This window comes from Ambystoma mexicanum, chromosome 3p, assembly GCF_040938575.1.
Source record: "Ambystoma mexicanum isolate Mex_15411 chromosome 3p, UKY_AmexF1_1, whole genome shotgun sequence".
Lineage (NCBI taxonomy): Eukaryota > Metazoa > Chordata > Amphibia > Caudata > Ambystomatidae > Ambystoma > Ambystoma mexicanum.
In genome coordinates, this window is record NC_090925.1 from 485,912,950 (window position 1) to 485,985,038 (window position 72,089).

The window sequence follows — 72,089 nt, forward strand, 5'->3', positions numbered from 1 at the left end:
AAAGTCATAGTCTGTGAAGAAGATGATCCAATGGAGCTGATAAGTGGACAGGCCTCTTGCCGATTTGAGAAATTGAAGATTCTGGTGATCAATATAAAAGGTGATTATATGCTGGGCTCCAAGCAGACTCCCCTGTTTGTGGTATGGGGAACCCGGTTCCCGCAATAACTCTTCTGGTTTTAATGTTTTGCTTATGGATGTTTAAATGCACAGACTAAACTGATGCTTTTAGATGCCTGCCTGCCCTCTACCTTTATCTATGCTTGCCCTGACGAAGCCTTGGCCCTCGAAGTAACCCATGCCCACTGAAACTCGAGTTAGCATCCTATTGCTGATGTACATCCTTTTCATGTAACTTTGAGTTACAAAGGGGTAAGAAGTCTGTCTGGCTTCTTTTTACCACATGTATCAGTTCTCCTTGATTGAAGCGAATCACTGTTGTGCGCTGAGCCAACACACAAGTGTGGCTTAAGGTGGTGAAGCCTGATAGGATTGCATATGTGTTTTGTTGTATATATTTGGTTTTTAGTATCTCTGTTGCACACTGTCTCTTTGTGTGGTTGTGTGCACTTATTTGCAGCTTTTGTTTCATCATAAATTGAGCATGGTTTATTTTGCAGGGTCCTTCTTTGCACTTCTGTTCTGGTACAGTTTTTTTTTCTCCATGACAGACACCTGATTCTGCTTGGTTGCTCTTTTTTATTTTTGATTATGCATTGCTGTCATTTACTGTGCAATATTTGAATATTTATTATTACAAATTGTTGATATTTTTCTGAATGTCTTTTCTAAAATTATGTTTTACTTTAGTGTGTTAAGTGTACATATTTCATTAGACCTGCATCTTTTGTTGTTACTGGGATCAGGTTGACCTGGTAATGTGTAATTTGAATGAGAGGTCACAGTTGATGATAAAGCTGAGAGATGTTTCATTGGGTGAGTTGAGGTATGAATCCATCAAGATTTATGTCAGTCAGCCAATTCTGAACTTGGCCTGATTGGTTGGATTTAGTAGGAGATAGAATTCAGTCTTTGTTAGGATGAGCATTAGTTAGGCGCTTAACATTCCGGTTTGGATGAGGGGAAAACAGCACTTGACAGACAGCAGAGTTGATGGATGTCATTGATGCAATGTTTCTTTAGGTAAAGCTGTGTATTATCTGCATGTTGGTGTATATTGATGTTAGTGTTGGCGAGGAGTTCCTATCAGGTTCAGTGTACAGACTGAAGATGACAAGGAACCAGATGCAGCCTTTTGAAACTCAGCAGGTCACTGGGTCATGTTGAGATCTGGTGGCAACCCCTCTGGATGAGTTGGTCTCTGTTGGAGCGCTAGAAGGTGAACCACTGTAGAACATTCCCCATTAACGACCATACCTGTGGTGGGGATGTTGAGGAGGGCTTCATGGGCAAAGTTATCAAAGGTGGCAGAGAGGTTGAGTAAGACGAGTGTCCAGGAGTCTCCTTTGCCAGGATGTGTTGAGCTTCATCGATAGCAGTCACTGTGCTGCATCATGGTTACACATTGGATTAGAAGCCCGGTAGGTGATTGTGCTGGGCGGCCCTTTTGTGCAACTGGATGGCGACAGTCTTCTCCACCACTTTATCCAGGTCAAGTGTGGGTTTCTTCAGCAGGGGAGGATCTACATATTTTCAATATTTCTCGGAAGGTGCCTTGTGAGAGGGATGAATTGATGACATTGAGAAGTTGTGTGGGTGCCTCAACTACAATGTCCTTCACAATGGGGGAGGGGGAGATGTTGCCTTTGTAGACAGTGGGTTTAAGGGCTATGAGAGTGATGGTCAGGTCGTCCAAAATAATTATCCTGAATTCAATCCATCTTCATATGAGGCAAGCTGGTATGGCTGGGACATCAGTGGAGTGTTTAGATATTTCAACGTTTGCCTTATCTTGCCTTTCTTGTCTATGAAGGAGTTGCTGATGGCTTTGCATTCCTCAGTAGATTGTGTTATTGTAGGCGCTGCCCGCAGATCGATGTAGTGTTTCATGTATGAATGTTGGTGGTCTCAGTTAGGTTGTGGTTGCTTCTGCTGGTCTGTGCGTTGACATTTTCTGAAGGATGAGACAATGAGGCCAAGGTGATGATGTTTCCTGCCTCTGGATCCATGGAGAAGTTTTTGAAAGAGCTTGGGTGTCTGGATGATTTGGGTTGGCCCAGTGGTGGACTGGTGTGTGATAGAGCTATATGGATATGTCTACATAGTGTGTCCAACCAAACAGAGGGAGGAGAACATATAATGGCTGGAGAGTATGGAGTATACCAGGTCAAGTGTGTTGCCTTTGTTGTGGTTTGGTCCTGTAGTGGATCCCCATGGTGGCAAACAGTATATTACCTTCATGTGCTGACATACATACTTTGCTGTGGAGTTTTCACACTTTCAGTTTCAGTGGTGACTATGAGGGGAAGTGCTAGCAAGCTACAGAGTGTTCTCACAGGGATCTGGTGGCTTGAGGGTATGCTGGGCACATTCTTGTACATGGTGTCACTTCATATTTTCTAGCATCATTAAGGTACCCAGATTGGTCCCTGGCTTCCTACAGGACGGTGTGCAGGGGGCAAGATGCAGTTCTTGACTCTCCACAAAGAAATTACACACCAGAGATATGTGCTGTGGATTCATATGCAATAGGTGCCACTGGCCGATGGCCAGGAACAGAATTAGAAAGAACACAAGCTCCACAAGCTGCAGAGGTGCCAAGGGTGCTCCTGCTTGCTTTTGGTTGGTTCTGACGTTCCTTGACAACATACCACACTGACACTCCACTTTCTTTAAGTTGTCACACAGAGAGTGTGGACTGAAATTGTTAAGAGTAGTATTTTCTGACTCAGATATTGTAAGGGGTTTATGGTGTTAAATGCCCCTTCAGAGTGTGTGTGTTCCTTCACCTGTCCCTTGGGGTCACTGCTTGGGCAGGGATTGAATCAGTATCAGTGTCTGAAAGATTTCACTTGGTATTCTTTAGTGGCAGTGGTGGGTAAAGTCAAGCTCTTGATCATCATCATCACCCGCTTCATCATCATCACCATTTCAATCATCTAAATCAGAGGCCAGATGATTGGAAAGAGTGTGAGATGTAGGCTGCGGGTCAGGATGAGAAACATTCTGCTTCTCTAAAATGGGTGATTAACCATGGTCCTGCTGTCCTTAAGCAGCTGGTGAGTGATGCACATCCAAACCCTCCCAAAGCACATCCCTTATGCTGCAGATTATGCAGGCTGCTTTTTGCTGGTAAATCAACTGACCCTCGCAGTACTGGAATCTGTACGTTTGTCTTTTACAGCATTCAAGCATGAAATACATTCCCACCTATGCCAGGCTATGCTCTTCAAAAAGGTTGGCTTGGTCCGGCTGCAGTGAAGTGTCAGACACAGCCAGGCCATTGATTATATTTAAAGTACTACCCTCAAGGAACCAGTGTTTGATTGCGTGTAGTACCTATAGCCATGGCTGATGTGCTACTTGTGTTTACTGGCTGGTTCGTCACTATGCTGCCATCTGTCATCCACACATCCCCAGCAACTGCAGCAGCAGCTGTTTCTGCAGATAACCTTGCAGCATTTCCACTCATTCCTCTCCCCTTGCCTCGGTTGACTGCTGATCCTAAGTAATTGATGCTGCCTTTTAACTCACACATACCAAACAAAGAAAGTCTTGCTAAAGCTCTTTAAAAAAACTGTGTCATGATGTATGCTCTTGAACCCGGCCTCACATACGAAAGCACACTGTAATGCAAGCATGTGTTAATTCAAGCCATCCCAGAACACATTCCGCCTCCATCCTACTACACAAGCAGCCAGTGCTATCCATTAAATAACCAATAAACCTACCAACAATAATGCCACTGCTTGATCACCTCCACCATCACATGGCAAATCATGTTTCCGAAGATTCCCCAAAATGGATTGTCTTTCAAAAAGTAGTGGCAATGAAATGCTACTGCTTCTGTCTGAGCTACTACACTATGGTATATTCACTTGTGTGTGAGCACATGTCTCCTCAGCAAGAAAGTGGTGTGTCACACACCCAATCAACTGATACTCACACCACAGCGTGAGCTCTAAAACCACCCATGTTTTCAAACACTCCAAAATAGTAACAATTATATGCATGTATATGTGTGGTAGCCAGTGCAGTATTGAATATTCATTTATGTGGGAGCATGTAGCCAATAAAGATACACCAGCATACATTCAGCCACGGCCCTCTTCAAGCAAGTGGTATCTTTTGTCTCACTTCCGTCAACATGTCTCTAAAGCAAATTCCCCCGCCAAAAAATATAGTTCCCTTCCCCCAAAGTGGGAGCAGCTGTGATTCAAATACGTCTGCATGAGCTAGGGTCCTATGGTACGTTCAGTTGTGTTTGACCATCTGTTCAATCAGTCTGCGTTAAATCTACCATCTCCCTCCTTAAAAAGCAGGCTGTGTCACACACCCAACCAAACTGCCACAAACGCCACTGCCTGATCAACAACCTACAAAATCCATTGTATTCCCCGGAATGGTCAAAATTAAATGTGGGTGCTTGTGTATCAGCTGGTGTGCTCTGGTAAATCGTGTGCCCCCTTTCCTTCTGAGTGCATACAAAGAGAGAGAGAGAGAGAGAGAGAGAGAGAGAGAGAGAGAGAGAGAGAGAGAGAGTGCTGTGACCATTCACAGGATGTTGTCACTTCTGCCAAGGAGGGAGCCTTTCCTTGTGAGGCTAGGAGGTAATCCCGCTACGCGGTACCCTCCCTCGGGATAGAGGTAAGCAGGACCTCACCAGGAGAGACATACCCCATGGGGACAAGGACTCCTGTTCTGAAGAGGAACTCCATGTCCAACTCACGCAACAACCCAACTTAATAAATCCTATTGGGAGAAGACAGAAAGAAATACTATATGTTTGCTACTGTGATGTGCCATATGAGGAAAATGTTTGTGTCTGGTACTGTGACAAAGAAAACGAATCAAATAATAATGAGCAACAGTCCAACACAGAAGAAGGACTGTACCATTGTGAAGGGGAAGCCCCAGCGCAACCTCCTAAGCATTGAAGGTGGAGACTCCAGGAAGAGAGAATCCTGGGAAGTTCAAAGCTGCAGTGACATCGGAATGAGCGAAGCTGAGAAGGCGACATGGATTCCTACGAGCAAGGAAAGCTTACACTAAATGGTACCCCAAAGAGGACAAGGGCCCTGGGAAGCCAATTAAGTTAGTCCGGGCCAAGAAGAAGAGACGTCCAGACCAGAAAAGCCAAGAAAGAGAATTAGGGAAAGAGCCTCAAGCAGAGAAGTCAAACACGAAGTGACGCAGTGGAATGTGTCAAGGAGAGAGGAAGAGAATAGCGAAATTGCTGTCCTGACACTGGGAGAAGAGTCTATGGGCCTCATTACACGGTACGCGGTAACAAATGGCATTTACCGGCATGGCGCTATTAACGTGTCCGCCTTGGCAAGAGGCCGCTAATTGCGTACCATTACGAGTACGCGGACACAAGCATAGCGCCATGCCGATAATGACCCTACCGCCATGCCGTTAAAGACCCCAAAAAAACCCTTATTGGCACCGACGAAAGCGCTGATAGCACTTCCGACCTCCTGCACCACGCACATAGCGGTCACCGCTATTAGCGGTCACCGTTAAATAGCAGAACCGGAAATAGCGTCATCGCACAGGAACGGGAAAGAGCACGGCGGCCATCTTTAAAAACACAATCCATTGCCATCCTCTGCCCCCTGAACCTGTTTCGACAACTGTGCCATCCCAAAGCCACAAGGATCCCCTCACCATGCCAAAGACCATAAAAAAAAACACTGACCGCCAGCGTAAAGAGAAGTTTACGAACGAGGAACTCATAATGCTGACAGAGACCCTTGCAGCAAACTCTGATGTGGTATTTGCCAACGACATGCGGCGGGAGACCCTGATCCAGAAAAAGACCATCTGGGCAGAGGTCGCCCTGAAAGTGAGTGCGGTGGGCACCACCACCCGCACCGTCAGGGAGTGCAGGAAGTGGTGGGACGATCTCCGCCTCCGGGTCCGCAGCATACTGTCTGCGAACCGCCAGCTGGCCATGGCCACAGGAGGTGGCCCTGATTCACCAATTAAATTGAAGGAGTGGGAGAAGACCTGCGCCAGCACGATTGGTGTCGAATCAATCGAAGGAGTCGGGAGCATGGAGCATGGTGTGGCCACTACATTCGATGGAGGTGAGTGTACACATGAAACAATGCACTGTGAATGTTGAGGCACCCCCCAAATGTAAGCCCAGATTCACCTCGTGGATGCGCCCACAATCACACATGCACACAACCCTGCCCATGTGAGTGTCACACCCCAACACACACACATGCACGCATCACCACAGACAAGTGCCACACAAACCCATGCATGGATGACCCACTCGACAGCCCCATCACCTGAATCCCCACCAATGAAGTCCCAATGCATAGAACAGCATGATGAACTTAATCTGCATGAAGCACGTTGAACCATCACCAATGCCATCCCTCTCTTTTTCCCCCACAGGCTCACATACAGACAGCGAAGAACCTGCCACTGCGACTCAGGCTCCCCCTGCCAAGAAAAAACCCAGGGCACAGGAGACAGGGGACACCCCCACCACATCAAGGGGCACAGGGAGGAGTGAGCCCCTGCAGAGGGTCAAACATCGCAAGAGTGCCACTGCACCAATACCACAGTCTATGCCAGCAACAATTGCCACACCAACTGATGTGAACCCCCCACCACAGGTTATACCCACGGAGGGCCCATCCTCCGCTGCCACAGGTTCCACTGGTGAGGCAGCAGCCACAGCGCCCCTGTCAGATGTGGAGGACCCTATAGAGTTCACCATGAAAATGCACGCCCCCACCCCCCAGGAAGCCCAGAAGCAACTCCACGGCCAACACCAGGATCCAGTTTCCATGGCCAGTCTGGCGAGGAGAACACGGGAGGGTGCTGGAGCCCACCGGTGGCCTCACCTGATGTCCGGGACGTAGAGGAAGTCGCAGCAGCCACACCACGAGCTGGCCACAGTGGCCATGAACTGGCCACCATCAGGCAGCGCCGGGAGGACATTACAGTGCTGGTTGGGCAGCATGTGGAAGAGGCTGCCCGTCTCAGGGGAGAGATCACGGAGACTGCTAGGCACTCGAGGGAGGCGATGGAAGCCTGTACCAACAGGCTGTGCGTGGAGATTGGCCAACTGAGGCAGGTCCTCACGCGCATAGCGGACACGATTGACCGCCAGTTCCCACCACCACCACAGGAACAGACAGCCACCTCATCATCTGTGAGTTCAAGGCAGACAAGCCCCCTCCGCTGCTCCATGCGCACCACGAGGCGCACATCATCCCAACCTCCTAATGGTGGTGGTGGCAATGGGAAATAGGAACAGCAGGGTCTAGCTGGCACGTGTGCAGCAGGACACCAACATTGTGCAAGCCACACATGGGGTTGTTGTGGGGGGAGGGGAGAAAGGGTGTTTCGGGAGTGTTGTGGGGGGTGGGGTGGGTGAAAGGGTGGTGGGATAGTTGGGGACATGCACTTTTTCATCTCATTATACCTTAATACACTGGTGACTAGTTGAAACACAGGCTTGGACTTCGTCATTGTGTATGTGTACTTTATTGGTGACAGGGTCCATTGTGCGCTTCACCACAGACACCAGTGCACTAATACCCATATCCATCCTACACAGTTAAACCATGTGTCTCAGAATATTTGGTTGATCAGATGCTGTCGCACATCGCGTCCCTCCTGGGCATCGCCTCTTGCATGACCAGCATCCCCGTCACCTCCGTCCTCATCACCATCATCATCCTAATCAGGTGTTTGCATTTCCACGTCAGGGGTCAGTGGCACATTCCATCTGATACACATACTGTGCAGCATGACACATGCCACGGTGATCCTGGCCACCTTCTCATGGTCAAACAGGAGAGCCCCACCCGACCTGCTTATGCACCTGAACCGTGTCTTCAAAAGGCCAAATGTCTGCTCAATCACGACGCGGGTACAGGTATGTGCACGATTGTAGTCCTCTTCGTGCCTGTTCTGTGGCTTCCGTACAGGGGTAAGGAGCCACCTCTTCAGGGGATAGCCGGCATCACCTCTATGGGGGGAAGAATGGGGACCTGTTACTGTTCACCTCAAGAGCGGCCTGTACATATCACACAAATCGACTTTGCATTGTGATTGAAATCCACGATTACCAGCATGCATGCAGACGATCTGTGTGACTGCAATGTGCAAAGGTGAGCTCGACCATGCAAGTGGGCATGCCTGATTCATGCCTCCGACAGTAATTGACATGTCCTGGGTGACGCCATGTTGCTGATTTGTGTATTATGTGGTGTGGCATGATGTGCAATGTGGATGTGGATGGATGTGTAATATTTGGAAACCTGGATTGTTCTCAATGTTGTGCAGCTTCAAATTGCATGTGGGTTCTTCTCAAGTACATTGTGGCCTTCCCTGATGGACATTGGCGTACATCTGTATGTCCATTTGTCCTACGGACGACAATCAACACCCAGTTGGAGTATGTATCTCTCCCCCCCTAATCACACCCAGTTGGAGTATGTATCTCTCTCCCCCAATCACACCCAGTTGGAGTATGTATCTCTCCCCCCCAATCACACCCAGTTGGAGTATGTATCTCTCCCTCCCCAATCACACTGCCATGTGCTTCCCCTGCTACTCACCAAGTAGCCACCAACGTTGTCTGGCTTGTCGCTCCATGTAGCGTGGTATGGTTGAGTTCCGCAGGACCATAGAATCATGGGTTGATCCGGGAAATCGGGCACAACAATGTGTGATTATTTTGTTTGCGTCACATACCATTTGGACATTGATGGAGTGGAACTGCTTTCTGTTTCGGTAGACTACTTCATTGTGATGTGGGACCACCAATTCCACATGGGTACAGTCGATGGCCCCGATGAAACTTGGGATACCTGCCAGTGAATAGAAGCCAACTTTGGTGTTTGCGATCTCCTGGGCAGTACGTGGCAGGAATATGTGTTCACGTGCATGCTTCAGGAGGGCATTGAGTACCTGGTTCAGCGTGCGTGAGAATACTGGTTGTGAGATGCCATGCATCTGCCCCACTGTATGCTGGTAGGTGCCTGTGGCTAGGAAGTGGAGCACAGTCACCACCTTCAGTAGAGGGGGGATGGCAGTTCTGATGTCTATGAGGCTCACAATGTCGTCATGTATCATGTCCACGATGCTGGTGGTGGTATCCCGGTCCAGGGTGTGTATCTGCTCAGGGGTTAGGTTAAATGGACTGGCTGGGATCCTGGGGATTGGTCGCTGCCTCTGTGGTATTACCAGGTGCCCTGGTGGTGCTTGCTGCACATGTCTTGCCCTCCTCCTCCTCCTCCTCCTCCTGTGTCTCCTCTGTGCTGCCTGTTGTTGTTGCTGCTGCACTGCAATCATGTCCTCCAGCCCATGTAATGCTGATAGTATTGGAACCATCTTGGTGTGGGAAGGGGTGTGTGAAGGGGTGTGCTGTGCTCCTTTTGTGCTGCCACAGTCTCCATTGCCTCCACCTGTGTTGATTGTGTCCACCTGTGGCAGGTGGGAACACTGCCCAGTTCTCTTAAAGGGTGGTTCGCAATGCCGGTATCAGCGTCATGCCGGTAAGGGGTTTTTGGGGCTTTACCATGCCGCTATTAGCATGTCCGCATGGCTTGTGATGGTGTGCTATTAGCGCCATGCCGCTATTTACGGGATGAAGGGTCGCGCGCCCGCGAACTAGCCGCTATTAGTGGCACCGTACTTAGCGGTGCCGCTAATAGAGGTAATACGGGTCGTAATTGGCATGGGTGTTTAACGATACCGGTATTCCCTTACCGGTAACGTTAATCCCTTACCGCACAACGTGTAATGAGGCCCTATGACTACCAACCCAGTGACACAGTCCCAGGACCATGAAGGTAACAGGAAGAGCGGCGGACCCAGGTAGGGTAGCGAGTATACTGAGTATGATACCCATACTCGTCTCAGTAAGATACAAAGTAATCAGGAGTGTGAGATTCACTACTGGGCCAATCATACTCATTCCAGTAAGAGACAAACTAACCAGAAGAGTGAGAAGCATCAGTAGGTCAATCATACTAATCCCAGTAAGAGACAAAGTAGCCAAGTGAATGAGAATCATTACTGAGTCAATCATACTCGTCCCAGTGAGAGACAAAGTAACCAGAAGAGTGAGAGTCATTATTGGGTCGATCATAATCGTCTCAGGAAGAGAGAAAGTGACCAAGAGAGCAAGAATCATTTCTGGGCCCATCATAGCCATCCCATTGAGAGACAAACTAACCAGAATAGTGAGAAGCATTATTGGGTCAATCATACTCATCCCGGTAAGAGAAAAAGTAACCAAGATAGAGAGAATAAGTACTGGTCCCCTCATCCTCGTCCCAGTGAGAAACAAACTAACCAGAAGAGTTAGCCCATCATAATCATCCCAGTGAGAGAAAAACGAACCAGAAAAGTGAGAAGCATTATTGGGTGAATCATACACGTCCAGGAAGAGAGAAAGTAACCAAGAGAGCAAGAATCATTACTGGGTCAATAATACCCGTCCCAGTGAGAGACAAAGCAACCAGAAGTGTCAAAGTCATTATTGGGTCAATCACACTCAGCGCAGGAAGAGAGAAAGAAACCAAGAGAGTGAGAATCATTACTGGGCCTATCATACTCATCCCAGTGAGGGGCAAACTAACCAGAAGAGTGAGAGTCCTTCTGGGCACATCATACTCATCCCAGTGGGGGACCAAAGATCCAAAAGAGTGAGGATCATCACTAGGATCATCATACTCATCTAAGTGAAAAACCAAGTGATAACTTTTCCTCCAAAAATCAGCACAATTGCTACTTGGTAATTCCACCAAAACGTGTAATTATGCAGTGCAGGAGAAATTGAGGTAGTTCCGTCACCATGATGCTGGAGGTAAATCCTCTACTTTTCCTCCAGAAATCGGCAGAATTACCACTCGGGAATTCTGCCGGTGGTAATTCCACCAAAATAAAACAATTTAAATTGGGCCTAACACCATCCTACCACCACTTGTAATACAGTGGTAAACCCACAGGACCAAGTGGAGGTAATGGAATTCAATTTGGGCAGTAATTTGGCAGAATTACCACCAAATTACCCCCAAAATCGAAATGGGGCACAATTTTTCCAAACACTCCCAAATTAGTAACAATGAAACTGAAGTGAGTGTGTGTTAGAGACATCTGATTTCCAGGAATCCATACAAAGTCGATGTGGCCATGTGTTTTGTATTACACTCCACTTTTGTGGGTATTGATAAATGTAGGTACTTGATTAAATATTAACAATCTGTATATCCACTACCGCCTATTTGTCAAAAGTCACAAATAAGATCATAGCCACCTGCAGACATCACAGCTCATGTGCTAAAACTACATTGTAAGTCTGACAGTGAATGACTTACCAATTTGTTGAAAGAACCCCGAGATAGTTCAGACATTTAGAAGAGAAATGCATGATCATGTAATTAAGGAACATAGACGCTGTTACCATATTAATGATTTCCTAGGCTACGCCATTCACTTCGCTTTTCCAGGTTTGAAAATGATTCTTGAGGTTTTGGGATACAAAAGTGTGTAATGTTTAAGACAGCTGAACCCAAATCATCATACAACGATTATAATTGTTTTGCACAAACCCACTTGGTTGCTTCATGTTTTCAAGGTTTCTTTTTTTGTTTTTTAAACACTTTAATTCAGAAAATGAATTGCCAATGCAGTTATTCCCAATTGAGAAGGGGTAACAAGTGCAATGAATGTTCGACAAGTACAATAAGGTTTACAGCATTGCACTACATTTATGATCATGAGAATTGTATATAATATGCTTTTGTTACTAACCAATGACAAAGCACACAGGTCAAAACACGTGGGTGTGTTGTCAACTATTCGGCAATCAGTTTCTTTGATCTGATACTAATACATTTGGACTCATGTAATTGTATTTTGATACTTTTGTCATGCGCCGCCTCCCGTGGACGTTATGGTCCAGGGTGCGGCTTGGGGGCCGCCATTGCAGCGTTCCACCACATTTTTTCGAACATCGCTGTAGCAGTCTAGTGTTTCCTTCACTGCAAGCTCCCTGACTGCTTTCTTTCGGTTGCGGTTATGCTAGTTTTTTTTCCTTTTCCCTCTCTCTCCTCTGCCGCCCCTTGGGCCGCTTCTTGCCTTCCCGTTTCCCGGTCCTCTTGTTATCCTTTCCTTCTTCCTCCTGTTCCCTTCCTCTCTTCAGTTCGCCTCCTTTCTCCGGATCCCTTCCGGTTCTTTCTCCGTACTGTTGACTCTCGCAGGCCGTCATTATCGGCTACCTCAGGGTTCCTTTGGAGCCTACCCTCCACCCGGAATCCTTACGACGGACCTCCGCTGCTGCTGTTCTACTTCTGGGGTTTTTTGTGCTGGCTGGCTTTTTCCCCAGTTTGTCCCTCTCGGAAGAGGGGCCGCAGATAGTGCTATTCACAGCAGTAAACTATGGCTTCCTTTCGTGAGAAAGACACTTTCTCAGAAAAAAAAGAAAGGAGAAAGAAGGAGAAGGATTATTGTGCTAGAAGACCACAAATATCATCCATTCAGGACCAATCTTCAGGTGAGGAGGAGGAAAGGGGAGAAAGGTTAAGGGTGGAAATTGAACATGCTCAGAGGGCTGACAGTTTGCAACGCCCAGTGGTCAGGATGGCGACCCCTGAACAATTTCAAGAGATGGTGGCCGCTGTTCAAAACCTCTCAGCAGAGGTTCGAAATTTATCCATGGAAGTGCAAACCTTAAGGACTGAAAATAACATGTTAAAACAACTGGTGTCTAATCGGGAACCAAAACCAGTGGACTTGCCTCGCATGGCACTCCCATCAGGGAAATATGACGGGGCTTCAAAGAAGCTCAAGGAATTCTTGGAAGTTTGTAGTATCCATTTTGCCTTTAGACCTCATACATTCCCCACCAGTCATACCCGGGTGGGATTCATGATTTCCAACATGTTGGGTAATGCCCTGGCCTGGGCCACTCCACTTGTGTTGGGAACAGACCCTATACTGCAAGACTACGAGGCTTTTGTAGGCCGACTAAAACAAGAGTTCGAGAGGCCTTCGTTTTCTGCAGGCGAAGACCTGTTAGACATACGTCAAGGCGAGACTGATGTGCACACATATCTTACCACTTTCAAACGCTTAGCCACAGAAGCTGGTTGGCAGGAGCAGACCCAATATGTCATCTTCAGAAGAGGATTGCCGGAAGATATTAAAGATGAGTTAGCCCGATCTCCCCGGCCTGCATCCTATCCGGAATTGACAACCTCAGCTTTACAAATTGAACATCGACTCTACGAACGCCGAATAGAAAGGCGACGGAATAGGAATACTACCTTTCCTGCTCAAATTCCTCCTCCTCCAGTTGCAGCATTGGCACGATCAGAAGAACCTATGCAGATTGGAACCACACGTTCGTCCTTAACTCCAGAGGAAAGAAGGCGAAGAAGAGACTTGGGGTTATGCGCCTATTGTGGATCAGACCAACATCAAATAAAGAATTGCTCCGAGATTCCTTCACGACGAGCGGGAAACGAGAACCCTCGTTCCTAGGAGGGACGGGAATCCGATTGGAAGTAACCAGTCCCTATGTGTCGTTATCAGTGGGTCCAGTGAATCCACAGGAAGATTCAAGACTAATGGTACTAAAGGTACAATTGTTTATAGACCATCGCAAGATTGAAGCATTGGCCCTACTGGATTGTGGGGCCGCCGACAAATTTGTGGACACCATCTGGGCCGATTCTGTCGGCTTAGGACGCATGGACCGCAAGGAGGATCAGAAGGTTGAGGGGGTGGATGGTAGTCCCCTCAGTTCAGACCTCATTACGCAGACTACTGAGTTTCTTCAAATGTTCATACAACAACATTCAGAAACCATACAGTTCGATATCATCCCTGCCGCCCAATTTCCACTCATTTTGGGCATTACCTGGCTGCGCAAACACAATCCGCAGATTAATTGGTCCACCAACAATATTACCTTTGAATCGAAGTTTTGTCGACAGACCTGCTTAAAGGACCTACGGTTTATGGAAGCCATGGCCCATATCGTTCCTCAAGCCAGTACCGTGGGTGTCCACTCTCTTCCCATTGACTTCTCGGCTTTCGAGGATATCTTTGCAGAAAAGAACCGTTTGGAACTACCTCCTCACAGGCCAGAGGACTGCGCCATCGATCTCCTTCCCAATGCCCCAGTTCCTTTTGGTCGAATGTTTTCCCTATCACAAACAGAAAAGAGAGCCTCAAGACTTATTTGGGCGACAACTTGCAGAATGGTCTAATCCGTCCCTCCAAGTCCCCAGCAGGTGCTCCCTTGTTTTTCATACCAAAGAGGGATTCTCATGAACTCAGACCAAATATTGATTATTGTGGTTTGAACAAAGTCACGATACGGGATCGCTATCCCATGCCCCTTATCTCTGACATAATAGAGGCGGTACAAGGAGCAACTATTTTTTCCAAATTTGACCTACGCAGTGCTTATCACCTTTTGCGCATACAATCAGGGGACGAATGGAAGACGGCATTCTGTACTCCATTCAGGCTATTCGAGTACCATGTCATGCCTTTTGGACTGGTCAACGCGCCAGCAGTGTTTCAGAGATTTATTGACCGAGTCTTCTCAGATATTATGTTTGTTTCGGTTATAGTCTATCTGGACAATATACTTGTATTTTCCAGAGATTCTGAACAGCATCAGAAACATCTCACCGAAGTCTTAACACGTCTGAAAACACATAAGCTTCTGATAAAAAAGGAGAAATGTCTGTTCGGGGTCAGCACCGTGCCCTATCTGGGGTATGTACTCTCATCACAGGGGGTTCTTATGGATCAAAGAAAGGTGGACGGCATTCTAAACTGGCACTCTCCCAGATCAGACAAGGAAGTACAGAAGTTCCTGGGAGTAGCCAACTTCTATAGGCGTTTCATTCCCTCTTTTTCTGAAGTGGTGTTACCCATCACTCAGTTGCTAAAAAAGTCCTCGTTACCATTCTCATGGAAAGACCAAGCTGAAAGAAATTTAAAACACCTGAAAGAACTGTTTTGTCAAGCTCCCATTCTGCGGCACCCGGACCAAACAAAACCCTTTATTCTAGAGAATGACGCCTCTGCTGCCGCAGTAGGAGCAGTCCTACTCCAGGAACATAACGGAAATGAACATCCCATAGCCTATCTCTCACGCATCCTCACTTCCAGTCAACAGAATTATTCGGTCATTGAGAGGGAACTCTTGGCCATGAAACTCGCGTGTGAGGAATGGCGACACCTGCTGCAGGGAAGTAACTGTCTGTTCACCATTCGAACAGACCACAAGAACTTACAAGTCCTTCAGTCTATGGACTGCGTCAATTCTCGCCAAGCCCGATGGGCCCATTTCTTTTCCCAGTATGATTTCCGCATTACGTTCATCCCTGGAAGTAAGCATCTCCTTGCTGATGCGCTATCTCGGAAGGGTGGATTGGAAGCATCTCATTTACCACCGGCAGAAAGACTGTTTCCCAGAAATCGGGTTTTCCTCCATGTGACCAGTTTTCTCCAGCAGGTTAAAGAAGCTACGATTCTGGCTACCCCCAAGGAGAAGATAGCTTGAATTGACAGAGAAGGGCTTTTGTTTCAGGACCATCGATTGTTTATTCCCCCCTGTCCTCTTCAACGACAAGTTATTCAATAGTGTCATGATCACCAGACGGCCGGACATAGAGGTCAGGCTGGCACATTAGATCTCGTCAAAAGGTATTTCTACTGGCCCGGAATGCGATCAGGAATCAGACAGTATGTCCAATCCTGCAGGATCTGTAACAGCAGCAAGAATCGCACTACCAAACCTTTGGGTTTACTTGAACAGAGTGCGATACCCTTACGTCCGTGGAGCCACATCTCCACTGATTTTGTGGTGGATCTACCAGTTTCAAGTGCTTGTACCTGCATCATGGTAACAGTGGATTATATCTCCAAGATGGCTCATTTCTCCCCTCTTCCCAGATTGCCCACGGCATCAGAAATGGCAGAGGTATTTCTCAAGGATATTTTCCGTCTGCATGGTCTTCCCGACAAGATTACGTCAGATAGAGGCAGCCAATATGTCTCCAAATTTTGGACAGCCTTATGTCATCGGTTGGGCATTGAACGGGCATTATCATCCGGTTTTCACCCCCAGACCAACGGGCAGACTGAGCGATTAAATGGCACTCTCGAACAATACTTACGCTGTTACATAAACCAGGAACAGGACAATTGGGTGTCTCTTCTACCAACAGCGGAGTATTCCTACAACAACGCTCGTCATTCCGCTTCTGGGCTCACTCCATTCTACTGTACTTATGGGTTTCATCCTCGCACTATTTTCCCTGTTCCATCCATTGAATCCAACCTACCCGCTGTAGAAGGTGTGTTGTCCAAGATTCAGGAGGCTCACAAGACTGCCCAGTCCAGTCTTTTGGACAGTCAAGTGGCAAATATGGCTCAAGCGGATCGTCACCGTCAAACGGTGCCGGAGTGGAAGGTGGGCACCCGGGTGTGGCTTTCTACGAAATATCTTCCCCGGTGGACTCGTCCTTCCAAACTTTCCCCCCATTTCATTGGACCCTATCTTATCATGGCTAAAATCAAACTAGTGGCTTTTCGCCTGAAATTGCCTCCCTGTTTGCACAGGGTCCATCCTGTCTTTCATTCCTCTCTTCTCAGGGAAGCTCCCGTGGGATCCTCTACCCGTTCGGCTCCACTGAATCCACCGCCCCGGGAGGAAGAGGAGTTTGAGGTATCTCAAATATGTGATTCTAGATACAGGCGAGGTCGCTTGGAATACTTGATACACTGGAAGGGATACTCGAGGGCGGAGGATTCATGGGAACCCTCTACCTTTGTTCATGCTCCTAGGTTGTTGCGGAAGTTTCACAGGGCTCACCCTGGAAAGCCGGGGGGTGGCAACATTGGAAGGGGGCATACTGTCATGCCCCGCCTCCCGTGGACGTTATGGTCCAGGGTGCGGCTTGGGGGCCGCCATTGCAGCGTTCCACCACGTTTTTTCGAATGTCGCTGTAGCAGTCTAGTGTTTCCTTCACTGCGAGCCGGGAAGCTTATCAGCCATGCCCCCCCGGCACACAGTGCGTTGCAACCCGCTTGGTCAGCTCCCTGACTGCTTTCTTTCGGTTGCGGTTACGCTAGTTTTCTTTCCTTTTTCCTCTCTCTCCTCTGCCGCCCCTTGGGCCGCTTCTTGCCTTCCCGTTTCCCAGTCCTCTTGTTATCCTTTCCTTCTTCCTCCTGCTCCCTTCCTCTCTTCGGTTTGCCTCCTTTCTCCGGCTCCCTTCCGGTTCTTTCTCCGTACTGTTGACTCTCGCAGGCCGTCATTATCGGCTACCTCACGGTTCCTTTGGAGCCTACCTTCCACCCGGAATCCTTACGACGGACCTCCGCTGCTGATGTTCTACTTCTGGGGTTTTTTGTGCCGGCTGGCTTTTTCCCCAGTTTGTCCCTCTCGGAAGAGGGGCCGCAGATAGTGCTATTCACAGCAGTACACTATGGCTTCCTTTCGTGAGAAAGACACTTTCTCAGAAAAAAAAGAAAGGAGAAAGAAGGAGAAGGATTATTGTGCTAGAAGACCACAAATATCATCCATTCAAGACCAATCTTCAGGTGAGGAGGAAAGGGGAGAAAGGTTAAGGGTGGAGATTGAACATTCTCAGAGGGCTGACAACTTTGTGGAAGATAATACGTGTATGAAATTTTATACCATATATCTTCACTATATGTTGTTCACTTTTATACACATTTTGTGGTACGTCAGACATAGGAGACAGACAACAAGATCAGGTTTACAGTGGTTCACTTGATTAAAGTAAAGAAAATATCTCACCTAGCGCTATTGCTACAATGAGGGTTCCCTGTTCTAAAAAATATTAAAAGGTGCTCTTTAGGATTTCTTTAGGATGTCTTATACAACTGAAAAAACGGTTCTCTGTCCAGACCTATGCTATGATACTAAATGGCCCTACCACTAATAAAGAAATAGTAAACCTAAGCCAGAGAAGTGTTATTTACTCCACGTCCTTTGTTTGTGCTGGTTGGTGCATGACCCCTACCTCAAAGTGTCTCTTGAAATGGCTTTTGATAGTTTTTAGGCTTTTGGCTGCTCTTACAGTTCAAAATAACCTGTTCCATAGTTTTCAATCGAAAAGAAAAGGGCAAACCTCCATGAAGTGAGGCTTAAGTGCAACAGTTCAAAAGCACATTCCATAGATCAGTTATCTGAATTTGTAAGCTATGAGTCCCAATGAGGTCTCTTCACCCCTCCAGGGTGTCCAGCCTTCTTGCAGCTCATTGTTTTTTTTGTTGGGACCCAGCATGGACTGGCAAACTTCAGTGGGGGTTCTGAGTTGCTCCAGTTCTCCATTCCCACTCAGTGGTCCAAGAGCAATAAGCCTTGATTCGCATACCCCAACTAAAATGGGTGAATTCCGGTGCCCCTCAAAAAGGTATTAATTAAGCGACATAGTTCATCCCTCAATTCTAGAATTTGTATTTGTAAGGATTTCAAGAGTCCAACAGATGTCTCCTTCTCATCCCTCCAGGGTATCTCAGTTTGTTTCTCTTCTGGATTCTGGTACAGCTTCTTGGAGTTCAGCATGAACCGGCAGAATCTAATTGAGGGTCTGCTTTGTTCTGGTTGTCTACTCTCTCAGAGTGGCTTTGGTTCACAACCCTGCCTGGGCACCTGGCTCTCAGCCGTCTTTATCCTTTGATCTGAACCCACCTGGGGTTTTCCAATTACTTCTGCTTTCTAGTAATGTTCCTTGGAGTGATCGTCTCACATTTACCCCCTGTGGGCATTTCCTGTTTCTTCCAGTTTCTGGTAACCCATTCTTGGGTACAGGAATTTGTTGCCCGTTCGTTATATAATCTCTTTATCTTCGGCTTTCTCTTAACCTTTTGTGGGTTAATGTATTCTTTTTCACCCCCTTTGTGTCTTCTTGTTCGCCACAGGTCCCTGGTATCCCACTGGGGCCCTTGTTTACTATCCAAGACTTTGTGTTGGTTTTGTTCTCATTTGGAATATTCTGGAGCTCAGCTGCCCTCCTCTCTCTCCTCTGCTTGAACTGCGTACTTGTGTACGTCGGGGAGGTGGCAGCTCGGATCGCATCGGAACCGTTCTTATTGGGTCGTAGGCTTGATGCCGTTTCTTCTCTCGTGGGTTGCCGTGATTCAAATGTTCCTTTTTGCCATGTCGAGGGCAGTTTGGTCTCCCTTCACCATAGACCTCAGAACGTGGGACTCGGATTGCATCCCTCCTGGGCTCAGCTGTGTTTTACAGACTCTCAGCTCAGCACATTTAAGACGTGGTCCTACCTCCAGGCACTATGGACTCCGCGCTGCAGCCTGGGCTCCAGCTGTGCACAGCGTTGCCCGGGCTGGCCATGACCCAGCCGCGGCTTAGCTCTCCAGCAGCTCCTCCTCTCCAGGTATGAATCTCTGCCTTTTTAGGCCTTTCCCTGTTTCAAGATACACTACACCATTTGCCCCGTAGGTCAGGCCCCCAGGAGGGGTCAGCAGCACAACCAAGCACAGTTAAAGGTTCCACTACATTATCATTATTAGCCATCCCTGCATAAACTGAAAGTACTTGGGACATTTGTACTAAGTGAGATGGTGTAGACGTGTGCACTGGGGAGTCCTTGTTCTTTAATGGGGTCACCCCAGTGAGATCCCAGTATCCTGTCTCTTAGGGAGGGGTTTGCATAGCAGGCTCACCTCCCTGGTCTCAAAGGGGGTGGCTCACCCTTGAGAAGAAGAGACAAATTGCTTGGCTTTGTCACACTATTGTATCTTCACTCTTGCATACATAACTGTGTTGTGTGTATTTTCCAGTAAACATGATTGATTTATTTAGACATTAATGTACATTCTGTTACTAACTTCACTGAAACTTTGACCTGGCCAGTTATACATTTTGTGCTGATACTAGGTGGTTTATCGTAGACTGGCCTACATTTGCAGCCATAATGTTAATAATGTTCCAACATAATATATTTTTTTTCTTTGGGGTGATCTGCAGGAATATATTGAATCAACCCATTTAGAAAAAGAAATTCCTATAGAAGCCACCTGAAATTACCACTTGGCAAAAGCAAGTGGATTTCATAGTAATCTATTGTAAATGCTCCCTACAAAGCATACTTTGCAGGCAGCATCTACACTGCTCTCCTAACCTGGTGGAAAGTGAAGCGTAAAGGTGATTTCACCTATGTTTTACTCCTCACATGAGGAGACATTTTATTTTAAAAAAGTGCACACTGTGAACTTTCACTGCATGCAATTAATGTTGTCATGAACATGACCAACTTTGTGTTTAAATAAATATTACATATAAACACGTATTGCAGAACTTTGACTAAGGTAAACATCTTCACTGTATGAACAGAAAAGATAATCTACTGCGGTACCTGGCTGCAGCACTACCAACCATTGAAAAAAGTAGTATAACTCTGATTCACCCTAGTGCTGTAGACACTGTTTCCCACATTGGGCCTCATTACAAGTTTGCTGGTCCGGTAGTAACAACGCTGGTAAGCTACCAGCGCTGTTACTACAAGACCTGCAAACTACGATTTGTGCTCACGGATGCCTGTGTGCCCGCCAAGTATAACCTGGCGGGCATACCGGCACCCGCGAGCACAGCATGTCGGATGCACCGGCACCATTCATGAATGGTGCCGGTGCATCCGGCTTCCCCATTCCCATTGAGCCCTATTGGGCCCTATTGGGCTCAAATGGGAATGGGGAAGAATGTTTTCCGGTGGCTGGGAATGGCTGATTACCAGGTCCGGCAAGGCCGTAATGACCCATTAATTACCCAGTAATTAGCCATTCCTGGGTGCCGGAAAAATTTGCAAGTAATGCTTATAATGAGGCTCATTATCTTCCTTCACTGGACTAAGTTCAAAGTTGTAATCAAGGTCCACATACTTGAAAGTGCTTGCAGGAGGTGTGCCCGGATGAGAACTTGCCATTAAATGCTTTCAACGTAATGGACATTTTAGATGGCCACAGCAGGTGTCACTTCATTTGCTCAGCAAAAGAAATGAAAAATGAGGGTCAATTCTCTAAATAAGGGTATCTTGAGAGCGATGATGCATCCTGGGTATCCTTGTTATGTTAAATGAAAAGTAGACAGTACACTATCACCTGTAGGAGTAGGGGCTGTGAATTTTAGCAGTGAGACTCTACATGTCAACGGTTCATCATTTTAGCATGCACATGTTAGCGTGGGTTTGAACTGCAATAGGGGCTCAGGAGGTGAAACTCATTCTGGACTCATGTGTGTAAGTCGCAGACAGAATTAAATGGATGCCAATGCACAGAGCACATATTATTGAAATTGCACGTTGCTTCTGGATGATATTTCAATGGACGGAGTTGCACTAAACATAATACTAATATAAATTAACACACTAACTCAACCCCAGTTAACATGTAACTGAATCCCTTAATAACATTCAGTGCAAATTAGTCTATTTTGAAATAGGCTGGAGGAAGATTTGGAAAATGTATGATGCTCTTTAAATTGGAAATGAAACGTGCAGGCTGAATTGGTGCTGGGTGATAAAAAAACGTGAAGGTCCGTTCCACTGACAACAGGGCATTGAATTGAGAAGGAAACTCATGGAGAGATGAATCTTTTGCCGTTTCAGTGGACTTATCTGGGAGGTATTTCCCTTGAGTGACGGGGAGATTTTATAAAAAGGGTTTTGAGAGGGAGTAGGTTTCAGTCATCTTCAGGCACTGGGAGATGAAGTAACAGAGGATGACTAGACAGACGAAGTCCAGGGCTGGCAGGCTGTCTGATGCGGGAGCAGTCCTTATCTGAGCGACCGTGGGCAAGGCAGGTGGAAATATTGGGGAAGATCTACATGCCAAACTGAATCAGAAATATTGCCAACATATTAGGTAAATATGAGTTTAAGTGAAGGGCTGCTGTTTTGAATGAGGTCAGTCAGTCAAGATTAAGTAGGTCACTTCATATTAGAGGCTGTCTATTTTTAAACGTGCATGTAACTCTGCATTTATGTTTCAAAACGTTTTGCTTTGTTTTTAAAAGTGTATTCCTGGGGGCGTGGCTTGGCGCCATGGTGAACGGTCGGGTCCGGTGAGAGCTCCCGGCCGCGACCGCGTGTTACCTGCAATGCCCCAGTAAAAAACAGGCCAAAGCGAACAAAATCGAAGTCCTGCAGAGCCAGGAGGCTCCGGCTGCCCATGCCTTAATCTCGCCGCTCTAAACGGGAGTGGGACCGAGCTGGAGCTGTTTTCTTCAAGCGAGGGAGTGGCGGGCTAAGATGGCGGACTGTGGAGCGGCACAGTGAAACTCCTTCTGACGTTCGAGTGGAGTGGGAGCTGGGGGAGCCCCCCCTTCTGAGGCTCACAACAACGGATCCGGCCCCCAGCATCCCCCGCTTGAGGAAGCATTGACACCAAGGCTTAGGAGTAAATCCACCCACGAAAGCAGTAGTCTTCGCGTCGGAAGACTGGCAGCGGCGGATCCCCGCCAAGGGAAGCAGCAACGCAAGACTCCGAAGCATGAGCCCCGTGTGAGACCCGCGACTGCCTGCGGCCGCCCGCCGGAGGACTATCGGGGGAGCAGCTGAATCCTTCCTGAAGCTTACTAGCACCTCCACACCCCCGGCCCGAGAGCACAGCTGAACTGCCGCAAAACGGGACCGTGAAAACAGTGGTCTATGCGGCCGATTGCCAGCAGTGACAGCGGGTTGATTCTCAAGTCAAATCTCCCTCACCCGCCATCTCCGAGTCATTGGACCCGTCCTTTCCGGCCCCTGATTGTCCGCTATCTGGAGGAACTCGGAGGGAGCATCGGGCATCCAGAGTGCCTGCAGTACCCCGCAACGCCCACCGCCGGACCCCGTGGACAGACGAGGCCCAAACGTCCCCCTCCAGCGACCACCAACTGAAGTCACGGGACCCGGCCTTCCTCCAGGTGTTTACCAGCATCAGGGCCCGACAGTGGGAGTACAGCAATCCCGCTGCCCCCCCCCCGACTATCACCCCAAACCAGCCGCTGCAGTGGAACGTCCTCTGACGAGGGGGGGGATGTGCGGGGCGCAGTTGGGGAGAATATCAGCTACTACTGCGACGGTAGAATCTGCAGCCGCGGGTCCCCTGAGCGCAACGAGCGGGCCCCACCTCTGAACGAAGCCCTATGAGCCTGCTAGCTAGCACCGGCGGCACCTGAGCAGGCCTGCAGAACCACAGCAAGAAGACCAGCCGCCCTCATCAAGTGCACCAGTATCTCTCCTACGACGCCTGCTGAGTCCCGCGATTGTCATCCGTAGCACTGAGACCAGCCACGGAGGGGTCCCCCTCCTCCTTCTGTGCTCCGGCTGAAACTCACTGACTTCGTGCTTCTCCCCCCCCGACGAAGCCTAAAGTCCCTCCACCGGTGCGGACACGGGGGAGATCGGTGGAGGCGGTGGACTGATCCCCGCAGAGGGGGATCGCCTGTGGTTCCCTCCCTCCCTTCTGGGTCCAGCGGACCCATCAGTGATCGTGGCTGCGGGGGGTCCGTGAAACCCGTGGTCCCTATCATCCCAGCTGGGACTGAAAGCTTGGAAGTTCCTCTCCCTGCAGCACATCACCAATAAAGCCTCCTGGAGTCCGAGAGAATCGTATCCTCAAACCACCTTGACGTGGCAGAAGTGGGCTCTGGCGCCCTGAGGAAGGTAAGGCGGCACCTGCCGCAGTACGCATACCCTAGCACGAACCCCGCTGGGAGGGAGCTGGACCCCAGGTCTGAAGGGGAGACCATACCCTCCCACCCTCACCGAGCCCCCTTCTCTACAGAAGTACTACGCAAACAGCATAGAGTTGCTCCTCCTGAGATCGGCCACGGCCCTATGGTCTTCCCCCACTACCATTACGGCCACTATTGACGCTCCAAGCCACGGAGGACACAGGGGGTGATCAGCCAACTGGCCCCGCAGCAAAGTCCCCTCTTATATCTAAATCTGTCCGGCCAGGAAGCTAGGGCCAAGAAGAAGTCCCGTTCCATCACAACCATCCACACTGGGTGGGGGGAGTGCAGGAGCCAGCGGAGGGCGCAAGGGACAATGTCCAGGAACCAGAAAACAGCTAAACAAACAGACATTGCAACCTTACTATCTGCCAACATGGGTGAAAAATCAAAGAAAGGCGAGCGAAATGACACTTCTTGTGCCCCCTCAGAGCACAACACGGAGTCGCCAACCCAAGCTGTGACTAAAGCAGACCTCCAGGAGCTACTCTCCGCCATAACTGAGGAATACCAAAAAGGGACAGAAGAACTCAAAGGCAGAATCTCCTCCCTGGACAAGAGAGTGGGGGAAGTAGAATCTAGAACAGAAGAAATCGAAACCACCTTAACTGAACACAACTTCGAGATAGGGGAGGGGGCGGACAGACTCGCTGCATTGGAAGCCAGGTGTGAGTCCCTCGAGAACAAACAAGAGGAGGCTGAAAATAGGGCTAGACGCAACAATATCCGCTTGAGGGGAATCCCGAGTTCTGTCCCCGACGAGGAGCTCAACGCCTATGTCACCGACTTATTTCGCTTCATCATAACGCTCCCAGATGGAGCCCCTCTGGAACTGGACAGGGTCCACAGAGTCAGAGCCAGACAAAATGCAAATGTTGCGCCGGATGTCTTAGCAAGAATCCACTTCTATAAGGTAAAGGAAGAAATCATGCAGGAAGCTAGAAGTTCGGCCCGAATCCACTTCCGTGACGCCGGAATATCCCTATACCAGGACCTAGCAGCGACTACCCTCGCAAAAAGAAAAGCCCTTAAGCCACTCGCCGAATGGCTGCGCGATCGGAAAACAACATACCGCTGGGGTTTCCCCACCTCCCTACTCTTCAATTGGGAGGGTAGGTCTTGGTCTATCCCTTCGACTGGAGAGGCCGAGAGATTCATGAACCCGGAGAGTGAAGAGGGGGCCCTCCCTGAAGTCGCCAAGGCTCCTGGGAGTTCCCGCGGGGACTGCACTAGAGCCTGGACTAGGGTCCCTGGCCGCCGCAGACCCCGCGGCCCTTCGGGCAAGCCGAAAAGGGATAACAACCGCTGAAGGGGCAACCTAGAACATTTGAAACACACGCTCCCTTCTGGCCTGACTGTCTGCCCCTCCCCCGTGAGGGGAGACTGAATTACTGCAAATCGCCTCCATCACTTAAATCAATAAATCTCAACCTGAATGTTTACTGGCCAAAGGAAGAGGCAAGGTTTGCCTCCAAGCAGAGTTTATACACCGGTCCGGCCGTATGCCCCATTGGTTGAAGGCTGGCCCGGAAACCTTGTTATTGTTGGGTGGGCGGGGGGTGGGGAGATAGAGGGGGACAGGGAGGAGAGGAAATCACCATGAAAATGGAAGGACGGAGAATTTCATCACGCAAAAACGAGGAACAAGAGAGCTTCAGGGAACAATTCGAACTGACCTATGTGAAACCCAAAAGATGGGCTCGCTAGACAAGACCCAAACTATTACAACCTGGAACGTGCAGGGGCTTAATGCACCTAGAAAGCGGAAAGCAGTGGAACACAAGTTAGACCAACTTGCAGCTGACATTGTCATCATCCAGGAAACCCACCTCATTGCGGACGATGAAAAGCGACTACGGTTCTGGCGCTTCCCAAAGTGCTACTTTGCCTCGGCCACACTGAAAAAGAGAGGCGTCGCGATCCTGTTAAAAAGAGATCTCCCATTAACACAGATCACTATCAAAAGAGACCCAGAGGGCAGATTCCTACTTTTGAAGGGCCTCCTAGTGGAGCTACCGATCACCTTGGTGGCCATCTACGCGCCAAATACAGAGCAAGACCAATTCCTTCACAACCTCCTCCCAACTATCACGACCTTTGCAGTGGGGTGCTTATTAATTGGAGGGGACTTCAACCTCCCCCGGATCCGACGATGGATAAGACGCTCCCAGCTTCAAGGGTGGACTTTGTTAAATCCCTGGCCCTAGCGAAATTCCTGCGGGAAACCGAGACAATAGACATATGGCGAGCCCACAACTGGAAAGAAAGGGACTACACCTTCTTCTCGCACGTGCATAAAGGCTACTCTCATATCGACCTCTTGGTAGCCACGAACAGCATGGCCCCCTTTGTGGAGAATATCCAGATTGGCCCAATCGCAATATCGGACCACGCGCCAGTCACGATGGTACTGCTTATCCACAGGGCTCCGGAATCTAACCAGCGGCAATGGAAACTGCAAGATTATATCCTCACTGACATATCGGCCAGCTCAGCCCTCTCGGAGGCGATTCGAAATTACTTCACCGAGAAGACAACCCCTGACTCCTCAACAGCAACAGTGTGGGATGCCATGAAACCAGTGATCCGAGGGGTGGCGATGGATTTGACAGCCAGACTCAAGCGTCAAAACCTACTGAAGCAACAGAAGCTCGAGCAAAGACTCACAGAACTGGAAAACAAACTCAAGGCCCGTTACACGAAAACAACGCACCAAGAACTTAAAAGAATTAAAAGGGAGCTTGAGATCCACCTAGCGGACCGAGCTGCCAAAGCATTAACTTATACCAAACAATACTATTACCTGAACAGTAACAAAGCGAACCGGCTCCTAGCACACAAATTGAAAAAGCTTCAAACCAGAAACCACATCCAATCCCTGCTGGACAGAAACGGCTCCCCACACTACCTGGACCCCGAAAAACTTGAGTTAATGGTGCAACACCACGAAGAAATCATGACAGGGCCTCCGACAGCCACCTCTGCCATCACCCAATTCTTGGCCCTAATCCCAAAGAAACAGCCACCTCCACCTCTAGTGGACTTAGAGGGCCCTATCTCAGAGGAAGAGGTCAGTGAAACGATCCGTCACCTGAAGAACACAACACCCGGTCCGGACGGGTTAACGGCAAAATTCTACAAAAAGTTTGCTCACCTGCTAGCACCACAGCTGGCAAATCTATTCAATTCATTCCTGTCCACTGGCTCCACGACTCCGTCTATGAATGACTCAATAACAGTACTGATCCCTAAACCAGGAAAAGACCGAACACAATGTGCTTCATATAGGCCCATAACGCTTTTAAACAACGACGCAAAATTATTTGCAAAAATCCTAGCAAATCGACTGGCCCCCTCCCTCCCAGAGCTCATCCATCCGGACCAAACAGGATTCATCCCGGGTCGGGGTACCCAAGACAACATCCGCAGAACCATCAACATCATCGAGTCAGCGAACAGACTGGGCACAAGGCTTGCAGTACTCTCCTTAGACGCGCACAAAGCATTTGACATGCTCGACTGGGGCTATGTTAGGAACATTTTAAGACACTTCGGCTTCGGCCCGAATTTTACAAAGTGGGTCCTAGCCATCTACCAAAGACCTTCTACAAATCTTTGTCTCAACGGTGCCAAATCCAGTAGAATCAACATAACCAGAGGCACTAGGCAGGGATGCCCTCTCTCCCCACTTATATTCGCCCTATCTATGGAGCCATTTGCGGAAAGGGTCCGCCAAAACGCATCAATACTCGGCCTAACGATTAAAAAAGCATCCTACAAAATTGCCTTATACGCGGACGACGTGCTCCTCACACTTACCAGACCAGAAGAATCAATAAGAGCCCTATGGCAAACGCTCGAAGAATTCCGAGCAGCGTCGGGATTCACAATAAACATCTCCAAATCAGTTGCACTGGGCATAAATATCCCAAGAAAGTCCAAATCTCACCTCGAAGCGAAGTTCCAAATCCCCTGGGCAAGAAGCAGCATCAACTATCTAGGAGTCCATATACCCAACAAAACCGAGAAGCTGTACAAGACAAACTTCCTGGCTCTTCAGAGACCTGAGAAACGACATCAACCGCTGGAAAAAACAGGAGATCTCCTGGTTCGGCCGAACTACTGCGATAAAAATGAATCTTACACCACGGCTGCTATATCATGTCCAAGCTCTACCGGTGTCGATCTGGGAAAAGGCCCTGCAAAAGCTACAAGGAGAGGTTTTGAATCTAGTCTGGGAAGGAAAGAAGTCCCGCATCCCAAAACGCATCATGCTCTGAAGTGCTGCCCTGGGCGGCCTAGGGGTCCCAGACGTGTCAAGGTACTGCCTCGCGGCCCAACTAGCCCCGGCCTTCGCCTGGAAGCTGCCCGCCAACCGCCCTCAGTGGCTACAACTAGAGGAAGATTGGAGCCAGATCCCACTGGAAGCTTTGCCCCACTCCAAGGAGCCCAAAGGGGCCCGGGGCCTGGGTCCCTTACCAGCTACAAGAAACACGGTTGCCAGCTGGAAAGCGGCTGCCCGCTGGTGGAAATGCAGAGGCACAATGGGCCCACTCACGCCAATTTGGGACAATCCTGACTTCTCCCCCGGAATCACACCAAACCATTTCACGGAGTGGCGGGCCGGTGGCTTAGAAACCGTTCCTGATTTCTTCGAGAACGGCCTCCCTTTAAACTTCGAAGAGTGTAAATCAAAGTTCAAGATCCAGGAAACAGAAAGGTTCCGCTATACCCAGTTGAGGCACTGGCTATCGAATCCCCAGCTCAGGAAACAAGGCAGCAGAGAGCTAACAGCATTGGAACTCACCCTCTCAACAAATCCCCCAAAAGGGAAAATTTCCGCATTGTACAAAATACTAGATAGAACAGACCCCACAAAAAAAGAACCGTACATGGTGAAATGGGAAGAGGACATCGGGAGACCAATTGAACCAGAGGAATGGCAACACATCTGGTCCCGTGCACTGAAAAGCTCAAAATGTGTGACAAACAAATAAAGTGCGTTTAAAGTCTGCTACAGATGGTATAGAACTCCAGTAATCCTTAACAAGTGTAACCCGGCTAGCCCGGCGCAATGCTGGAGGGGGTGCCCGGACCGCGGAACTCTATTCCACCTCTTCTGGTCATGCCCTAAAGCCACCCTATTTTGGAAAAACACCCTGGAACAAATTAAAACAATCACCGGACTCAACATCCCCTGGGACCCAGGGATCGTGCTACTGGGGGGGACAGGAGAAGGCCAATTCCCCCTAACCGGCAGCCTGGCGGACCTATGCTCCCATCTCCTGACGGCAGCCAAAATTACCATCGCCAGACTCTGGAAAAATCCAGAGGGCCCGTCTACACAGATGTGGTGGTCCAAATGCTGGGAAATTGTCGCAGCTGAGAAAGTCACAGCCATCAGATCAGGCAATAAACCCAAATTCGAACGCATATGGGTGCCCTTTCTGGACTATGTGCAGCAATTCCCCGGGGTGGCGAGGCAACCACCTAACTTACACTGGATGGGAACCCAAGACTGAAAAGAACGTACAGACCCAAGCCGGACACGCAACTGAGCTCCTCCACGCCTCCGAACTGTCACTAACCATCAGTCTATTTACCCTGACCCGGAAGGTCCTGCGCCAAAGCACCCTACCGAAATCCAGCGAAGCGTCAACTCAAACCCCTAAAATTGTCTCCTCGTCGAAACAGACAGTCATCTGTTCCTAATCTGCGCACAGTTCCTTGTCCCTTGTTCCCCCCCCCTTTTTTCTGTTGTAGTTAAAATTTTTGTTATTAAAGAGAACGCAGGACTGGCTAAGACTTAATTGTGCAAAGAGCTCTTCCTTCCATTAAATGTTCTAACAAGTTGGTAAAACATTTAATAATCACAGCTTCTGCATGACTTGTTATGTTTAAAACAATAAAAATAATGTTGGAAGAAAAAAAAAAAGTGTATTCCTCTTGTCAAATGCCACATTGCCAAGGACAGTTGGCAAGACTTGTCACACATAAAAACAAAGCTATTGCAATGTGTTTGCACTGTAAAATATAAAGCGGGCATAACTGTTATTCTTTATGACGTGCATATTTCTATTTTACAATGAAGAAACAGATCTCAAGTAACTTGTAGTTTTATTGCATTTTTGCTGCATTTAGTCCCTTTTATTTGATATGCATAAAAAGATAGAAGTGTGATAAGAGATATCTCCAAATAAAATAGCTGCTGTGAACTGTTTAGCTAGAGAGATTGAACTAATGTGCAGTATTTCAAATGCATACTTTACAATTGTTGAAACTCAGCCAAAAGGGCGTAGTGTGGTATTGTACATAAGTTACCACATGGGGCATGAACCATTCATCCAGACTGTATCAAGTCCAGTATTTTGCTTGTTGTTAGTGACCCTGGTAAAAACAATTATTAGGCAATATTCTGAAATTAGTCTCACCCCTATACAAAATACCCCAATGAGTTACCACAATATATTACCAAGAATTATAATACATCACCAAATACCACCATAATAAAACAATACCATAAAGTAATAGGTATAACCCCAAAATACATTCAATATATTCCGTGCTTTGGCCATTGGGAAACTTTAAAACAGTTACTGGGCATTGCCTTGCATTCTAAAGCATAAACATATTGTGCACTCATTAATTGAATTAGTGCTGTGAGGTAGTGCAGTACTGTGTGCCCATTTGACTCACACAATAGTGTCACCATGTCCCAAATCCAGTCTGAGTTTTCTGAATTGCCAAATTATCTTGAGGCAAAGCTCTATGCCCATGCAGTTTGGCCCTCAGAAAAGCAACAAATTACCACAGAGGTAGAACGGGAAGCCTTCGAAAACATTTTTGATGAAGGAAGCATTGTGCAGGTGTGCCTTTTGAGGCTTTTCCAAGCACCAGAATGGAAGGAGAAGAAAAACTGCATCATCAGATTATGTGCAAAATTGTGGTTCATGCTACATAGGTCCATAAGGATACAAAGGAATGACAGTGAAGTTATTAGCATGTTACAATGCAGTTTGGACAATGAATGAGATCAGGTGCAGCGGTTAAAAGCAGAATTAAAACAGCAGGAACTAAACACGTAATTGCAAGTTAAATGCAGCAATATGGCTACTCAATTGACTCAGAGAGAAACAATGCAATGAGAGTGAGCAAGAATTTTGGGTGAAATAGGACAAGACAAAGATGTTGTTATTTTGCAAATACAAACCCTTAGAGTAGATAACAGCGAGAAAGACCGAGATTTACGTGCTATGGAACAGGAAATATTCAAATTACTGGAAGAAAATGACAAAAAGGACAAAGCGCTTAATCAGTGTCAGACACAAATAAATGAATTGTAAGCAATAATCAATAAGGTCAGGGATGAGAATTCTAATCTCTGTCATGAGGCTGAACAGCTTCATGGACAGTACAAGAACCTAGAACAGAAGATATTTAGTCTCAGGTCTCAGGAAAGGTGACACAGCACTACATCCAATGGAACTGAACTCAATCACAGCTCTGGTGAAGGAAACAATGCACCAACAGCTATTCCTGTGGCCAGACCTGGTTATAACCCAATGGTGGGGTATGAACAACCAGCAAATATTCACAATCATTCCAGCCCACAAGAGCACAGAAATGAGCGACAGAATGACACACACCAGAATGCACATGTAATACTATCAAAATTATGAAATCAAGACTTTGATTAAACCATTCAAAAAGGGAGGTGATTGTTGCATGGAAGACCATTTAGAAACTGTTAACGATATATTTAAGGCCCTCCAGATACCTAGGGAACAATATAGGCAGTACTTTCACCTAACCCTAGATTCAGCAGCTGCTAGTGTCATTCGTGGTCTCAATGAGCAGGAACATTTGTAATGGGTGGACTTTGAGAAAGAGGTTAGCCATCAATTCTCACCTTATCAGTCTATACAGGATGCCAAAAAAGCAGCTTATACTATGATGCGAAGCCAGATATGTCCCCTCGCCAATATCTTCAAAATTTGAAAAGAGCATTTTCATGCTTTGATGTGGCCTTTAATCCTAACTGTAGAATTTAAGACTGCATACTTTTATGGACTCCAAAAGAAATTGTATCCCAGTTAATTAAAAAATTTGACAGGGAAAAACCACTAGAAAGGATAATAGAACAGGGGACCAAACTATTTGAAGTGATATTTAATCAGGGAGAAGAAGGACCTAAGAATAAGGAGACAAAACCAAAGTCTAAAGAACCCACACTAGCGATTCTGGAGGTAAACTGTAGAAAGATGCCGCTTGAATAAGCCCAGACTCAAACAAGAAACAACATGACACCTAGCTAAAGGGGAATGCCACCAGAGGACATCACCATAAACTACTATGTTCCAATCCATCGATCCTAGCAATAGGTATTCTTACATTAGCCCTAGATATTTGGCTAGTTGTCACAGAGTGGGGTTTCGCCACGATATGTCAGGTCTAAATAACAAACAAAATCAAATGTACAATAGCCCATACCAGACACTAGGGGCCCATAATAGATTTGACCCTAATACAATGGTGTATATTCACCAAGAAAGACCATGATATGTGGATAGATTAATTGAAAATGGAAACCAGCAGACAGGACAATTTCCACCAAAAGAAAGACAAAATATGAATTATGTCCCTCGCCAATATAACCAATCACCTCAACCAGTCGACCATGGTCAAAGGATGGTCACTCTGCGTTCCCCACCTCCAGTGTCACATGAATTCAGAGGTAACACAAAGAGAAATCAATCTCCTGAGAGGTACTAGAATAGGCCTAATCAGGGTGAGTTTAAGCACTACCGGCCCGGGCCACAAGGAGAAGAATTCAGAGACATGGACAGGTTTCAATGCTTGGAAGCCCAAGTCAAAATGTTGTCTGAACAGATGCGACAGTTATGTACAGTTCAAAAGCAACAGCCAAGTGAAGGTGCATAATGCCATAGGAGTGATCTTGTGCGTTCTCACAATAAGTGACTAGTTAATAATCTCTGCACTGATGAAAACACAGATGCCTGTGAATCACCTTTGAATAATAGTTCTGAATTGCTTACTGATTTAAAAAAAGGGAAAACAAACGAATGAAAATGAGATAGGGAATTTCAAGCTACAAAAAAAGGGAGTGTGGTTCAATTTAGAGTTGAACCAGACTATTGAGGTGTGTGAAAATAAAGAACAAAAAGTGGAAAATGAACAAGTGAAACCTAAAGAACAGAGAAACAGATTTAAAAAGAGCATCCAATGTGAAAATGAAACACAAGGCGAAGAGTTAGGATCCTCACTTGATAGTCAGAATACTGTTGATGCACATACAGAGGAAACAGTAGCGCAAAAGGAGGAGTATTTTGATCCACGGATATTCCAAGGGACAGAAATGACAGACTCTTTGCAAAACACAGATAAGTGTCATGCGCCAGAAATTGACAGGCTGTCACGTGTCACGTGACAATTGTGAAAATATCCAGTCAAAAGGTTGCAGTGTAGAAAATCCAGACAATGAGAAAAGTACAATATGAAATTGGGGTGTGAACACTAGTGGCCCCAGTTCAGAGGGGCAGTCAGTGGCTACACTCCAAATGGGTTATGAGCCCAAGAGAATAGACGAAGAAATTAAAAATGAAGTGGGCAAAAAGAAGGGAAATATGTTGTTTCATATGCCCATTTGCCTAGCAAAGAGTAAAAAAGAGCTAACGAAAGTAAGTCCTGAAATCCGCAAAAATGCACACTTTTATGTGTGCTAGAAGAGTTTGAAGATAGGTACTATGCTCCTATTACCATTGAAGAAAAATGTAATGCATTTGCAATGATTGATACAGGTGCCTAAGCAACAATAATGTCAAAAGAACTAGTGAAGAGTATCAATGAAGGGAGATCCCCACAAAATAATATAAAGGTGAAGCAAAACAAAGGCCCTGTCCACAATTTCAATGGGGACGAAATACCTATTGAAGGTGTTACTGAGGTTGAAATAAAGATAGGGGAGCATCGATTGAGACTGGAAGTATTAATCACATCCATTAATGAAACACCCTTTCTCATAGGGACGAATTGCCTGAAGAGGTTGGCGGCCCTCATTGATAGGGTAAATGGAGTATTGTGGTCCTTAGATAAAAAGCCATTGAGACCTAAGAAAAGAATGACACAAAGCAACAGTGTAAAAGAATGTAATACTGTTGCTAAATTAGAAAAGCGAAGTGGAAGTATATCTTCAGAATGGCTGCGAAGCAGTCTTTGGAGATTTATTAGGACCCCAAAAAAAATGGCAAACAGAAAAAGATGAAAACACATTGCGTTTTTATCTAAATGAAGAAAAATGCAAATCAAATGTCACTCTAGATATAAAAAAAGAAAAGCACATTTTAACCATCTCAGAAATACACGTGGGAGATGATGGGCAGCCATGGATTCCTATCCATGTGAATGGGCATCCTGAAATAACTGAAGCCACTTTAGCGCTTGAACATGAAAGAAGTCTTATTAATGAAAAGGTACTCCAGCAAATAATTGACAGGGAGGAGATCCTAAAATTCAGAATAAAGAATCAACACATTTTTCGCCTGGATGAGCCTGAGCCGGGACAAAGAAGTGTAGGAAGATGCATGTTAAAGATTACAGTTGGTCCTAAGAGTATTATCATAATGTGTGGATCGTGAGCGGGACACAAAACAAATTCTATTTGGGAAATGACATCATGCACAGGATGTATATGTATTGGACTTTCTAAATCAAAAGGTTTGTTCCAGGTTGGGTGCAGCCGCTCCCGAATTTGAAAACAAAGGACAAGCTTACCAATGCACCCAAATGACACCATATGCAGTTGAACTGCAGGTAAAAAGGGATATTATCATTCCCGCATTCACCAGAAAAATGATAGCAGTATTAAAATACAGAAAGGGACAACAGATAAAAGGTTCTGATGCATTTGTATGTCTAAATGAATCCATGGTGCGGCAAGGGTTAGAATGCAAATATACACCACTGATAGAGATTGGGGATAGACACATTCAGATGCTGGAGGAGAATAAAGGGTGTCAATATATTCATTTGGAAGAGAATTCAGCGATAGGAATGGCAATACAGAGGTTTTACTACACTGTCAATTTCAGTAATGTAGTGATTGGGAACCTTCCTGGAAGCTATGTGACTGCATAGGGTGAGTTACCAGAATCCTTGGATTCTAAGCCTAAAGGAATCTTTAAAGTTCAGTCTGTGTACCGCTATGAGCCAAGTGGAATATTGTTCTGTAATCAAGATGATTGTATTCTATTCGAATTAAGTGAATCTTAAAGAGAAAAGCAGCATATTAAAATAGAGGTCAATGTTCCAAAATATTTAAGTTTAGCGACTCTCCAAAGAGATACAGCTACACGATTAGAGGAAAGTACAGAGTTTCCTAATATGGTAGAATAGCAAATTCAAGCTGCAGATGCTTGCACAAGTGAAGAAGAAAAAGACCAATTGAGAAAAATATTTATGGAATTCAAAAAGGTTTTTGCCAAAGATGCATATGATTGTGGGTTAACAGATTTTCATGTTGCCACACTTCCAGAAGGACATGGTAGGGAGCCAGTATTTGTGCAATAATGTAGGTAACCCCTGGCATGTTTGGAACCACTAGCTGAAATAATTAAAAATGTAGAATCTAGAGGAATCATTAGGCCTATTCATAGTACATCAAATACCCCTATATTAGGTGTGCTAAAGCCTAATGCCAATGGTGCTTGTGTGCAGATCAACGGAAATTAAACAAAAAGGTACCTGCTTCAAGGTGGCCCCTTCCATTTATTGATCAGGGTCTTGCACAGGTTCACGGGTCAAAGGTGTTTACCACATTAGACCTTACAGTTGGATACTGGTGTATGCCACTAGCTGAAGATATTCAAAATTAGTTTGCATTTTCTTTTGACAAATCACAATATGCGTGGTCCTGAATACCTTTTGGATACATCAATAGTGGGAGTGAGTTTGGGATATTCCTGAGCAAGGCGCTCCTGGATTTATGGCTACCAGATAGCCATAAATCCTTTATTTACAAGTAGCGTGCACTTTGAATTGCTGCATTACTCATTTTAGACTTTTAAAGAATTGTAGTTTGTGTAAAAATTGTATTTAATTAGCAGGTTTTACCTTTCTTGTAGCTCAGGTTCAGAACGTATTCGTAACTGCCTGTTAACTGATTACTAGTGTGTGTTTAGGAAGCACGACCTGGTTTAAGGCGTGTGTGAGCTCTGAACTACAACCCCCACAAGGATTGTAGTCCGGAAGCACTTTTTTGTAGAAACCCAGCGCAAACGCACCAGCGCGGATGAGTTGGGACCAGTCTGCACCAGTCCGCAACAGGGACGCACTCAGGACGCTGGTTACTCAGTAGGCTGACTATGGGAGTTGAGGAGGCTCTGAGAGCAATAATGGCGGAGAAAACCAAATCCTTTGAGCGATCAAGGATCATGCTCTTTGAGAAGAAGGTAGGTTCTGATTAGCATTAACATTAATCAACCACAGACCCAGGATACAGGTGGTCTGTTTCCTCCTATCTGTAGCCAACCTACATTGGGTGAGCAGAGGATTCAGGAGAAAGGGGTGAATCTGGGAGGACTTCAAACATTAAAGCAAGCCCGACTGTGTCTACCATTTTCGATAGCTGTCCAATACCCCTCATTGTTGATACTACTCAGACACAACAGCCAACCTCCGATACGGGAGTCGGACTGCTGTCAATTGTGGATAATGTGGCTGAGACTGTTACACCTTTCCATCAGGTAGTCATTCCAGTATCGGAATTACGCCGCTTGCTCCTTAACACTAGATCTCTAGCAAAACATTAATTTGAGGTCACCAATTATATAGAATTAAACAACATCGATGTCTGCGCACTGACAGAAACTTGAGGCTCTAGCGCAGCCTGTCCAGCTCTCAATTTAGCCATACCAGATGGCTATGTAATGTTGAGGAGGGACAGAGTTCAAGGTCAAGGGGGCGGAGTAGCGATAATTGTGAAGGATCACTCTCAGTTTGGGAGTCACCTGGTTTTAGCTTAGAGGGCACGGAATCAATACATCTTAAGATAGGCCTAAATGCCGAGACTACCTTAAATTTCTTGCTCTTATACCGTACACCATCTTGTAATCTGCAGTTGGCCGAGGCTCTTAGCTCATATATTTTACCACAACTCAAACCTACCTCTAGATTTGTTCTTCTCGATGACTTTAACTACTGGCTGGGCGACGATTCAGATCGCCTAGCAACGGACTTTAAACAATCCTTAGATAATCGGGCATTCTCTCAATTAATGTATTCCCCCACACACGCATCTGGACACACCCTAGACTGGCTAGGCACTCTTAATGCCAATTGTAATAATATTAGTGGTAGCCCGTGTCCCTGGTCTGATCACTTTTTTGTGCACTTTACGCTGCACATGCCTTTCCCTATGAAGTTGCCAATCAAGCCACTTCAATTGGAGACACAGAATCTAAAAAAGATCACGATGGCTAACATTGAGCCTTTGTTAGATGATAGTCTTGCGAACTTTCAGACTGAGATGTCCCCACAAGACATGGCTATAGTACTGATAGATAATTTGGCGTGTATATCTGACAAACTAGCACCTCTTAAATTGAAAAAGATCAAGGCCAATGAGCATAAAAGTAAGGCCTGGTTCACGGGTGATCTCAGAATCAAAAAATCTGAGGTCAGCAAAGCTTACTTTGCATGGAAAAAGGAACATCATACAGAGCTATTAGTAAAGTATAAGAATACTGTACGTGAATATAAAAATCGGTTTTGGAAGCAAAAAATGATTTTCATAATGGTCGTATAGATAAAGCTAAATCTAATACAAGGGAAATCTTCAAGATACTAAAGGAACAGGAAACCACTCCTGCTCCACCTGATTCCCTAGTTAAAACTGATATGGAATGGTGTCAACTGATACAAAAAGGTTTGCACAATAAACTTCACAAAATTAGGACAACAATGCTTGAAAAAAGGGAGTCAACCAATGATGCTGGTAGGGTAGTAACTGAAGGATTTACGTGTGACCCGTCGGTTCCCCAGTTTAATTTTCATTCGATCACAGAATGTGAACTGTTAATAATTATAGAGCACATGAAACTATCACAGTGTAGAGGTGGCGCCTGTTCTTCTATGATTATAAAAACATGCCCACCACTTCTTATTAAAGCAGTTTGTAATTTTATAAATGCCTCGCTGAAGGCAAGTAGTGTTCCAAATGAATTAAAAGCAACTAGGGTCACCCCATCTTAAAAAAAACGGGATTGCCAATGGACAATCCTCTAAATTTCTGACCCATATCCAACACAACCTTCTTACTCAAGATTTTGGATAGAGTGGTTTACAGTCAACTTGCAGAGCACTTAGACCTTCATACAATCCTCCATCCAAATCAGTCGGGTTTTAGGAAGAAATATGGGACGGAAACTTCTCTTTTGGAACTGAAATCTAAATTAATGGGAGAAATGGATAGAAGTGGTCTCTCCCTGATTATCTCTTTAGACCAATCAGTTGATTTAGTTGAGCACTCAATCCTTATTCCAAGGCTACAGGAGGTGGCTAACCTCTCAGAATCAGCAGCACTGTGGATCGCAATCTTTCTTAGAGAATAGAACAATACAACCTGTTCATGGCCCCATTCTTCTTTATGCTACACGAAGAGGGGGTCGTGTTCTCCAATTATGCAGACGACACCCAATGTGTCATTAACTTAACGGGACACCACAAAAAGGATGAGGCGGAGGTTAATAGAGTTTTTGCCCTATTTGAAAAATGGATGCTGGATAATTTCCTAGCTCTAAATCGCAGTTAGACAGAGCTGCTGATAGTCGGCAGCTCCAAGGCGATTAACAAGTTAAATCAAGACTATAGCACTTTCAAACTGGGTGATGACATCATCACACCCTTACCGAAAACTAAAATTCTAGGAGTAATACTGGACTCGACTTTAAGCATGAAAGCTCATGTTTCATCAGTGGTGACGGGGATAGTCTATTACATCAGACTATTGGCTCATTTGAGGCCCATGATCTCACAGGAAAGTGCTGAGACAATAGCTAGGGCAATTATAGGTGCTAAATTAGACTATTGTTGCAGCCTCCTGCTTGGCATTAACCAAAGAGAACTGCACAGACTGCAGGTTGCCCAGAATTGGGTGGTCAGAGTAGTTCTCAGACTTCCTAGGCACAGTCATGTAACTGCGGCCAGACGCTCATTACACTGGCTCCCTATTGAAGCCAGGATTAACTTTAGAGTACTAGTTATAGGCTTTAAATGCCGGCTCTAAGTAATGGCTGCGTACTTACAACAGCACATAACTTCAAAGAGTAATTTAAGATCTCTGAGATCCGATTCCTTAAATCAGATCATACAGCCAAGATGCAAGACATCAAAGGCGGAAAAGGGAGCATTTAAAGTGAAGGCCCCCTCTCTGTGGAACAATCTTCCCATAAGTTTGTGGAGCCACTCCTCCCTCCCTCTCCAATAGCGCTGTTTCATATTACTGGGGATAGCGGAAAAACTTCTGTGGAGCCTTATGATCTTGCTTTCTTTAAGGACGTCTTCCTTGTGCTGTATGTTTTTTTTTTAATGTTGTCTGTGCCTTTATGCCCAAGGGTCAATAGCGCGCATAATAAATGCAATGTAATGTAGCTTAAAGGGGGACAATAATTTATGTGGATAATGTGCTAATCAAAAATGAAAATCTGAAAAGCCTCTTCAATGAGATAAGACGTGCTTAGTGAGCTACAGAAGGCTGGGGCAAAAGTATCTTTACAGAAGGCGCAGTGTTGTAGAAAATAGGTAAACTTCCTAGGTCATGAAATGACAGAATATGGATTAAACCCACAAAAGAAAAAGGTGGAGGCAATTCATAAACTAAAATAACCCACTAATTTGAAAAGTTTAAAGAGTTTGTTAGGAATTACAAGTTACAACAGGCAATGTATTGAGAATTATGCAGAGATTATACAACCTTTAACGAGATTACTGATGCAGGGCGTACTCTGGAAATGGGAAAAGGAACAAAATGAGACAGTAGCCAGGCTAAAAGAGTGTCTAATGAAAGCACCATGTTTAGCATATCCAATGAAAAAACAGGATTTCTTTGTAGAAATAGGTTTTACAGATCAATGCATGTCAGTAGTGTTATATCAAAAACATGACGTGAATAACAAAACCATTGCATATGCTAGCAAAGCATTGTCACAAGTAGAGACCAAATTTAGTGAATGTGAAAAAGCGCTTCTGACCACTGTCTGGGCGTTACAACCTTTCCGCCCCATAATTCAAGGGGAGCAGGTGATTATTGAAACAAATCACCACCAGCCTCTACAATTTTTGCAAAGTAAGAGAATCAGATCAGGAAATTTGGCCCAGTCAAGAATTACTTCCTGGACATTAGCACTTCAGTGATTTCTCGTAGAAGTGAAATATGGACAAACTAAAAAGAGCCCAGTTGCTCAATGACTAGCAGAATTTCATGATTTTGCAGCCATATGTGCACCTGATGACACAGAACTAGAAACAAGTCGGAATGAGTTTGAGCAACCCCTGCGCAAAGCATTCAATGAAAAAACATAAGGATTTACGGAGTCTGTATGTAGATGGATGCGCATACCATGTAGAAAATAATACCGTAAAAGTGCTCGTAGCAGGAATAGGAAACATATGGTTTATATGTGACAACATTCCAAGAGTAAGCATGAAGATAGGACCCACTAGTAGTTAAGTGGCAGAATTGGCCGCTATTTATAAGGCAATATCTACATCAGTAGAAAATAAACTCAAAGAAATAGTTCTTATAACAGATTCTGATTATGCGCAAAATAGTTTTGGCAATATTTGCCTGGCTGGAAAGTGAAAGGCATGCTCACCTATAACAAGAAACCACATAAACATGGCAAGATGATTCAAGCTATAAACAAGCTTGTGTCAGAAAAGTATTTGATAATCCGTTGGAGGAAAATATGTGGTCATTTGAAAACACCAGTTGGGATAAGGAGGGAAATGATAAGGAAGATCAGTTAGCCAAAATTGGAGCTGTAATGGAAGAGTTATTTCCTATTAAACACCTGCTTGGTGAAATACAGGTAGATGCAATAACACGCTCCAAGACTCCAAAAGCAGTTGAGCAGCATGTGGTATGTAGGAGTAAGGGCTCTGAATTTTTACATTTCATCGGTAGCTCATCATCCTAGCATGCACATGTTAGCGTGGGTTTGAACTGCAATAGGGGCCCAAGGGGGAAACTCATTTCTGGACTCAAGAGTGTGAGTCTCAGGTAGAGTTAAAGAAGTGATTGAAATTGCACAAAAACCATGCTTGAAATTGCACGTTACTTCAGGATGGTATTTCAAAGGACTAGTCTGCACTATACATAATACTAATATCAACATACTAACCTAACCCAATCCCAGTTAACATGTAACTGAATCCCTTAACAACATTTAGCGCAGATTAGTCTACGTTGAAATATACCACCAGCAGATTTGGAAAGTTCATGATGCATTTTAAATGGAAATTATGTGCAGGCTGAAATTGTGCTGGGTTATAAATAAAGTGAAGTTCTGTTTCACTGAAAGCAGGGCATTGTTGAAGCAGGAAACTCAAAGAGAGATGTATCTTCTTGCTCTCCAACAATGAAATCACGTGCCATGTCCAGTGGAATGATCTGCAAGGGGAGGTGTTTCCCTTGAGTGGCAGCGAGATGTAATAAAAAGGGTTTGAGGGTGAGTAACTGATCAGACATCTTCGGGCACTGGGAGGCGGATTAACAGGGAGCTGGCTGGAGGCAGATTTCAGTGCTGGCAGGCCGTCCGATGTTGAAGCGATTTCTTATAGGAGTGGCCGTGGGCGAGGCAGCCGGAAAGATTGATAAGGATTTCCATGCGAAACTGAATCAGAAACATTGCCAACAGATCTGGGTAAATATCATTTTAAGTGAGGAGCTGCTGTCTTGAGTGAAGTCAGCTAGTTAGGTTATTTCATTTTAGGCGATGTCTATTTTTAAACGTGCATGTAACCCTGCATTTATGCTTAGAAAGGTTTGCTTTATTTGCTTGTTTTTAAAGTGTAGTTCTCTTGAAGTTCCAAATGACCATGGACAGTTAGTAAGACATGCACAGAGAAGGACACTGTAAGCTATCAAAATGTATTCGCATTGTGAAATTCAAGGTGGGCATAAGTGCCACCCTGTGTAAATTGCATATTTCTATTTTATGATAAAAACAACAGATTGCAAAGCAATTGGTAGTCTTGTTACATTTTTGCTGCAGTCAGTCCTTGTTATATGATATGCATAAAAAGACAGAAGTGCAGTAAGAAATATCTCAAAGTGAAGTAACTGCTGTGGGCTGTCTAGCTAGAGAGTCTGTATGAATGTGCAATATTTCAGTTGCCTACTTTACATGGGTTGAAACTCAGCCAAAAGGGCATAGTGTGGTTGCACATAAAATACCACAAGGGAGCACAAGCCATCCATCCAGAGTGTATCTAGTCCAGTAATTTGTTTGCTGTTAGTGACCCTGGTAAAAACAATTATTTGGCAATATTCTGAAATTAGTCTCACCACGATAGAATATATTTATAAAAATACCACCCAATACCACAATAATAAAACAAATAACACAAAGTAATAGGTATAACCCCAAATGATATCCAACAATTTACTGTCTCAACACAGTCTATCATGGGCTCAACATTTCGGTTGAGTGAAATAATCAAATTTTTCCTAACAGCAGAATACACCTGGCTGCGCCCACATCTTTGTTTTTACAATACAAAAATATGTTGAATGGGGCATGTTCCAGGTGGATCCAATTTTATTGGTTCAATAGTTCAGTAGATGTTAGTTTATTCCCCCTTGTGTAAGGCAGCCTTTTTCAATTTGATGTGGCATTAATTGCCAGCAACCTTCCAAGCACGGGGGAGTGGTGCAAGCATTTTTCGTGCTCACAAGCAAGTGAGGGAAAAAAAATGTTTGTAGTTGTTTAGATGAAAGTCGATTTCATCATTAATTTTGCTGTTATTGGGGCAGCAAATGAGACTCAATGTGGCAGTTAAGGCCAACACCCACCCTTTAAGAGTTGTTACGATCTCATCCCCACCGAGGGCTCACGGGGCCCCAAAGACCTTATTCGGTCCCCCTCGCATTCCTTGGAGCCAGTCCTGGCGCTGTTGGCATCGGAGACACATGCTGGGACGGGGTTTCATTGGGCAATGGACAAGCATGGCCGTCCCCATGTGGAATACTGGGAAACTGCATTCAGCGGTCTAGCATCCAGGGTGGGGCCCGCCCCGAAGTCCCCTGGGATACCACCTGGCTATTTAAACCACGCCCGATCAGAGGCACGCACTTGGCGTTATTCTGCTTTAGCAGTGTGACGTTCACCAGGTCCTGCTCTGCATCCTGGCCTACCGGGGCGAGAAGAGGCAAGAACCATTGCCATCCTTACCTGCTCGGCAGCATCTTCTGGGAATCGAAGTCGTCCAAGGCAAGAACCATCGCCATCCTTACCTGCTCGGCAGCATCTTCTGGGAATCGAAGTCGTCCAAGGCAAGAACCATTGCCATCCACACCTGTTCTGCAGCATCCTCCGGCGATCGAAGTTGTCCAACGCTCGTTGTCCTCACCTTCAAGACATCTTTCATCTCCTTGGATTCCTGGGGACCATTCATCTTCAGATCTTCTCGACCTGCAAGACAAACAATAGCACAGGTTAGCCATTTGCAAGGACGCTCTCAGCGCCGCTTGACATTCCATCTTACCTTCTCGAACCCGGCTCTGGCATCCACTGCAGTTTCCAACACCTGCAAGTAGAAGCAAGAAGGTAACGTGCAAATCCAAATAGAGACATTGCTTTCACCAATAAAGATTTACCTGAAAAGAAGGAGTTGCAGCCGGTCTGAACTCCGGCCCTCGCCAGAGAAGAAACTCGGTGGTACGGTGCCATTAACGACGCACCCCTGCCCAGAGCGGCAGGACGGAGAGCGCATCTTATAGAACACAAGGTGAGAGACGTCTCACGGGGGAACTGCAAAGGGAATTCTGGAGGTGAGTTGCAATGGAAGGAACAGCAGTTAAACTTCACCTCCTATCTTCCAGAGCCAATCCTCGACAGCCTGAACTCCTGGAAAGGTGAGAGGTCCCAAAGAGCTTACCGGCTTATCGTGAGGCGTCCCCGTGGAAACAAGGTGAGCGTTACAGAACCCGAAGCCCATAACTTAATTATCCACCTGGGCGCCTAGTATGGAAACTTCGGAAACAGTCCAGTTAGCCCAGTTGTTGGGGCAGTTGCGCACGGAGGTCCATTCTGCGCGGCAGGAAACTAATGCGTTGCGAAGGGAGCTAATTGTGGCCAAGGAGAGGATGGATGACCTCGGGAGGCAACTTCTCCAGTCACAACCAGGCCAAGCCCCGTTGCCCGGAGCTAGTCAGCCCACCTCAGCCACCGCAAGCAATCCAGTTCAGATCAGCCTCTCTGGGGCAGTGCCACTGGCTCCTCCGGTACGGTTTGCGGGAGACCCCCGGTGATACGCTACCTTCATGAACCAGTGTCGCTTCCACTTTCTGTGTAGGCCTGGGTCGTTTACCACGGACCAATCACGTGTGGCCTTCGTGTTATCCTACCTTAGCAGGAGTGCGGCAGACTGGTCTGTACCGTTCATTAGTCGAAATGACCCGCTGTTACAAGACTTTGATGGGTTTCAGCGAGAGCTGGAAAAACTCTTCGCCCGACACTACCATGGGCAGGCTCTAGACAACAAACTCTTGTCCCTTTGTCAAGGGAGCCAGGATCTGCTGACTTACATCGCAACCTTCAATAGGCTGGTGGTCGAGGCAGACTGGCCTGAGGACAAACGGACTACATTGTTTCACTGGGGTCTTCGTGGGGAGCTAAAGGACGTTCTGGCCCAAGTTGTGGATCCACCCTGGGATTGTGCCAAATTTATTAGTTTGGTGGTCCAGTTGGATCGCCGACTGCAAGATAGGAAGAGTGACCAGGGGAAATCGCATTTCCGCCCCTTATTCGTACGACCCAAAGATCAAACTCTGCGGGGCCCCGACGGAACCAGTGAACCCATACAGATAGGAGGAGTCAGGCCGCCTCTAACCAAAGCCGAACGAGATAAAAGGAGGGAGTTGCACTTGTGCCTGTATTGTGTAAAAGCAGGCCATTTCCTAAAGGAATGCCCGGTTAAACCACCCAGACGAACCGTCGGAGCCACGGATAAAGAAACCCCTGAAGAGGAATCAGGAAAGGACCAAGCCTGACAATTGTAGGTGTCCAATTGTCGAGTGAAGCAATCCAGCTTCAGACCTCCCATTTTGCGCTACCTGTGATCTTAATTCCCCATCAACAGCCGTCTGACATGCATTCATTGGAAGCCTCCATCGACAGCGGAGCAATGGGGAATTACATTGATCAAGACCTTGCAGCAAAGATGGGGCTAAACCTTTGCCCCAAGCCAACCGCAAGAGACAGTAATCACTGTTGATGGTACCGATATTGCTTCGGGGCCTGTATCGGAGTGCACCACCGAACTCACCCTCCTGTGCGAAGATGGGCACCGTGAAATCATAGCCTTTGATCTGATTAAAGCCCCTCAGTTTCGGCTGATCCTGGGAATGCCATGGCTGGTCGCTCATAATCCATGAATCAACTGGCGAGCTCACAAATTGGTTTTCCCCCACAGCTGTACGCACACCTGTTACCCGAAAGGGCGAAAGGAAAGACTCGCAAGTTCCCTAGTTCAGGAGGGAATGGCACGTGCCCTCGGAGGGATTGTGACCCTGCCGGTCCATTACCAAGATTTCTAAGACGTTTTCCAAAAGGTGCAAGCGAACACCTTGCCCCCCCACAGACCTTACGACTGCCAAATCGATCTGCTGCCCGGAGCCCGGATTCCATGTGGGCGCATTTACGCACTCACTGAGCTTGAAAATCAGCACCTGAAAACATACCTGAAGCGGTACCTGGCCAATGGTTTCATCCCCCCGTCCAATTCATCGGCCGCAGCGCCGTTATTCTTCGTGCCAAAAAAGGAAGGCGATTTGAGAACGTGCATTGACTATCGTGCATCAAAAACCGCTATCCACTGCCTTTGATCCCGGAGTTACTGGACCAGGTTAAGGAAGCACAGATCTATATAAAACTGGATCTTAGAGGGGCATACCACCTGGTGCGCATCAAAGAAGGAGATGAGTGGAAGAAGGCATTCCGTACCAAGTACGGCCTGTTCGAGTACCAAGTAATGCCGGTCGGCCTATGCAACGCCCCTGCTGCGTTCCAGTATTTTATGAATGACGTCCTCCAAGAACTTATCGACATCTGTGCTGGACTGAGGAAGCTGAAAAGGCCTTTCAAGAACTCAAGGCTAGGTTCACCTCTGCTCTCATTTTGCGACATCCACAACCAGACCTACCTTACATTGTAGAAACTGATGCGTCCAGTCTGGCAATGGGGACGGTTTTGTCCCAAAAAGACTCACTAACAGGCCAACTGCATCCGGTGGCCTTTTGGTCACGAAAGTTCACTCCGGCAAAACTCAATTACGTCATCACCGACAAAGAGTTACTGGCCATTAAAGCTGCCTTCAAGGCCTGGCGACACTAGCTGCTTGGAGCCAGGCACACCGTCACCGTGATAACGGACTACAGAGACCTCCTGTACCTAAAGGGAGTGAAGGCTCAATCGTCACGGCAGCTGCGCTGGGCCCTTTTCTTCACAGAATCTGACTTTGTAATTACGTACCGACCTGGAGTTAAAAACGGTAAAGCTGACGCACTCTCCCGCATGGGCACAGATGAAATGGCACACATGCCACCGGACCCGGTAGCCATCATTCCAGAGAATAGAATCCTAGGTATCACAACCACCATGACCCAGAGTGAACTCCTATATGAAATTCGACAGGTGTTCACCAAGGAGCAGCTACAAGAGTGGGGTTCCAGAGGGGAGCATTACTGTATCAAGAATCAACTGCCGTATTACCGAAACCGGTTATTCGTACCAGTGAAGGAATTACAAGGACAGGTCATCTCCGAGAAATATGACTCCCTCATGGAAGGCCATCCTGGAATCGCCAAAACCCTGGCCAAGATAAAAAGGAACTACTGGTGGCCAACTTGACGTAAGGATGTAGTCGAGTTTTGTGTCTTCTTGCGGTATTTGTGCCCAAAATAAGTCTGTCAAGCAAAGACCCGCCGGGCTTTTACAGCCGTTGGACATTGCACCAGCCCCATGGCACACCCTGTCGCTAGATTTCATCACCGATCTTCCTCCATGTCAAGGCTACAATACCATCCTGGTGATCGTGGACCTATTCTCTAAAATGACTCATTTCTTCCCATTTAAGGGTTTACCGTCTGCATCCGGCCTTGCCAAAGTCTTCCTGGAACACACAGTGCCCCTGCATGGATTCCCTTCAGTTCTAATATCAGACCGTGGGGCACAATTTGTATCTAGCTTCTGGAAGAAATGCTGCTCATTGGCTCAGATAGACATCTGTCTGTCCACTAGTCACCACCCTCAGACCGACGGCCAAATGGAGAGAACGAATCAGACTCTCGAGCAATATCTGCGCTGCATGCTGCACCAGGGTGAATGGGATTGAAAAGAACTCCTATGGATCGCCGAGTATGCCTATAATAATTCGCTACATAGCAGCACAGGACAAACCACATTCTTTACGGTGTATGGAAGGCACCCACACACTTCTGAATTAGATGTCCCCACAAACCTGGAAATGCCGGCAGTCGAGACCTTGCACACAACCATCACCCAGGCCTTCACAAAAGCTCAAGAACACCTACAACAAGCTAAGGCACATCAGAAAGGCTGCGCGGATCAGCTCTGCTCCGAAGCCCCTGTCTACCAGGTGGGAGATATGGTGTGGCTTGCCTCCAAGCATATACCAATAAAAGGAACGGTTCCTGGGACCATACCCAGTGGAAACCATCATTAACCCAGCAGCTGTGAAACTGACATTGCCAGCCCACATGCAAATACATCCAGTATTACATGTATCGCTCTTGAAACCAGTCAAGCCAGGTACCCATGTAACTACTCCACCCAAACCGATCATCATTCAGGGAGAACCAGAATACGAGGTAAAAGACATTATGGACTCCAAATATGTGAGGTCTAAACTCTACTACCTAGTAGATAGGAAAGGATACAGACCCCAGGATAGTACGTGGGAACCCAGCGAGTACGTCCATGCTCCGCGCTTACTCCAGCGTTTCCATCGAACATTTCCCTCCAAATCAGGACCAGGCCGGAGAACCACTTTGAGAGGGGCCTTAGGGGGGAGTACTGTCACGATCTCATCCACACCGAGGGCTCACGGGGCTCCAAAGACGGGAAATGGACAAGCATGGCTGCCCCCATGTGGAATAATGGGAAACTGCATTCAGCGGTCTAGCATCCAGGGCAGGGCCCGCCCCGAAGGCACCTGGGATACCACCTGGCTATTTAAACCACGCCCAATCAGAGGCACGCGCTTTGCGTTATTCTGCTTTAGCAGCGTGACATTCACCGGGTCCTGCTCTGCATCCTGGCCTACCGGGGCGAGAAGAGGCAAGAACCATCGCCATCCTTACCTGCTCTGCAGCTTCTTCTGGCAATCGAAGTCGTCCAAGGCAAGAACCATCGCCATCCTTACCTGCTCGGCAGCATCTTCCGGGAATCGAAGTCATCCAAGGCAAGAACCATCGCCATCCTCACCTGTTCTGCAGCATCCTCCGGCGATCGAATTCGTCCAACGCTCATTGTCCTCCTCCATCACCTTCAAGACATCTTTCATCCCCTTGGATTCCCGGGGACCATTCATCTTCAGATCTTCTCGGCCTGCAAGACAAACAATAGCGCAGGTTATCCATTTGCAAGGACGCTCTCAGTGCTGCTTGGCGTTCCATCTTACCTTCTCGAACCCGGCTCCAGCTTCCACCGCAGCTTCCAACACCTGCAAGTAGAAGCAAGAAGGTTACGTGCAAATCCAAATAAAGACATTGCTTTCACCAATGAAGACTTACCTGAAAAGAAGGAGTTGCAGCTGGTCGGGACTCCGGCCCTCGCCAGTGAAGAAACTCGGCGGTACGGTGCCATTAACGACGCGCCCCTTCCCAGCGCAGCAGGACCGAGAGTGCATCTTATAAAACGCAAGGTGAGAGACGTCTCCTGGGGGAACTGCAAAGAGAATTCGGGAGGTGGGTTGCAACGGAAGGAACAGCAGTTAAACTTCACCTGCTATCTTCCAGAGCCGATCCTCGACAGCCTGAACTCCTGGAAAGGTGAGAGGTCCCGAAGAGTTTACCGGCTTATCATGAGGCGTCCCCGTGGAAACAAGGTGAGCGTTAAAGAGTGGGGTGAATTGCGATCATTATTGTGTGCCCGCAATGGAGGTATTTGTTCTATCCCCATGAAAAATTGGTGCCAGCATCCAGGGTGTTGTCTATGTCTAGCCCGAGGGGCGCCACGTAGTTAAAACTGAATTACCATAACGGCCATTGGATCACAGCGCCTGCATCCATGGAATTTGCTGAAACATCTCAGCATTCTGGCGCAGTACGTTTTAAGCAGTTCTGCTTTGTACTATCAAGCCAGCACGCGTATATAGATTACAGGGCATCCGCAGGAGATCGGACATTAGGATCCTCATGCTCAGCACACAACAGAAGGGACCGCAGGAGCCATTGCAGGAGTGGACAGTGTGAGACAGGCATGTGTAAGGAAGGTATGGTATTAACAGTAAGACAGACAGAAGTGACCAGAGTTCAAGTGTGTTTATTGAACTTTGAAAATCTAATCCTAAATCTACAGATGGGAGCAAGCTACGATCATCAAATAATAAAAACGCAGTCCTAGTGGTGTCTTGTCAAAACATAAAAGGGCCTATACTAATAAACCTAATGCCAATCCTTACCTCTAAATACAAAGTGTGGGAAACAGTGTTACGAAAAAGAAAGAAGTGTTCACAAAATTATATGCCAGGATGTTCAGGCCATTGGCCTCCCTTCCCACGTTCTCACCACAGGACAAGGCAGTTCACTTGAGCACAGCACAGTCTCTGGAGACTTTAGCACGAGGATACAGTTCAATCATTAGCATGAGGGCCTTTTGTGCTTAAGGCTCTTTGCTTATCAAATTCTCTTAATTCAGAGGGCCTCATGCAACCAAATAAATGATAAGTTATTTTCCTCTCTAAATTTTCACAAGTACTCAATGTAGGTGATTTGCTATTCACCCCGGACCCCCATCAGCCGGGCTCAGATCGCTTTAACACAATGTGTGTCACCTTGCATCCCCCTCATCTGGGCTCAGATCCTCTTAATACAATGTTCGTAGGATATTCTTTTCGGTGACTCTCGGTTCACCCCAGATACTCCTCAGTTGGGCTCAGATCTCAAATCCACCTCAGCCAGGCTCAGATCTCAGGTCCCCCTCAGATGGGCTCAGATCCACTTTTATCACAATTAGTCTCCCTCGGCCAGGCTTAGAAAAACTTCAATTAATATCAACACAGGCTTTGGCTTGACCTGATGCAGGACCACTTCGATTTCACAATTCCTTTCGTTTTAACATTTGCCACCTCTCTGTTTGATACCTAACAGAGACTTCCAAATGAGCACCCACGTAGTGCCGGACCATTCTGTCTAAGGTATTGTATCGTGGCTTCAAAGTTAAATCACTCATCTGCTGTTTTAATTATATTTGTGTTGCTTGCCACATACGCTTCATACACTGTCCTCTTCAGTTTTCTCTATACAATGTTGCTGCTTGCAACCGTGGCTTCAACACAGACCGGTCTGGTATCAGTCTCCCCTGTGCTGACTTCACTGGTGCTACTTTGTTGTAGGCGTCAAGGACAGTACCATGGTGGTGAACAATTCTCCCTGCCTTGACCATCGACGCGGGAGAGCACAGGGTACCTCCGACACATGTCGCAGGATTCTTCAGCCTTTTTTCAGGGTCTTACGTTTCCTATTCTCGAAGGCTCATGAAAGTTACAGTCTTTCGGTAAAAAGGTCAAGTAAACTTCCCTCCTTCCAATCCTCTTTGGTCTTGCCGTCTTTCGCCTTGTATTAAACTGCCATCTTGGAACTGCTGCTTTCTCGTGCACTTTGCCTTGCTCATAGTGTGCTTTTGTGCTCTGCCTTTTATCCATGTGGGGAAGTGTGATGGAAGTCAGGTGTGTGTAATGATCAGTAATTGCCTGACCCTGCCTGACCATTGTATTGGGACACGTCAGATATACGGCTTGGGTGTTAGCCAGTTTTCTCTCACAGTGAGCTCTCCATGAGAAAGAGTTTGTGTTGGAAAGGGTGGGGGGTTGAGTTCCTAAGTATCCTACCTGGTGGGATGGGGTAAAGGTGTTACAGGGAGGGGGATACCACGTCTCGCCATCCAGTGTCTCACTTCCACTCCCCGAAGACCCCTCATCCAGGTGATCCTCCCTTGTTGGTCCACCCGCAGGAACTGTATTTAAAAGCGATGGCTGTGTCCTGGTCACCTGGATGACAGATCCCCAGGGACAAGCGGGTGAGACACCTTCAGGTTTCTCACACATGGTATCAAGATAAGACACAGAACACAAGACTAACAGTTCAACAACCTTTATTAAAACATCAGTATGGGTGTAACGCCTAACTTGCCCTAAAACTATGGTGGGAGTTACCTTACCTAAAGAAACTAAGGAATGTCTATGTCCAAAAGTCCAAAACAAAAGTCTGTCTGTGTCAAAACCTATGCTTGTCCTCACATCTAATACCTAATTGTAGGGTACAGATATTCTAACTAAAGATAGTGTTCAAATCAAAAGTTTTGGGGCAATCTATAGCTCCCTTCCCCAAGTTCATGGAACAGTTCTCAATGATAATGTTCACAGGAAGCTCAGGCAAATATGTTTTTATGGGAGGGTAAAAAGGGGCACTTGCCCTAGGCCTCCATCTTGGAGGGGTGGCCACACAAGGCTGGCTGATCTAAAGAAGTAAGATTCCATTGTTCGCCCGACTTAAATAGCACACGCCAGGATATTTTATGGCATGTTGCTGAGGCTGTAACCCTATTCTAACCCTATTGCCTGTCTGTTTTGACAAGTACATTCTGCTTTGATCAATTCATCATGTAATGCTGTCTGTGTTCACTGTGGTATGCATAGTGTGTGATCCTTACGGCACAACCCCGGAGCATTATTTCCTGCCTGTGGGAGTTATGTTGATCATGTGCAATATCCAAAGTTGAAACGCATATTGATAAATTAATGTCACAATGGTTCAGAAGTTAACTCAGTGTGTTAAACACTCATTGCAGAGATATGTCTTCATATGCAAGATTAGAATAGCCTTTTCCAGCAAGGTGGGCTGAGCCTTTCCTTTGTATGAAGTTGATAAACCTGCCTGCATAGGCACTTGGATTTGCAGCACAACAGGTGCTATTACCAGCAATGTACCTGCACCAGATAGGGGTTGTTATAAAAACTAACATGTCATTGTGAGAAGCATGCCAGTACTCCCATGCCTACTTCCCGGGGGTACTCTGCTCAAATGGCCTGGGAAAGGCCTTCGCTTTTGGATCCTGGAGGTGGATAAGCAGGGAGGATCATGTGAGTGGAGGGTCTTCAGAGATTGGGGATGGAGTGCCGACAGGCGAGACATGGTATCCCCTTTTCCTGAAACCAACCTCCCTTACACACCCTCTGCCACCTTTGTGAGCTATTGTGACCGTAGACCCATGTAAAAACCTACACTTCCCCCATAGGCCACTAAAAGGAATAAGAAAAGACACACTGCCCCTTTAAGATCGATCTCACTCATAGCTAAAGGACAGGCATGCCCAGATAATTGGGTAATGGACGGTCAGACAGGCTCTACACTGACCACACACCTGCAGCCTGTTAATCTGCTGCAGGCGTATACAAGGTGGGGGATTCAGCCGTGCAGAGAGCAGCAGTTGGAGACACAGCAACAGAGAGGCTGCGTGGCTGAGTCCGGCAGGGGATCCCTTACTTGCAAGGAACTGGTGTTCTGGAGGCGAGCAGCAAGGAGGCCGAGAGAAAACCAGTTGGAGTAGACTGATGACCTGGCATGCTACTGTGGGGTCGAGCAGAGGCTCTGGGGTGAAAAGACGAGGGAGCTGTGTCTCCAGGGAGCCAGTGTGGTTAAGAAGGGAAGGCTGTGTACAGGGGCGGCCTTCCCTTATGTACTTCCCTTATGTAAGCCGGGCGTGCGCGTTCTCCTGCCATGGCCAGGAGTGTCTGAGGGGCAGAGAGTGAGACCCTGACCTCAGCTGCAGTGTTTTTGAAGCAGATAGCCTGGAAGAGTCAGCAAAATCACTGCTGGTGAGTCTGAAGTTCAGAGAGACTCGCAATGTGATACACTCGGCTAAATACTATGTAGCGAGTGTAAGCAGAATCAAAGGAAATCCATTATTGCAGTCCTCCACGATTGTGAGACAATTGGATAATGCAGACTGGTAAAGGAGAAACACACACAGAGCATCTGAATGAAGGCGTGGGAAGGGAAACCCCATTGTCAAGACCTTCAAATTGAAAGTACTGTATGCGGCGAGACAAACAATAAGAACCTTGTGTGATACAAAGTTCCTGAGTGGTCAGGTAAGGAAGATTACATTGGCGAAAGTCTCGGTGGACTGAAAGAAGGAAATTGACATCCTGAGGGGAGATTTGTGATTTACGAAGTGTGAACAAAGTGGTGCTGGCAATCGAGAAACACAGTGAAAGCCGGGAGAAGGCTGTACACGAGAAAGGAACACTTTTAAAGAGCTCGAGCCAATAAAGCCCAGCCAAGCCTAGTAAACTAAGTGAACTGACAAGGAGGGGACAGAGCTAGAAGCTCCAGGCCCTGGGTTAGGCGACCTGTAATGGGTGGACCGTGCAGTCCGACAACTGTGCCCAGACCAGGAGCAACCTGAAAGTGGAACACAGAAGTGGGAAAGGGAACCCCTGAAGTGTTTGTGAATAACTACAACAGCTACACCTAAGAGCTGAGACTTGGGGAAGGGAACCCTGAGTCTAGAAGGTACTGTGGACATTGAGGGAAAAGACAAATTACTGCTTTCTGAGTTCAGGTAAGAGAAGCCTAAGAAACCAGCCGGACATTTGTTGCTTGTGCATCTGAGAAAACCAAACCGGAGGATTGCGAAGCTGAGCATAACATGAACTGTAAGCTGTTAAGGTACTGTGACATTTACTTGAAGTGAATCCTGAAGCGTTGTGGAACTTTGCTCCCTGAGCGTCTGGAATTTGGGGACGGGAGCTGTGGGAGAAGATCCTGAAAGACACCGTCATATGATTTTGGAACACTTATTTAGTTTGAACATTCCTGCAGATTGTTAGTATTAGCGAGTAAGGGCAAGTATAGGTTGCGACACAGACAGCATTTTACTTTGGACTTTTAGACAAATACTGGCCTTAGATACATCAGTTGAGGAAAGTCCCCTAGGTTAGATACATCAGTTGAGGTAAGTCCTAGGCATTACTCTCATCCTGAAGTTTTAAATAAAGGTTTTCCAACTGGATCTCTTGTGTTTGTGTCCAATAGTTGATAGCATGTCTATCTCACAGTCATCCATATTGGTAAGATCTAGAAATTGGTTTGTTCAGATGGGGTGTTGTAAAACCTACGCAATCACCTCCAAATATGAGCATAAACTGTTAGTCCAAGAGGTGAATAAGTATCCAAATTCAAGACTGTGGAACCAAAGCGTTCATGCTTGTATCCTGGCTTTTGCCAGCAGACGATACAGTGATCCTGGTAAAGTCATCATTTCATTACTGTGCTGTCTTCTGTGAAGTTTGCATTCTGGTGGCATCGTTTAGCCCATTACTTGATCGTTCTTCTTATGTAGGCCATTTGAGTGGAAGGAGTGGTAGACAGAAGAGAGCAAACCAGATGTCGCAGGCCTCGGGCAAGCATATTTTAAGGTTTGCTTGTTTGACACAAAAAGGTTTTTCTGCACGTTTATACATTAACATTTCACAAATCAGTGTTTTGGAAGTATTTAAAGCTTTAAAATACAAACAACAAACACAGATTAAATCTATTAAATCACATCCATTGGTATGCTGGTACTTATATACTTCCCTTGATGATGGAGAGAATGAAGCTAGAATCATTCCAATTTTGCTTAACACCCTTCTGTAATATATTGTTTTTAGAGAATGGTCATGTTTGGTGTGATCTGTGTACTTTCCAAGACACTTTTATAAAATGAGATTATTATAATTCATGGTAAAAACTGGAAAAAAAAGTTTTCAAATGCAGGAATTGCAGAGTTGGCACGAATCCCAGCTTCACCTCTTAACCTGTGTGTTATCCTGGGCATCTCATTTAATCTTGTATTGCCTAACCTCTTAAAATTGCCAGTCCCTAAACCTTTCAAAATTGTCAGCCGTTCAGAGTGATTTCCTTCTCTGGGTATGATCTTCAAAAAAGATTCACTCATGGTTTCACTGGCTATAGTGTTGCTTCCACTATAATAGTGAGTGTTGATATATTGCACACCACAGGCACTTGTTCCTTTGATCACTAATGGCAATACTATTTGAAAACCATGTCCCACTTCTAATCTCAGTTTGTCTGGATAGAGATATCTTCCTGGTAGCTTCTAATCTGCATTGGCTATCCACGCTATGGTATGTGTAGCTTTCTCCTCCCTTCCAATTGGTCTCCTCTATCCAAGCACGTTTGCATTCTGTGAGGCAGCTAAAGGGAGTTCTCTCTCTATTCTGGGTTACATGTACATTTTACATACAGTCCTGCATTAATACTACAGGCTGCTGTAAGGAACCCATGGTGGCAACAAGTAAGACAGACACAAGTGACCACAGTTCAAGGGTGTTTATTGAAAAATGAATGCTGTATGCAGATTGGAAAAACGCCTAATCTAAACCTAGTCTAAGATGGGGAAAGTGTCAACCATCAAACGAAAATATCAGACAGCCCTAGTGGCGTTGTGTCAAATAAAATGACCTATACTTAGAAACCTATTGCCAAACCTTACAACTAATACAAAAAGGGGTGTTGGATAGTTCTCAAGAAAATAAATAAGTGTTCTCAAATAATATGTCAGGATGCGATAGCCTGAGTCTCCCTTCCCCACATTTTGAGCACGGGGTAAGGTGGGATCTTGGAGCACAGTACAGTCTCAGGCTCCTTCAGCACAAGACAACAGTCCAATGGCAGCTCGCAGGTTCGTTGATGGCCAAGTCTCATTTCCTTTGAAAGTCTCTTGCCTTCAAGGACCTGACATGTTCATATAACCAAACAAACAAACAGTGTCTTTTCCACAGGCTTTGGGTGACGACTTTCAACCCAGGATTCCCCTCTTCTGGGTGCAAATCCCTAGAAAGTTCCTCACTAATATCAGGACCCTGGATAGCTATGTTTCTCTCGTTTTCGAGGACCTGTCAGGTTCCCAAAATAAAGTTCAAACAAATGAACTTTTTTTCCTGCTTTCACTTTAGTGTGAGGATTCTCACCCTTGGGTCCCCCTCTTCTGGGCACTGACCCTTCTCAGTTGGTAACCACAGTTCATATAGGGTGGTGGTTTCACCCCTGGGTCCCCCTCTTCTGGGCACTGACCCTTCACTTTGTATTCCACAAATGATATAACAGTTCCTTTATCAATCAACTTTGGGTGATAGCTTCACCCCTGGATCTCCCTCGGTCGGGCTCGGACCCCTATTTGTTTTAGGCACTTGGATGATGGTTTCACCCCTGGATCTCCCTCGGTCGGGCTCAGGCCCCCTCTTGACGGCAACACTTGGGTGACGGCTTCACCCCTGGATCTCCCTCAATCTTTAGCGGGATTCACTTCCCTTGTTTTCTGAATGTCTCTTAAAACAGTTCATAGTGGACATCCCTCAGCCGGGTTCACGTCTGTCAACACACTGTTTCTCTGGACTTTAGACGTTGCCCCTCTGCTCTGGCATCTCTCAGTCGGGTTCGCTCTTGCCAACTTTACATTCACTTTACTTTCAAGTCTTGCAGGATTCACGTCCCTTGCTTTCACACAATTTGTAGATCAAATTCTTTCGATTGTACTGGGATTTTACTAGACCTCCTGTATGACCACTTTGACCTCTTTTGGCGGCTCTCCTACAACCTTCTGGTACTTGTTGTTTCACTTAAATGGTGCCGGCTTCCCTCTGCAACTCGTCTCCCCTTAACATTTTTCATAGTTCATTTAACTTGGTTCAAACTTGCCACATTGCGATTCTTATTCAACACAGCCCGGCTCTTATTGGTTCTCCCCTCGGCTCACTGGCTGTGATGAACCGCTTTGTTTTTGGCTTATCTGAAGTCAAGGCGGTACCATGGTCACAGGAGATTCCATCGCTCTTGTTTATCGGTGTTGGCTTGCCCCGTGTACCATTGACATCTGCTGCAAGGCACTTGTGCTATTGTTTGCAGTCTTAGGCTTTCTTCCTGAAAGGTTCAGCGGGCCCGGGATTAAAAGGGCAAGGTCACTTCTCTCCTCGTCACCCTCTCAATTCCTGCCTCCTTTCTCCTTCTCTTGAACTGCTGTGCCTGATTAGTCGTCTCGTCATGTTGTCTGCCGTGCTTGCCTTTCTTGCCTTTCTCGTCCTGTGCTCTCCTGCTCCACCTTTTATCCCTGTGGGGAAAAGGAAGGGCTGTCAGGTGGGTGTGATTCCGGTCAATTGCCTGACTTTGCCTGACCCTTGTGTCGGGACATGTCAGGTAAACAGTCTTCGTATTGGAAAGGGGAGGGGTTGGAATATCAGAGTATCCTACGGGACGGGATTGGGAAGGTTTGTGAAATGGATGAGAATGACCAGGATGGAGAACCAACATAGGGGATTGTGGGAATAGTAGTGTTCTGTCCTAGTATATTGGGCATTCGGGACAAAATAATTAGAGGAAGGTGGAAAGGGATGTCCGGGGTTGTTTTGATAAAATGCAAGCGAGTTAGAGATCTTAGAAGATGGGTTTTGTACCAAGGGTTTATTGGATCTGGGTAGGAGAGATTTAATGGGAGGGGAGGAGGCAGATATATTGTAACATACAAAGGCCTCAGGGATCTCGTTCTCTTTTCACTCCTCGATGCAGTACTGTGGCTCACCTTGGATATCCGCCCAAGCATAACCCCGGTCTCCCTAAACTAGGTGATCCTCCCCCACTGGTCCACCCCCAGGAACATGATCCAACAGGGATGGCCGTGTCCTAGCCACCTGGATAAGGGATTCCTGGGCTCTACCTGGTAGAATACATTCAGGTGTCTCACACTGCATACCTCCCTAGATGGTCTTGATAAAAAGTCTCATGTATCTACATTAGAACAAAAGTAACCTCTTCGTAGACTGCTAATGTTGGCCTTCAAATGCTACTTGTTTATCATTCCAATTAGAGCAAGAATGAAGAGAGTGAGGAAACTTAAAGGGAGTAAACATGCTTATTTTGAAAGCTTTGGGGCAGCATATCAACCTCTGGGTTGTGATCATGACGAGGGAGTACTTAATTCCTTTGGTTTGGTGGAGGGTGGACCTCAAGATGGCCATCCGCAGGGCCCCAAAAGTGCTTAAGATGGCTCTGAGCTTGGGAGTTCCTTTCCCAAGCTGCACAACACAATGTTCCAAGGAAAGTTAGGACTCTTTCTTGGGGTGTAGGTTACACCAAGCAAAACTCCAACCGAGCTTAGGCGTCTTCCCCAATCAGTAGGTCTTGATTCATAAAACACAAAGTTCCAAAGGAGCTCAGGGCTCTTTCCCAAACGCCAGGCCTTGATTCACAAAACACAAAATTCAAAAGGAGCTTAGGGCTCTTTCCCAAGTGCCAGGCCTTAATTCACAGTACAGTATTTCCATCGAATTTAGGGGTTCCTTTTCCCATGCTTCAAACCTTAATTCAAAAGACAACACAATGTTTCAAGGAGCTCAGGGGTTCCCTTAACCAACCTTCAAAACCTGTTGGAGCCCCCTAGTCGTGGCACAGTTTACAGAGTGTACGGTCCACCCACTACAGGATGTGCAAACAGGGGCCCTGATAGCCTCTATATTCTCTGTTCGTACTCCTCACTTGTAAGTTGTTTAGTCATCTTCGTAATGATATCTCTTTCCTTTGGCAGAGGTGGCTTTTGCTCCCACTTTTCTGCTCCCCTTTCTGCCATTCGCTTTCATTTTTGTAACCCTCTTGGTTACAAAGTGCCCATCCCTTTCCTTCAGGCTTCTCATTCATCTCTCTGGCAGAGCGGGATTTGCTCCTACTTCGCTGCTCCCCCTTCTGCCTTTAACTTTGTGTCAGTTCAGAGACTTTTGAGAATGCACTTCTTATGTGTGACCAGTCTGACACACTGTATCACCAAGAAATGTCTTTTCAATTACTAGGCTTTTAATCGGTTTGGTTCGGGAGCATACTGACTGTATGCTTCGGGAGCATACAGACTGTACGCTTCTACTCCAACAATCTCATTTAAACATGAGTGCACCGGGTTTCTTTCTCTCCACACATAACTCACCGGGTCTCTCCCCTTTCCCCTCAGACACTCCTGGGATGGCTTCTCCATCCAGGAGAACAAGCATTCTGCAGCCACAATGGAAGGGTGGTTTCTCACCACGGTCTCCTCTCTCCAACCTTGCTGGTACACCAGAGACACGGCTCCTTCGCCCTGCTGTTAGTGACTGCCATACTTGGTATGTTCTCAGCTCTCCACAGGTGTCCTTTTGGCTGTCCCTGCTTCCCTGCTGCTGTGTTGCTCTCCTTCCTCCTTTTGCTCTAGGAGCTCCACCTTTTATACACCTGATAGCTGTTAAGGTTCTTCAGGTGAAAGTCCTTAATGCTCATTGCCTGACCACAATGAAGGCAATGAAAGGAACATGCCTGTCCTTTAGGTCTATGTTCCTCCAAGTCCCTCTTCTTCATCCCAGTACTTAAGTGGCGTTTTCCCTGAGTAATCTGCATTACTCTGAGGGCTATATTCTTCGCCTCAGTTTTTAGTTTAGCTTCAGGGGAAGAGGTAGGATAAGGGTAACAATATCCTACCACCCCCAGGGTCGGGATCCAAAAGTGATGGCCCTTCTCTGGCCATCTGAACAGAAGATCCCTGTGGAGTAGGTGTGAAAGTGCCTTCAGGTTTCTCACAGTAGGCACAGCTGAGGTCACATTGTAGCAACATACAAGGCTGCTGTCTAGTGGCAAATGAGTAGGCAGAAACAGGCACAACATAGGTGAAAGTGAATGGACAGTATACACACATGGTGAGATGATTTGGTGTATTTCCTACAGACCCCACTATATTATTTGACCACCTCATGCTGAAAATTGAAAGGAGGAAAGACAAGAGGAAATTAAGAAAATAGTGATTAAAGGATAGACTGATGGTAATCGATATACACTGTCCTTCTAGCATCCTAGCTTGATGTGTTCTTCTGTTGGAGATGAGTCAATTTCTTCCCCTTATATCTTGTTGACCAGGGAGTTCCAGAAGAGGTTATTGGGAGTGTCCACACAAGTCTTCCATCCCAGGGAATGAGTGGGGGAGTGGAGTAGATACAGATAGGGGGCATTGCTCAAATTAATTGATTATGAAGAAATGTGCAACGATTTATACTTATGAACAAAATATGTGTGGACAGAGACTAGGTACTAAATCCAGATTGTATGCTTTTGTTATAGACATATATGAACACAAGATTACTTAAGAGCTGGGCATAATCGAGCTCACCTCTCGTCCTGAGGAGTTTGGATCCAATTGGAGCACCAAATGGCTCATCAAACTGGATGAAACACGTGTCGAACATAAATGTTGAAAGGAAAACACACATTGCTAAATAGGTGTAGGTGTGATGAATTATCAGTGTAGAATGTTGGTTTTGATCCCCAACTAATGTAAATGTGCCACATTAAATGCGTTTTTTCTTGTTGTGATTTGATGAGCTAAGAGTCCTGTGTTTGTTTAGTAACTGTATTAGACTATATGTGGGTTTCATAACTCAATTGAGGAAGGCAATGGGTGTAGCGGCTACAACTGGAGTGGATAGATATCATCTTTTTTCGGTTGATCAATTTAATGCTACAGTATTTCAATTTTTAAAACAACTACAAAAAAGGATAAGATGTTCAGTCTAAACAATACACTGCATACCTTTGATATAAGAGTTGCTGAGGCCAAGAAACCTAAGAAGAAGCGGATGAGAGACCCATCTAATGAACATTTGCTGCCGGTGGTCTTTAGGTACAGAAAGAAATTTGTTTTGCAGGGTTATAAGAATTACATCAAAACCCTAAATATCCAAATACACATCAAAAATAACCTAACTATCCCGAAGAAACTAAAAAACAGCAATACAGCTCTATTCTGTTACTAATAACAAATTGGGTCTCACCAAGCTGCCCATGGTATGTTTGATTTCAGAACAGACTTGTTTAACTTACTACACACACAAATCCACAAAGGGTGATCTCAGTGGATAGCAGGTTGGTGGGGCCTTTGGCACTTGGGGACTGTCCATGAACAGATGATGATCTCTTAAGGGCTACTTCCAGGGCCAAAGCTTGTAAAGCGCCAGGACCTAATGGTCCGATGCCACTGTTGATAAAGAATGACCCATAGGCATGGGTAGGTCCCCTGGGGAGACTCTTTTTGTCAATTCTTGCTACCCATAGCTTTCCTCTTATGTGGCATGAATCTTTTTTTTCTTTTGTTTATTGACTAAGTAAAAAACTGAACCTTAACAAAAAGTGATAAAAGAGTACACATACATAGACATATAAAGCACATATTACTTTAGCATTTACAAAATAATTCGCCTTCATACAAAATTACATTATTATTCATCCATTTGGAGTTCAGAAAACTACTCAAAACGTGGTTCTTTGCTCCAGATTCAGGAGGAATCAACTAGGAAGAAAGGACCACAAGTGAACCAGAAATCCCCCGGAAGGAAACCATAATCCCAAACATGCCCCTCCATTATCAAAGCAAGGGTGGGGGCGCACCGATCACCCAGGCTGACACACTGCCAATCCTAAAGGGTACTTGGATAGGTGGAGACAACCAACAGGATGGGCAATAAGGGACAAGTCCTGTGACCAAAACTACACCTGCTGCAGGGCAGGGGAAGTAGCGGAAATTAGCTAGATACTCAAGCCACAGGGGCCACGCAAAAGAGGGCTCCCACTTTGTAACATGCCTACCAACTTGCGGTCGAACTACAGTACCAAACACACAGGATAACCATAGAGGTGGGGCGCAGAAACACGAAGACAAGATAAAGTGGTAAGAAATCGACAAAATACTTGAAAACCATTATAACATTACCTTAAAATGTCAACTTCCCACATACTCAACATACAAAAACTCACACAACCACCTCTCTGCACAGCAATCCGCACCCATTTCACCACATTGCAACAACAGACAAACAACACATGACCCGAAACAACAGCACATGGGAATTTTGGAACCGACGGAAAACCGCACTTAAGCTCAGCGAACTGTGCAAACCGAACTGAAACGGCCAACAGGACATCACAACTCTCACTTTCCTATTCCCACTACACCCTACTAACCACCCCCTCTTCACACCCTCATTTTCAGATCTGCCAGAGCACCTTCGGGAACACAGCAGTGGTGACGGTGAGCGCTACAAATACCTTTAATATTAACATTATCAATTCATATATGCAACATAAGGTGGGAGACAAACAGCATACATAATCATATAAAACACATATTACTTTAACACTTTCAGCATAGTTTGCCTTCATACAAAACTACGTTATTATTAATTCATATATCATTATTACAAAATACACCTAACATTCAACAAATTAAATTTACATAAAACATTTTATCACAGGTCATCTTGAATACACAAGGAATAAAAAAAAAAACACTGTGGCAATCGCACAACAGATCGGTATACTCCTTAAGCAACTTTTCCGAAACACCTCAGTATCCAACAAATCCATTTTACCCATATACTTGGAAAAGTGAAGATTTCGATTTTTATTCACTGCAGGACACCGCATTATACGAAGTTTCAGAGATTCAATAGATTCACTATCCTTAAAGAAATGACAGAAACTCTGTCAATTTACCACAACGTACTAAAATTTCAATTCTAAGTGATCCGACCGCGGCTGATTTTGCCGCGGCCGGAATTTTCGCATGAGAAAGGTGCGAACTACCAAAGGTTTGCACCTTTCTCATGCGAACACACTTACATACTACAGGGGCTGTAAAGTATAGTGAGCGGGCTGTTGTGGGGGACACCCCTGCAGCCCCTGGTTTTTTTTGTTTTTTTTTGTTGCGGGTGTGCTGCTCACTATGCCACACAGTATATTGAGCAGGGTGTTGCGGGGGACACCCCCACAGCCCCTGCAGTCTTTTTTTTAATTTTCTTTTACTAACCTGCAATGCTACCACCAAAGTTTCAAACTTTTGGTGTTCGAACCTTTGGTGGTAGCATTTTTCAGTCGTTTTGTACGGTCGGCCCTTTTTTTCGGTCCGATCATACAAAACCAAAATTTCACGCATCTTATAGAGATTCCAACAGAAGCATACAAAGTCCTGGCTCACTCTTTGGCAGGCAAAAGGTTTCATATGTTCTGCCAGGTCACCCACACATTTGTTCATGGGCAAGATGAGGTAAACTTTTTGTTGATGCAATTTGTCTGTTAAGTTGGCACACTCAAGCAGCTTTAAAGACCTCTTAACCATATTAGGATTATTTATCAGATCTATGCCCGATAGAACCAAGGACGGTACCACAGTGGCTGCTGATCCTCCCCGACCCGGTCAGCCATGCAGGAGGGTAGCTCTGATACACAATAAAGGATTCTGGAGTTTGGTTTCCGGGCCTTATGCTTTCTAATTTGTAGAATTCTGAAAAGTAACGGTTTCTCACCAAACAGGTCAAGGGTATCTCCCTCCTCCCTCCTTGGGTACCCTTCTTGGTTTGCCATCTGTCTTCCATCAATCAGCTGCCGTCAGAAAAGTACTGTTCATTTGTGTGCTTTGCTTTGCTCAGAGTGTGCTCTCGTCAGATGTGAGTGAGCACCAGTAATTGCCTGACCTTGCCTGACCATAGTAATGGGACAGGTCAGGTACAATGCTCGGGTGCAAGTCTGTTTTCTCCCAGAGCAGGCTGTCCATGAGAAAGTGTTTGTGAAGGGAAAGGGGGTCGGGGGTTGAATTTCTAAATATCCTATCAGGTAGGATAAGGTAAAGGTGTTACAGGCAGGGGATACTGCATCTCGCCATCAGGTGTCCTACTCCCACTCCCCAAAGACCCTTCACCCAGGTGATCCTACCACACTGGTCCACTCTCAGGAACTAGATCCAAAAGCGATGGTTGTGTACTGGCCACCTGGATGAGAGATCCCCGGGAACTAGAGGGTGAGACACCTTCTGGTTTCTCACACTACCCTCCTGTCAGTATCTAGAGTGCATCCCTTTTCCTATTTTGTCTGTCCTCTGCATTCCTTTACGGGGTGGGATGTATTTTGTAGTGTGCTAGAGCTCTCTGTTGTGACAATAATAAAGTACATATTTTAATACAACCTTCGCTGTGTTGCAACTAACCAATGATCCACGATCTTGCGGAGATAAGCCTGCCGTTCCGTCCACATTACCAACATTGGACAAGGAGGTTTATTATTGACTTGTGTTTTCAATCTGTTTGGTTCCCTTCTGGTGTCCTGGTGTCCTAGAGGAGTGGGGCTGATTGATGGTTTAGAAACAAATATTAATTCCTGGACCACTGGTTTCCCACGGAGGTTGATTCATCACAGTCAGACCTTATCCTGATGACGTTATAGACGAGCTGACCATACCATCAATCAAGCAAGTTGACTGATGGTAAACATAGAGAGCCGATTATGTCTCGACTCACATCATGACATATGTGCATTTGTCACACGCTGGGCTTCCCAACGCTTGTGGAATCACTGGCGGCTTGGACGCCATTGAGCATTCCATTACGTTCGGAGGCCCAGCACTCGTCCTCGGTCTAGTGGTTGCGACGTGTGGCCGCCGGGGACTTTAACTTCCTGTTGAAGCCAACGCCCGTTGCGTTGCAACTGCAGATTTTCCTGTCCTGGTTATACACTGCCCTGATTGCCCGGTATTGTGTGCTCCTCCATTCCGCCCCATGCTCTGTTCCTCCCGAGCTGCTTCTCTATTTCACAGCCGCCCTCCTGTTCCCTTTCTGTTTTCTGTTTTCTTTTGTTCCCCGTTCTTCTTACCTGGTATCTCCTCCCTTTCCCTGTACCTTCCCGCATTTCCCCCTGTCCTTCATTGTCCCGTTCTATTCCTTCTACTTGATCCCTCCAGGCTCCTCTGTGCTACCATCGCTCCTGCGGAGTTCAGCCTTCTACCAGTCTGTTCACATATAAACTTGCTGCCAGAACTGCTACCAGTGCAGTCTGAAGTTCCCTGCAGTCCACCGCCAGAACTGCAACCAGCGCAGTCTTCAGATCCCGGCAGTCCACCGCTGAACAGGATCCACTACAAAACTCAGGATTTCTATAGGTTTGTTTTTTTAGCCTTCTGGCTTTTTTCCCCTTCTGTGGGCTTGTCCCGAGAGAGCAGCCAGTGGTGTGCTGTGGTCTATCAGCTACCACGGTGGCTACCTCTTGGAGCAGGCCTTTTCTATACAAAAAAAAGGAGCCATCGGAAGGAACGAAGAAAAGAAGATTCAAGAAACACCTAGGGTTCAGGTGAGGAGGAGGAGGGGATAGAACTGGACTTGGAAGGTGTGGAGAGCTCACGTGATAGTTTGCAACGCCCGAATATTGCAATGTCTACCGCTGAACAGATTCAAGAGTTAGTAGTCGCTGTTCAGGGCCTGACTCTGGAGGTTCAAAACCTAAAGTCTGAAAACACTTTACTCCGCCATATGGTTACCGCTAGAGAACCACCCCCTACGGATTTGCCCCCAATGGCCCTCTCTTCTGGCAAATATGATGGGTCTCCAAAGAAATTAAAGGAGTTCATTGTGGCATGTACGATCCATTTTGCCTTTCGACCCCACGCCTATGCTTCTGAACAGGCCCGGGTGGGCTATATGGTTTCGAATATGACTGGTAACGCACTAGCCTAGGCCACTCCTTTGGTTACAGCCAAAGACCCAGTACTTCATGACTATGAAGGGTTCCTCACCCTATTTAAGCAAACATTTGAGCATCCAGAAATATCATATGGCGCGTGTGAAGAATTATTAGACATCCATCAAGGAGCTATGGACTTACTTACCTACATCTCCACATTTAAAAGGCTTGCGTCCGAGGCCGGGTGGGCAGAACAGGCGCAGTATGTGATCTTCCAGAGGGGTCTTAAAGAAGAGATAAAGGATGAGTTGGCCTGAATCCCTAGACCCGCAACGTTATCTGATCTCCTGTCAACTGTGTTACAGATCGACTACCGGCTAGGGGAACGAAGATCGGAGAAAAAGAAGAACCGAGCCTTGTCCGCTGCTGGCCCATCACCCTATGTACCTCCTCCCACCATGAACAGAACACCTAAAGAAGAACCAATGCAGATAGGTGCCGCCAGGGGACCCTTGACTCAGGAAGAGCAGAGTCGTAGAAGAGATGCTCGGCTCAGATAAACATTTGGTTCGGAACTGCCTGGAGGTTCCTCCCCGGAGATCGGGAAACGGATGACCTCGGACCTAATAGGGACGTGCTACCAAGGTTTTTCTAACAGTCCCTCTGTGACCCTATCTGTGGTACCTCCAAATGACTTGGAGGACTCCCATTTGATGGTAGTCAAACTCCAACTACATACTCTGGAAAGGAAGATTGAGGCCCTCGCTTTGATAGACTGTGGAGCGGCTGGCAACTTTATCGATACTTTTTGGGCGGATCAGATGAACGTGCGTCGCCTTAGGCGCAATGAAGACCAAAAGGTAGAAGGCGTGGACGGCACGCCCCTCATCTCCGGCCCCATTAGCCACACCACAGAATCTCTGCAGATAACAGTGGGACAACATACTGAGAGCCTAGCCTTTGATATCATCCAAGCAGCCCATTTTCTGGTTATCCTAGGGGTGTCTTGGCTCAGGAAGCACAACCCGACTATCGATTGGAGCAAGAACTCTTTGGCTTTCCTTTCCTTGTACTGCCAACATAACTGTTTTTCTGCCAAACCGAAGGATACTGCACAAGTGCTGCCAACCTGCAAAGATCTACCCGAAGGGATCTGTTGCATTCCATCAGAACTGAATAAATATCGGGAGGTATTTGTGAATAAGACCATTTTCGATCTACCTCCCCACCGTCCAGAGGACTGCGCCATCCACCTGGTCCCCAACGCCTTGGTTCCTTTTGGGCGGATGTTCGCCCTATCTCTGGTAGAGAAGAAAGCTCTCAAGGAATATTTAGATGCCCACCTACAGAACGGTCTTATTCAGCCATCCAGATCGCCCACTGGTGCTTCTGTATTCTTCATTCCTAAATGAAATTCCTCTGATCTTAGACCTTATATAGATTACCAGGGCCTTAACAAGGTCACCATAAGCGATCGATATCCCATGCCCCTGATTTCCGAAATACTGAAAGCTGTTCAGGGAGCATCGATATTCTCCAAGCTGGATCTCAGAAGTGCATACCATCTGCTCCGGATCCGGAGCAGCGATGAATGGAAGATGGCCTTCCGTACTCCCTACGGCCTGTATGAATACAGAGTTATGCCCTTTGGCCTTGTAAATGCCCTGGCCATCTTCCAACGCTTTTTGTACCGCCTGTTCTCTGATTTTTTATACCTGAATACCATAGTGTATTTGGATGATATCCTGGTTTTCTCCCGAGATCCTCAAGAACACGACCAGCATCTGTAGGCAGTACTACACCGACTTTTGGAAAACAAATTATTAGTCAAGCCAGAAAAATGTGTTTTCAAAGCCTCCACGGTTCCTTATCTGGGATACATTCTCTCTCAACAAGGGATTAAGATGGATCCTGCTAAGGTAGCAGCCATTCTAGATTGGCCCACTCCTTCTTCCGTCAAGGACATTCAGAGATTCCTAGGTTTGGCCAACTTCTACCAGAAGTTCATAATTAAGTTTTCGGAAGTGGTGTTACCTATTACAGGACTCTTGAAGAAAGGAAGCCATCCCTTTCGATGGACCGAAGAAGCCGAACGGGCATTCTGGAAGCTCAAAGAACTCTTTTGTTCAGCTCCCATATTATGCCAACCTGATCAATCCAAAGAGTTCATCGTTGAGACGGACGCTTCCGCCGGGGCCTTAGGGGCGGTCCTCCTTCAAGAATAGAATGGGGTGGAACATCCGATAGCCTATTTGTCGAAGACTTTCTCGGCTAGCCAACGGAATAATTCGGTCATCGAAAAGGAACTATTGGCTATCAAAACAGCTTGCGAAGAGTGGAGACACCGCCTCCAAGGGGGTGTTTGCCCTTTCCTCATCCGCACCGACCATACAAATCTCATGGTTCTGCAGAATATGGAGTGTGTCAACTCCAGGCAGGTCAGATGGGCACATTTTTCAGCCACTATGAGTTCACTGTGACCTACATCCCCGGCAGCCAGAACGTGTTGGCGGATGCTCTCTCTCGCAGAGAGTCCTCTGACTGTCTCACTAAACAACCTTCTAACAATTGTCTACCTGGTGTCCTCTTTTCTGCAAGACCTGAAGACCGTAACAGCCACCACACAAACTGTACTACCTAGGGGTTCTCACCAGATTGAACAAAGAGATGGTATTTTGTTCATTGACCAGAAGGTGTACGTACTCACTTCTCTTCTTTAACGGAAGGTAATGCTATGGTGCCATAACAGCAAGACAGCTGGGCATCGAGGGGTAAAGAACACACTCGAGTTAATTTGCCGCTCTTTTTATTGGCCCAAGATGAGTGGTGATGTCGACAGATTCTGTAAGGCTTGTGCAGTATGTGCCAGAAACAAGTACAGTACGCAGAGACCCCATGGTCTACTTCATCCAGCTCCGGTCCCCCCCAGGCCCTGGTCGCAGATATCCACGGATTTCATTGTTGATCTCCCAGTATCCCAGGGGTGTACTTGTATAATGGTCACTGTGGACTCATACTCGAAGCTGGCACATTTCTCCCCCTTGGCAGGGGTACCCTCTGCTTCCAAGATGGCAGAAACGTTCATTCGGGATGTTTTTCACCTACACGGTCTACCCGAGACGGTTATTTCCGACAGAGGTAGTCAGTACACCTCACGTTTTTGGATAGCCCTCTGTAATTCTCTGGAGATAGATAGGACACTTTCTTCAGGTTTTCATCCCGAAGCTAATGGGCAAACTGAACGCCTCAACGCCATGCTAGAACAGTATCTTCGCTGTTATTCTAATCAGTTTCAAGACAATTGGGTTTCACTCCTACCAACAACCGAGTTCGTGTATAATAACTCAGTGCACTCGGCTCTAGGCATTAGCCCTTTCTATTGTACTTATGGTCTGCATCCTCGAGCTTTACCCTTCGACACTCCCGTCCATACTAACATCCCCTCGATAGAAGTCACCCTTAAGAATATTGCGGTTGCACATCAGATAGCTAGTAAAGCTCTAGCTGAGGCTGGCAACCGATACAAGGCCCAGGCAGATCGCTTCCGTAGGGCGTGCCCTGAGTAGAAGGATGGTTCTAGAGTATGGCTGTCAACTAAGTACTTAGCCCGGTGGGTACGTCCGTTCAAACTTTCTCCTAGGTATTTGGGACCTTTTGAAATACGTGCCAAGATTAACCCAGTTGCCTATCGCCTCAAACTGCCTAAAGGTCTGTCACGCATTCATCCAGTATTCCACTCCTCTCTCCTGAGATCTGTGGCCCCAAGCTCAACTTCCCTACCTAGACAGGAGGGTCCCGGTCCTCCACATCCTTTGCCTGAGGAAGATGAAGTGTCTCAGATTTGTGATTCACGCTACCGCAAGTGACGTTTAGAATATCTCATACTGGAAAGGTTACCCATCTTCGGAAGATTCTTGGGAGCCCAAGTCCTTTGTCCATGCCCCGAGGTTAGAAAGTTTCACCGAGCTCACCCGGGATAACCCGGAGGAGCGGACTTTGGACGGGGGCATACTGTCACACGCTGGGCTTCCCACCGCTTGTGGAATCGCTGGCGGCTTGGACGCCATTGAACGTTCCATTACGTTCGGAGGCCCAGCACTCGTCCTCGGTCTAGTGGTTGTGACGTGCGGCTGCCGGGGGATTTAACTTCCTGTTGCAGCCGGCGGCCGTCACGTTGCAACCGCAGAGTTTCCTGTCCTGGTTATACGCTGCCCTGCTTGCCCGGTATTGTGTGCTCCTCCATTCCGCCCGTGCTCTGTTCCTCCCGAGCTGCTTCTCTATTTCGCAGCCACCCTCCTGTTCCTTTTCTGTTTTCGGTTTTCTTTTCTTCCCCGTTCTTCTTACCTGTTATCTCCTCCCTTTCCCCGTACCTTCCCGCATTTCCCCCTGTCCTTCATTGTCCCGTTCTATTCCTTCTACTTGATCCCTCCAGGCTCCTATGTGCTACCATCGCTCCTACGGAGTTCAGCCCTCTACCAGTCTGTTCATATATAAACTTGCTGCCAGAACTGCTACCAGTGCAGTCTTCAGATCCCGGCAGTCCACCGCTGAACAGGACCGACTACAAAACTCAGGATTTCCATAGGGTTTTTTATTAGCCTTCTGGCTTTTTTCCCCTTCTGAGGGCTTGTTCCGAGAGAGCAGCCAGTGGTGTGCTGTGGTCTATCAGCTACCACGGTGGCTACCTCTTGGAGCAGGCCTTATCTCTACAAAAATAAAGGAGCCATCGGAAGGAAGAAAGAAAAGAAGATTCAAGTTCAAGAAACACCTCAGGGTTCAGTTGAGGAGGAGGGGATAGAACTGGACTTGGAGGGTGTGGAGAGCTCACGTGATAGCATTAGACAAGAAGTACATAGGCATCCATGCACGAAGTTACGCAGACATTTTGCTGTATTACTGGTAGGCACAAAGAAAATTCTTATGAGAATTAGAGGACTGACACACAAAACTCTTGCTACGTGCAAACCACAAGACGCATAAGAATACATATGAACTGCTTAGTGACGCTTAAAGTCAGTTAACATGGGCAGCCATACGACTAAACATGGAAGCCACAGGTACATTGCAGTGAATGGGAGAAGCAGATCAAACTCGAAAAACAGAGCAGAGCTGACAGACTGATTCTGCTGAAGCATGCAGACCAGGCTCTTCCAGCCTGGCTACCGTGTACAGCCTTCCCAAGGACATGGAGAGAGAAAGGTTTCAAGTTAACAGGAGAGATAAGGCACATACAGGGGACACAAGCTGAAAATCCTCATAATTTCAGGCAAGAGAAGTCTGTTTCATGGTCCCTACACACGTGACATGAATCTGCCAGACAGAGCCTATTTAGAGGTGGCTGTTCCCATCGAACTGAAGACAGGAGGATATCAAAGAAACACAGGTTCAAAGTCAAATTTTCTGTCTCACGGACTAGGAGATCAGAGATGGTAACTTATTGGGAACATGCAGCCCCTTCACGGTCGTTCTCACTACCTTGAGTTGTTGCACTTGGCCTGATAACTGTGCAATGCTCCAAGGCTGAGAAGACCCTTTCTGTGCAATCCCTAACTACCTTCCACGTTAAGTCTACACTAAATTGCACTGGCCAATAACCTTTCACTGACCTGCAACTTTGTATTTGATACATGTAGAGGTGGGATCCCCTGCTGCTCTATTACAAGTGGTAGCAGATTAGGGTTGCTAAGACTGCTCAGCAATAAAGCCATCTTTTTCTGCTGCATGCCTTAAGAGATGCGTGTCCACCCACGGGGACCGGATTCAAAACCACACGTGGATAGTGAAAGGTTGTCAGGAGCCGCCTTGGAGAAATTCCTGCCCGCTCGCCATGGGACGCCAAGCAGACCAGACGGTAGAGTGCCAGATTGTGAGAAGGGTGATGCCCAAGGGTTTCGGAAAAGCCATGGCCGTGTGAGGGCAGTCTTTCCAAATATGTGCTGCAACACATGACCACGTATTTACATGCCACTTACAAAGATAAGAAACTGAGTAGCAGATTAACCATATCGAAGTTATGGAAAATGTTTCAGGACGGGGAAGAGGACCCACACAGGAAGGTATGGATGCTGATCCCGCATGATGTGGGGGGCAAAGTGTCCACGGCTCATCCTCCCCCCTCCTCAAACCGCAGACCCCACAACAGAAAGTGAG